This window comes from Patagioenas fasciata, chromosome 17, assembly GCF_037038585.1.
Source record: "Patagioenas fasciata isolate bPatFas1 chromosome 17, bPatFas1.hap1, whole genome shotgun sequence".
NCBI classification, from domain to species: Eukaryota; Metazoa; Chordata; class Aves; order Columbiformes; family Columbidae; genus Patagioenas; species Patagioenas fasciata.
Window position 1 is genome coordinate 8,547,458 of NC_092536.1, and position 55,605 is coordinate 8,603,062.

Below are 55,605 nucleotides of genomic sequence, written 5' to 3' on the forward strand. Positions count from 1 at the left end.
TTTTTTTTTTTGATTTACAGAGTACCCCAAGACTACTTCGATCTCATTGGGGCATCTTGAATTTGTGATAAAATGTTATGGAACGTAAGGCTGGAAAATGCTTAATGACATCAGAGTGCTTTGTGACACTGGTGTGTAATTAGGTTGTGGTTTGCCGAGCGAGTTCACACTTGCTACAGCAACCTAAAGAGGCATCAGTCCAGCTTTATGGATCTAGAGTCTTTTTATTCTGCTGTATCTCTTCAGCAAACTTTCAGCCTTGAAGGAGTTTGTTGCTAGTATAGCTTTCTTGGTTTTCAATACAATGTGTTATCTGTGGGCACCTTTCCAAAGGCAATGACAGATCCTGACTCATGTTTTACTAAGAAAATTATGCAAAATTGTTAGTATAAGTATGTGTTTCAGTCTGGAACCTTCGTGATCTTTCAGGAAGGTGCCAAAATCCATCCATTTTCTTCCGAGCTAAAATAGACTATAAAGTTGCCAGCTTTTAAGCACTAAGATGGTATGAATTTGAAATACAGTCAGTGAAGGGTAAGTCTTGTCTTGCTTTTATGTGTCAGAATGTATAAATTCTGAGTTTATTCAGTCATTCTCCTCTGCAGTTCAATGATTCAAGTATTTTTTTTTTTTCTGTCCACTGTGGTTCTAAGCAAGACTTAAAAATATCTAAAAATCTGTATTTCTCCTTTTCCCCCTAGTGGTTACGGAAGGAAGGAATTACAAAGTCATCTGGTATGTTGTTTTCCACAGCACTGAGGTCTCCAGCTGGGAAGCTGGGAGTGGGAAGGGCTGGTTAGTAAATCTTTGAATTGCTTTCATTTTGGAAGATAGTTTTTGTTTTCAGCTAGAGGGTGGGGAAATGGTCTCATCTAGGGTGAACTGCTAACAGGGTTTGTCAGCTGGAGTAGTTTCTTTCAGTGCTGTATCATGCTGCGAGGGAAGTGTGATAACTTGTAAATGCTGTATGCGCTGTGTGGATTTCGCTCATCTGAGATGAGTCACGCCACTCAAATGCTCATGTAACCGGGACTTCTGGGCTCTTTGGAGGATCAATCTCTGTGAAAAACCTTGAGTATCAACAGGAGATTTCTTTGCATGTGTGCTCAAGTGGGAATCACGCAAGTTGTTTTGAAATAGCTTCATCTTTCTTATAGTCACCGTACCTCCTGCTGCACGCACCTGAAAGCTGGGGGAATGTTGACTCAAGTCTTCAATACAATTGCTTCTCCTTGAAGCCTGTTATGCACAGGATCTGTTACACATAAAGGAAGGATTTGTTCTTGGCAGGGAACCCAAGAGGGAATGAGTTTTCTTATTTTACCATAAGAGCTCAAGTGATGTGGATTAATAATGCATGGAAAGGTTTGTAGTAGTTGATGAGTTGTAACAATTCATATAATATAGCTGTTCAGTGAAATGAAGAGATTCTCTGATTCAAGGGTATGTAATAGGAAGTTTTCTGCCCTATATTGACACTTATGGTCTCTGACACTATGGTGTGCTGCTGGGTACATCAAACTGTGCCCATTAAAACAAACAAGTCATCTTGGGAAGGGGCGAGGGAGGGACAAGTTAGAACTGATCAAGTGGGGTCACTGTTTACATGCTTTATGGGATCCCAAAAGCTCTGTCTGCAATCAGCATTTGTGTTTACTGAAGATGGAAGCTTTTTTTTTCTTTTAGTTCTCTCTTTAATTCTGACTGTTATGGTCTGGAGGGAGGCCATGAGGTGTTCAGGCTGCAATAGCACCTGACTATGTATTTCACAATTCTTGTACCTTTCTATGGCAGCAGAAACAAGCACCAGTGCCCAGCAAGGGAGATGGATTCAGGTTGTCTGAGGGTTGTTTCCATGAAAATTCCTGAAGTGAGGGCAGTGAGATACAGGACCTGGTGTCCTGTCTGTAACTGTAGGTACTCTTTTATGCTTTGAACACCCATTTCCTAGGAGATGCTCTTAACCATGCAAGTCTTTACTTTCATGTAAGACACTTAGGGGATTTAAAACGCACCTTTTGCAGGCTCTGGTATTTCAGGGGTTGCTTATCTTCCTTAGGTGCTCTTCTCCTTTGGGCTTTCCACTGACAAGTGGTGTTAGCGGCTTCTTGGAGGTCAAGCTGAGATACCTTGCAATATGCCTGTGATTAAATATGAGTAATCCTTTCCCTGTTCAGCAAGGTAAGCGCTGCTGTGAATCCTGCTGAGGCTGATGAGAATTAAACATGTGGTGTATTTTCTTAGAACAACATTGTGCACAGGCCTTGATGACTTGATTTGGGGCTCTGTAGGATCCAGTGTTGGTTAAGGTAACCACGGCCCCACTGCAGTGGGTATACGTGTCTACAAGAATATGTGGATATTATGATAATTTGATGGGAAGGTAGTGAGGAGTTGCAGTGATTAGAAATCCAAGTGTATTTCAGTTTGTTTGCCATCTCTGAAAGGATTTATCTGATTTTTGCCATTCTAACTTTAACACAGAGTAGCTGCTCTGCATCTGTAACTGGAATTTTTGTTCCTTACATGTATCTTTCATGTGTCAATTTTGTCCCTTTCCCTGTGCTGGAGGTGGGTGGCCTTAGACTTGACGTGAGACCAGCCTCAATAGACTTGCCTTAGTGACTGTCTTAACTCTGTTCTGAAACCACGTACAGTTCTGGCCTCATCTAGGGCTGAGTTCTGCACTGCAAGTACAAATCTGTTTGCTTTTAATCCTGGCAGAACAAAGGTGCTTCAGTTTCCCACATGGTCTCTCTGCAGACGGTTTAGCCACGAAGCCACAGCTGTCTCACTGTGCTGGAGCTGCGGGGTTTGTGTTCAGGTGAGGCTGGCAGTGGAACCCAGCGGCCTCATTGCTGAGCCTTGTTGAGCAAAAATCATGTCACAAAATGCACAGAGAGCAAGTCTCGACAGGAGTGTGATCTACACACAGCTGGGGCAGATTTATTACACAAAATGTTCCCTCTTGGGAACATGTGCAAGAGAGAGAACACAGCTCCAGAGCTCCCTACTTTCTGTGAGATCCCAAAGGGAAAAGGAAAGAGTTAAAGTTTTTTGACATTCCCATAAATACAGCTGTATTAGTGAATGCCTCTCTTCCTACTTGTGTAGATAAACACACCACTACACTTTTTTGCTTTTGCACAGGCTATTTATTTAGTAGTTGATAACAAATCCCCTCTTAAAAACATAAGCATGATCTGAAACCAGCCCAGGTGTTTGTGTGCTTACTGGCAGTGCTGTGAGACTGTGTTGGTTTCTCATCCGATTACAAGTATTAGGCATTTACATGTGATTAAAACAATGGGAGTTGCCTTGTTTCCCTTTACTTGCTGCTTTATTGATTCGAGCAATGGACATGATAGGAACAAAAATAAGTGTTTAAAGTGCACTCAGACCGGTAAAGGCCAAATTTACCTTTGTCCAAGAGCAGTGAGTGTACTGTTGTGAGAATCCGAGTGACCGAGTATTTTTTAGGGTTGTTTCTACAGCTAGTCCTGGCCTAAATGTGCCTCGGGGGTGTTGCTTGCTGTTGTTGAGAGGGGAGGAGGCGGTGTTAGCCGAGTCCTTGTCTGTCGGGGCTGGCAGTTCCTTGCTGCTCCCATGCCGAGGGTTTTTGCCATAGATTTTGGGGAGCAGGGTTAGTGCGAATCACCGCTTCCACACTGCCGAGGAACAAGCCGCGCTCCGCCGCCCCCCTCCTTTTTTCCCCGTCTCCCCCCGCAGGAGGCCGAGCCCGGGATGCTGCCCCCGCCCCGCCCCTGAGGATGTGACGCCGCCGGGGCCGCCCCTCCGCGGGCGCGGCCCTGAAATACGGCCCGGCCGCCGCCGCCGGGCAGCGCAGGAGCCGCGGCCGCAGCGCGGCCATGCCCGCCCCCGCCGCGCCCCGCAGCCTGGCGGCCGCCGCCCCCGCGGGCAAGGCCAAGCTCACCCACCCTGGCAAGGCCATCCTGGCAGGTAAGCGACCCCCGGACACCGAGCCCGCCCCGCCCCGGGTGGGTTTGCCTGACCGCCGCTGCCAGCGTGGGCATCCGTGTTGGGCGGCGGCTGCCGTGAGCAGTCCCGGGCGCAGCGGCGCCGTCCCCGCAGGTGCCGTGTCCCTGTCACCGCCACCCAACCTGCGGGGATCGCCCGTGCCCAGCCCGCTCGGAGCTGCTCCCGCCGTGCCAGCCCCAGGGTTGTTCAGGAAACCACCCCGCTGCATCCCGGGAGCTGCCCCGCGGCGAACCGGGGTTTGTCTTGGGCAGCAGTAACAGAGCTCCAGCAGCTGTATCCCGAGCTGGGGCGGCGGCTCCCGGGCTCCCGCTGCTCCTGGTCACAGTGTCGCTGTGTGGCTGTTCCGACAACCTGTGGCCTGGCTGGGAAGGTGCCGGAGTGCTCGCTGCAGTAACGCGGTAAACACAGGGCTTGGGGCAGCTGCGTTGTTCAACAGTGCACGTTTTCATGTTAGCAGGAGGGAGTTGAACTGATGAACGAGACAGTAGCAGGGGACCTCCTTATGGACCCTCCGGACACATTAAGGGGGAAAGCTAAAGCGGCAGTGCTCAGGTTGTGCCTGTTCTAGCTGTGTCTCACATGCTGCTTTGATACGGCTCCACCAATGGCTTTCTTGGTCTCTCCTTTGTGTCTCAGCATCAGTCCCTGTGGATCTGGGCATGTTTTCCTTTCCAGTTCTGACCGTTTCCATAGGATCTAAGCAGGCTACAAGTGCAGTAGTAACTGCAGAGTTAATACCCTTCCTTCTACTTGTAGCTGGTTTGAGCTTCAGCTGAATGGAGTCCAAGACAGTTGTAGGCTTGTTAAACTCCTTTGTAGCTATTCATTAGCTCCCTGGTTTCTCCTGCTGCTCTCCGGACAATTCCCAGAGTGGAGATTCACGTCTTGTCTTTGAAATGAGCCATCACAGCCTCCGCACAATTGGCATGTTTAGAGCTTTTGTGTTTTCTAGCTAATTCCCCCACCTACGATTGTGCCTTTGTTCATCTGTCCAACTCTCTGCTCCCAGGGCAGAGCTCCAGCCTCCCATAGAGGGAACGCGGGAGGAGCGAGGTCTGCCTGCCCTCTGGCTGGGCATGGGAACCAAGCCCTGGCTGCTCTGGCTCTGCGGGCCAGCACTGGCCCTGCCTCGGCCATCGGCCTCCCCTCGTGCAGCTCCGGAGAACTGGCTGAGACGGCAGCGCTGCGGGAAGGATGTGAGTGCTGGAGCGTGCAAAGGGTGACAAGGCCTCCGAGGGTCACATCGCCTGGAGGAGTCTGTGCTGCCAGCCAGGCTGCATGGCCAAAGGGCTGGGGCACGAGGAGGAGGCAGAAGGTGCCTTCTCAGTCAAATGAGACCTTCGGTGAGGCCAAGCTCCTCCAGAGTTCTCTGCTCCTTAGGGGTTTCAAGGTTTGTGCTGCCAGCTCTTCAGAGTGGGTCATTAGTTCAGGTCTCTTCCCTTTTATTTAGGGTTTTCTAAATGGGATTTAGTCTAAGTCTAGGATGGGAAGGACAGGCAGCTTGCTCCCCATCCAGTCTTCTGGAGCGAGTCTTTCCCGACTCGCTGCCCACATTCAGTGCATGAGGTTGTCACTGCCTGGGCCAGTGTACCAGGAGACGTTCACAGCCCTTCCGTAGGTCTGTAATCAGGGATCATCAGCTGTAGATAGCTTATCAGCACATTCTGAAGGAGGCTGCAGCAGGCTTGTCCTGCTCTCCTCTGCCAGGAAAGTTGCTGTAGGTGTGCCTGGAAGCTGTTCTGGTGTAAAGGAAGGCATGTGGTGCTTGTGGCCTCTGTCAGGTGCCATGTTGGGCAACACGGCACAAAGCTGCACATGCCCCTGCTTGGAAGGACACTTGTGGGTCTGTGTGAGGCTGCAGAGCTGGAAGAAGGACCCTATTGAGATGCTAGTCTTCTCCTTGCACAAAGCAAATCAGAGTAATTGGTTAACGGGCAGAAGTCCAGCCAAGCCTCTGTGGTATCTAATTGTGTTAGAGAACCGCATAAATGGGAGAAAGCTGCTGTTAACTCCCTGTGTCCTGGTGTGCTCAGCCCTTCAGCCCCTTGCTGGGGACACGCAGTGCCATTTGTGGCTGTCTCTGCTGACTTTAAGGGGTTTACTGGTGCTCTCAAGATTCTCATCTGTCTGCACAACAGGGCTGCGATCACCAAAGCTCAGCCTTCTGGAGAGCTTGTGGTGTTCAAGAAGGACCATTCCTCCTGCGCTGTGCTTCATCTGCCTTGTACCGGTGGAGTTAAATAAACAGCCATCATCCCGTCCTGGGTGCGTATCTGCTCCCAGCCCCTGTGTGTGACTGGGATCCTCGGCCAGGGAGGCGCAGCTCGCTCACACTGCCCAGACCTGAGCAGCTGGGCTGGTTCCCTCTGCACTCACCAATCCTCCCCCAGGACTGGTGGCAGCCTGGGCTGCCTCTTCTGAAGAGATGCAGGTGAAGCTCTGGCTGCTAAGAGCTCTTCTCCTTCAGTTGTCTCAACAGACAAAGTTAAAAATTAATTTGCTAATGGGCTCTTGTTTGTCCAAGCAGCTGTTGTGTGCCAGGGCAGCACTTCACCTTGCTGTGACCACGCAGGCTGTGCCGGGGCTGTGTCCCTGTGTGTGGCCCAAGAACACAAAGCCAGCTGGACTGTTCTGGCTGGTCGGGTGGGTGTTGCTGCCACGACTTGGTCTTGGGGAGCTGCATACAGACTGGGCTTCAGAGAGGGCAGAGCTGAGTGGGTGCGTGTCCCTGCTGCTGTTCAACTCCTAGACCCCTTTGTGAGGGGAAAAGTCTCCCAGGCTCCAAACTGATGGGACGCAGTAGGTTTGGGGGACCTGGCACTGGGTGAGAAGTGATGTGGCTGTAGCACACCAAGGTTTGGTGTGATGTTGTTTAACTTAAACTTGGTTAAAAAACTGATAAATATGTAGGTATAGGCTGAAACAGATACTGTGTGTTTCCATCTCATCTGCCGACTCAGTTACCTGTTGTAAAGCCAGTATAATTTTCTTGTGAACTCATGAGCCGGCTTGAGGACCAGCTTGTGTCTCTTCTGCTGGGTTCTCCTGTTCACAGGCAGACCTGGCAGTCCAGCGGTGTCTCCAGCCTCCCTACAGGTAGCTGTCAGCTTCTGTGCCGTGGTTTCCACACAAACCCTTCAGCACACTGAGCTCCTCTCCCTCTCGCCAGCCTCCTGCAGGGCTGAGTGCTGGGTTTTTGGGCACCACAGAGCTGTTAGGTCAGCTCCAGCCAGCCTGTGGTGGACTATTTAGAGCCTGTCGCAAATGGTCTGTGCTATTTTGCAGGCAAACCCCCGCACCCCTGCCCTCCTCCTGAGAACTTTGCTCCTGGTTAGCAGCGGCCATTTGATGAAAGGCTTTGCCAGCCCTGCCCAGAGTTAAGTACAGTCTTGCTCTGTTTTTAGCCAGCTTTGAAGCCTGGGGTCTGCTCCCTCCCGTGGAGAAGCTCGCAGCTGCCCTGCTCTCTGCACGGTGCCTCTGCTTGCTGCGGGGCTGGTGCACAGTTGCTGTTTGCCTGCACCTAATCCTGGCTGGATGCTGTCCTGCGTGGTGCTTGGTGTGGAAGGAGCTTGCAATGGTCGTGGCTGTTGTTCTGATGTTTGCCACGGACATTGAGCACCACTGGGAAATAGCAGTGATGTGCACCAGGGTCCCAGGAGGAGCGTGGGCAGGAGGGAGGGGGGCCTGCAGGGTAGTGCGTGGAGCACATGGAGCCCAGGATCACATGAGAGACAAAGCAGTAATTAGAGCTTCAGTTTCTTTTTCTTTATCGATCTCTTGATATGATCTTTCTTAGGAAATGCTGTACCTGCAGAGGAGAGGGGTTCAGGGACTGGGTGTGAAAGCTGAGACTTGCTTCTTGCAGAGTAGGGCTCCTTTCCCTCAAGTCAAGCCTACCTGGGTTTCCAGGGCCATTGCCCTCCTGGGAGGGTGGAAGGGAGGAAGGGAGGTTGTGCTTCTGCCAATGGCTGTGGTTCAGCACAGTCCCTGGCTTTTAGGTGGGTCCCTGGTGCTCACAGCAGAGTGGGGCATGTTCCCCCCTTGATGCTGAGCTGGGGGAGCCAGTGGTGGGCTGAACAGGGCTGTGGGGGAGGATTGGTGAGTGCGGAGGGAACCAGTCTTGCCAAGTCTGCTGGCCCTTGGTGCATCGCGCCTGGCTGTGGTTTCCCCTGCGGTTGCCTCCGCTGGCTGTCTCTGCCTGGGGAGCAGGGAAGGAGCATGCTGACCATGACTGTGTCCTTGCCAGCCTGCAAGCCCTTGTGGACTGCAGCTGGTGCGGAAACCTAGAGCAGCCCTGAGTCTTCTGGTGGGAAGAGGCTGTTGGCCCCAGGGCTGGGAAACCACAGCGGGGTGCCCAGCTTCTTTGGTCTGAACAAATTCTGTGTGAGCTGGACTTAACCTTGAACTTCAAAATGTGAGTTTCTGAGCTTTTCGCGTGCCTGACACTCTGCTTGACATTCTGCAGGCAACCATTTTCTCTGGGTTGACGTAAATGATCGGAAGGAACCATCCATCTTCCCGAGACGATGAGCGTCGTGAGCTGACAGCTCAGGGATGTTGCGGCGTCTCTCATCTCTGATGGCCCTGCGCGGTGCATGCCAATGCAGCCTGCCTGCTCCTGCCTGGGCGGTGTGGCCCTGTCCTTGTGCCCCGAGGTCTCAGGTCACATCCTGACAACAGGGGTTGGTTTCTTGCCATATCTTCTTTTTCCCTGCGCTCCAGTGCGCAATACAACCATCATTCCCCTGTGCTGGTGGCCAAGGGACCAGACTAGGGGAAGCTTCAGTCCCAGCAGTGGCTCCTTCACCCAGTTACAGGGCTGTACTGGGGGAATCATTCTACAGCCCTGGGCTCTCATGTCTGGTCCCTGTTGCTTGTCTTCAGAAAGGTTTTTAGGTACTGATAAAGTAGGTGTCTGAAGCAGGATGGCTGGGAGCTGGGTGCGCAGGGCAGCGCCGAGAAAGTGGGTTGTTGAGTTGGGACGGGTGACTTGGCACGTCCCTGAAAGTGGAGTCAGCACCGAAGGCAGGTGATGCTGTGACTGTGACCAAAGGGAATGGCTTTTGCTGTCATACTCACAGCCAAGAAGTTTAAAATGTAGGAATGATTTATTACAATATTAGCCCATCAAGAAGTAAATGCGAAGAGGAGATAAATGAGTGGGTTGTGAAAGGATGGCCTGTTGAAATAGGATGTTTCCAGTAAAATTAGGGACAAATTCCTCCATCCCAGTCCACAGCATTATCTGCAGCGCTGTTTGTACGGGGCTGTTTACCCACCTGATGGCACAGGGCACAGAGAGGCGCATTTCGTGTTTGTCATTCCGTGTATCCCTGCTGAGGGGATCAGACTTTGGCCAGCCTGGCCGTAGCACACTCCCATGACGAAAGCGGCCATGTGTGTATTTACTGATGCACACACTGAAGCCCTGTGCACCCCGCCGGCCTTGTCCCCATCAGATAGGAGACTTTCCAGAGCCCTTGGCCCCAGGGCAGGGGATGGACGCCCTGAGACAGGCTGGCCTCCTGCAGGATGTGTTTTTGCCCTTTTAACCAAAACACTGGGAATCCTTTGGCAATTTGGTTTGGGGGAGCAGCCCTCCCCAATCTCAGTGCTGTATAACACCGTACTCCGCAGAGCAGCCCCGGTGGTGGTTTTCCCCAAGGATGGGGCTGCGGATGGGCGGTGAAGGGCTGTGGGTGGCAGGAGGAGGTGTCTGGGTGAGGACCATTGTGCCAGCCCTGCTGAAAGCTGGGGGAGTGTTGGGAGATTCTGCAGCAAGGTGCCTGCCTGCCCCTGAGCCGGGCTCTGCCCCTGAGCCCATTTCGCAAGATGGCCCGTGGTGGGACGATGTGGGGAGGGTGGAGCCCGTTAAACCCGTTTCACCACTGCAGGCATGGCAGGATTTCTCCACTGCCTTTATCTGGGTTGTTAATGGATGGCTCAAGAGCAGCAGGGATGGCTGCCAGGAGGGTCAGTCCCTCAGCAGAGAACTGGGATGAGCTGGAGGTGGGTGTTTCTGGCTTCCTTTTTTGTAGCACCCTGCTGGTCTTTGATTCTGTTATTATTGTTGATTTCCCCAGCTCTGAAGGCAATTGGCTGATGGGGAGGGGCAGCCGATCCCCTGGTGAGGGTCGGAACCACAAGCACAGCACACAGGAGGCAGCACACTGTGTCTGCAGTGTCTGCTCCATGTCCCGAGTCTCAGCGGCTCAGCTCACCCCATACACCTGCACTTTCTGCAGGTGGGCCGGGTGCCCTCCGAACAGGGGGGAACATGGGGTCAGCTTTTGCTGGTGCTCTGGGGAGGAGCTGGAAGCCTGTTTGTCCATTCCCACCACCCTGAGCCGTGCAGGAAGGGCACGCTCCAGGGGAGGGCTCTGGGAGAGAGACCTCTGCTGCTTTACTTCCAGACCCTTAGGAATAATTTCTCCTGGCCTGAAAGGGTGCTGCGAAATCTGAAGTTAAAAAGAGGTGTTTGTATGGAAATCAGGTGTTCGTGTATCTGTGTGTGTGAAATTGCCATTAAAGTGGAGAGGCTGAAATTACTCTCCAGGTGCCCACTTCTCATCAGAGCTGCACAGAGACCTGCTGCTTTTGCAGGCGCAGGCACTTGCGGGAGTGGCAGAGGGTCAGTGCCACCTCCTGCCCCTCTGCGGCTCCCGGATGGGGCGGTGGGTGCCTGCAGGGCCGCTTGCCTCCGGCTGGGGGTCTGCAGGGGGTGGCAATGCCAGCCCCGGCTGCGCAGCCCCGGTTTGTGTTGGTCCCCAGGGCTCTGCTTGTGTTCTCCACGGTGGCTGTGTCCTCCTGCCCTTGGCACCCACCCTGTCCTGGACACTGGAGCTGGGGTCCCTGGGACAGGCTGGCTGGGGGTGGATGGTGGTGTCCTCAGAAACTGCCTGCTAATGAGGTTTGGGGTCATTAGCTGAACCTGTGTGTGCTGATGCCATCACGTGCCAGCATCCCCCTCTGTCCCCAAACCCTCTTCTCCTCCCTGCCAGCTCCCCAGTGGGGTCTAAGGCTGTGACCATGTCCTCAGATAACTCTGCTTGCCACTCCACAAAGAGGAGCTACGCTTTTTCTGGGAAAACCATGCCAAGTGACTGACAAACAGGTATTTTTCCCTTCTCCCCCCTGGGCTGTGGGGTCAGGGTTGCTGGCAGCTGGGTCCTTGCAGGCTCACTGGAGGCGGGGAGCAATTCCCAGTGCCAGGATTGGGATCCCCCCGCCAGAGACACCTTCTGTGGGGCTGGGCAGAGCGACCTTCCCTGAAGGACGTCCTGTGTGCGCTGGCTCTGCTGCATCCAGCTCGCAGCCGAGAGCCTTGGCTCGGTGGCCAGGCTGCCCCGCTTGCTCTTTCACCTCCCGAGGGCTCACTGCCGGCTGCTCCTGCTGACTCCGTGGTGTTGCAAGAGCTCAAGCTGCTGGTTAAAGTCCGGGTAAACAGGTTGCAAAGCCCTCGGCAGCCCCAGCGAGGGAGGGGGGTTGGAAGGAGCTGCTGTTCGCAGGCAGTGGGGTGATTTGTTGCGTAGAATGAGGTTTCCGCTGGAATAAAACTGTGTCAGGAGAGGACGCTCGGCAGCAGAGCAGGACCTCTGCTGGGCCTCGCCTCCAGAGAGGGAAGGAGCTGCAGGCAGGGGCTGTGCTGCTCTGCCTCTGCCGGCAGAGGAAAACAGGATAAAATTGCCTCAAGTCACAGTGTGTCTGCAGTCCCTGCTGCGTGCCCCTTCCTGTGGGATTTGGGGCAGGGAGGGGACCTGGCAGCACATGTCCCTGAGCAGGACGGGGGGGAAGATCCTCCCCTGGGTGCGTTTCCCTGGGCAGACCTGTTCCCCTGCCCTGGGATGTGTGTGTGCAACTGCCTGAGATGGAGCTGTGCTGTGGCAGAGCAGCCTTTGGGCAGCCCCGTTCCCCAGAGGCGGCCAGTTCTCAAGAGGGGCGTGCTGTCCCTTTGCTGGGGCACTTCACAGGCTCCAGGATGCCTGTGGATGACTTTGCCAGCAGGATGCTGGGCAGAGCCTCCTTGCCTCCTCTGCGTGGGCAAACATCATTAATCCCAGTGGCTGCAGAGGCTGGGGACAGGTTCCAGGAGATGCAGCATCCCTCTCTGTGCCATTTGGTGCTGTGGGCTGGGGTGCTCCTGTACTGGTGCTTGTCTTGAGTGTTTCCCTGCTGTCTGGCTCCTAGAAGTGTTGAGGTAGCAGTTGGTGCTGGGGGACCAAGAGGAAATAAACAATTATGGCTCTTAAAATGTCCAGCACTTGAGGTCTGCAGTGTAGGAGGGAGGGCAGTGGCCTTGGCAGCACCCGGGATTTCTTGTAGCTGTGGTGGCAGCGGGGCTGGTGGCACGCTGGTGTGTAGTGGCACAGAGAGGTACCAGCTGGTGCTGGGCTTTTGGGGACCATTGTACCCAGCTGGAGGATGCTGTTCCTCATAACACTGCTCGCTGGGGACCCAGCGGCTGCTCCTGCAGGAGCTGTTTGGATTTGCAGGAGAAATTACAGTGCTTGGCGAGCCCTGTGCCATGAGACTGGCAGCGTTTGCCATCTCTGACAGACATGCCAAGGACGGGAAAGGGTTGAGGGGGCAGCAGGAGAGCTCTGGGGAACCTGGGGATATGGTGACTGTTCTCCCGTGGTGTCCCAGTGTGAGCTGGCCTGACTGCGACTGCCGCAGCTCCCACCCGCGCTGCTGAAGCACAGATACTGCAGAGGCGTAAGGGCTGTTGGTGGTTGCCCATGGCTGCCTCCTGGGAGGCGCCTGCCTGGCCCGGGCTGAGCAGCTCCAGTCCCTCCCGGGAAGAGGGGGGAAACAAAGAGCTTTTGTGTGCTGTGGCAGAGCTGGGCTGGCCTGGTGCCGGTCCCCAGCGCCCACAGGGCTCGGGTGCTGCCAGGCTGGGCTGGTGGGTCCTGCCCTCGGGATGGGGGACCGGCACTGGGTGCTGTGGTGTCCCTGTCCCCGCAGTGCCTGCGGGAGGAGAGGGGATGCTCATGGAGCATGGGGCTGGGCTTTCCCGTCGTCCTGGGCTGTGCTGGGTGCTTAAAAGGCTCCGTGCAGACAAGTGCAGCCCCCTGCTTCTGTGCCTGGGGGAGACAAGCCAGGACGAGGCTGTTGTACAGTGGGTGCTGCCCCGCTGCAGCAGGGAGTGCAGCCAGGCTTCTTGCCTTTCCCTCCAGAAGGACATGGCAGAGAGAAGGCAGTGGTGTCCTGGGGGATGGCAGCCTGCCCTCTGGGATGTCCCCACACTGGTCAGGTGGTTTCGCTGGTGGCACTCTGCAGGGGAAAGCTGGAGGCAGTGCCAGAGGGCTAAAGGGTCTCTCTTGTAGATTTGGAAGCCGTACAAAAGAAATAAGACTTTGTGAGAAACCTCAGTGGTCGAAAGAGCTGGGAATACTTGCTGCTGTCACGAGAAGCAGCTGTGGGCTGGGGTGTCCCCTATCAGGGTCCCCTCACAGGGTACTTTGGTGGGTGCTGATAAGCCGAGCTGTGCTCTGCCGTGTTGTGCTGTGGCTGCACTTTGCCTCAGAGCAGGATAACCTGCTGCTGCACCCTGCCCCTGCACTGGCCCTGCTTGCAGTGGCAGCGTGTCCCTCCTCTGGGGACACCAGCATGTTCCCGCGCTGGTGTGGGGTTGTGCCAGCGAGGCTGCGTGCTGGGGGTGGCTGTGGCAGGAGCCACAGTGCTGCTGAGTCACGCTGGGATGTGGCTGGGCTGGTGGAGGTGCGATGGGAGACCTGTCCCTGACTGGGAACTGGCAGCCGACCTGACCCTGTGCCAGGCTGTGTCCCGCAAGACTGGGTCCTGAGTCGCCCTCCCCAGGCGAGGAGCCAGGAGGCCTTTGGGGGCTGCTGTGGTGGGTGCCCAGCCCCAGCGGCAGCGCCCGGGGCTCCCGGCACTGCACAGTGCAGTGCCTGGTCCCTGGCAGCGTCTTTGCCTCAGTGCTGGCTCCTGGCTTGGGATGCAGCGGGGTTTGGCCCTGTGAGACATGGGGGAGCCTGGCTCGGGCCCGCGCTTCCTCCAGCACTGGCACAAAGAGCTCCCACTGCGCTTCGATGCAGGGAACCGCGTTGTGCAGCCATTCTCTGGCTGGCTGGGGCTCAGCCTGGCTCCCCTGGACCCACAGCCCAGTGGGATCAGCTCTGCTGCCCCAGGGCAGCTCATGGCAGGGCTGACTGTGGCACTTCAGCCACACCAAGGGGAGCCAGACTCCTGAGAGCCGGCATTGCTTGATGCCGGGGTGTTGATGTGTCCCCAGGTTGTGGTGGGAAAGGCTTCAGCCAGTGTAATCAGCGCCCAGCAGTCGCCACTGCCTGAGCTCTGGGCAGCTGGATGGGCTTGATGATAATTGCACTTCATGCTGGCACGGCTGGGTCAGCAAATGGGCTCCTGCTGGTGACGGAGGAGCAGTACCAGGGCTTTTTCAGCTCTGTGGGGCTCTACTGGGTTTATAAATCCCTGTGCTGGCACCTCACCTGGGGGGTGTAGGGTTCTGGAGGGAGAGAGGTGCCTTTGAGGGGTAAATAATGCAGAAACCACCATGTGTACAGTGTTTTGGCTGGTTTTCCCACCCCTTTTGCCAACCTCCTTGCCAGCTCTTGCCGTGGCCAGGCAGCAATGCCAGGTTGGCTTGGGGCCCTGCTGCTGTGTGAAGTCCCCAGGCAAGGACAGGGACACCTCGTCCCAGCCCAGACCTGGCTGTCAGAGGTCTCAGGCTCAGCCATCACGGAGCTGGCGGCAGCCACGTGGTGCTGGACGGGCATGGTGCTGCTCCCAGCCCCAGTGTCCCCCCTGTCCCCCCACAGGTGGCCTGGCTGGAGGGATTGAGATCTGCATCACATTCCCCACCGAGTATGTGAAGACGCAGCTGCAGCTGGACGAGAAGGCAAACCCTCCTCGCTACAAGGGCATCGGTGAGCCTGTGCCTGCTGCTGCCCCAACCCACTGGCCGGATCCGGGGGTTACCGGGGGCCTGGCTGGCGCTGGGGGGAGCGGTGTTTGGTGGGGGCAGCGCGGTGGCCCTGGCGTGGCGGGTGACGGCGGTGCCGCTGTGCTCTGGTGCAGGGGATTGTGTGAAGCAGACTGTCCGTGACCATGGCATCCGGGGGCTGTACCGGGGGCTCAGCTCGCTGGTGTACGGCTCCATCCCCAAGGCCGCCGTCAGGTAGGTGTCCCCCATGGCGTGGGGTGAGCATGGGGGGACCCCGGGTGGCAGCAAGTGTGGGGGTGGGTTTGGCCTCGACGTCCCCAGCGGCACTTTGCCGAATCAGGTGTTTTCCCGCACTGGGAAGGTGGGTGGCTGCCAGGGACAGACCCAGAGCGGGGGATGACCCCTGGCCGGGTGCCTGGGGGTTGGCACGGCGGCTCCTCCGCAGGTTTGGGATGTTCGAGTTCCTCAGCAACCAGATGAGAGACGAGCAGGGGCGGCTGGACAGCACGCGGGGCCTCGTCTGCGGGCTGGGCGCCGGCGTGGCCGAGGCCGTGGTGGTGGTCTGCCCCATGGAGACCATAAAGGTGGGTGGGAGGTGCTGGTGTCCCTGCCCTGGCACCCCTCCCTGGGACGGGGCGGGATGCTCGACTTTTGGGGAGCAGCTCTCCAGGGAGCCAAGGGCCACCTGGGTTTGTTTGGGCTGGTTTTGTAGGGGAAGAGCTGAGGCTGGAAAGCCCCATGGAGAGGTCAAATCCAGCAGCTGTAGCCCCTTCCCCACTCCAGGGAGGAGCCCCCCACCCAGGAACCATCCTGTCCCCATTTCTGGGCCGTAAAACCTGTGCAGGGGTGGTTCCCCAGGTTTTGCTCTGCAAAACACGCCACTGGCCGTGAGCGCAGGCTTCACCGTGACCGCACCCCACATTGCCTGGCCCCGTGGGTCAGCTCAGCTCTTGGGACCGTCCCCAGGGCAAGGCAAGAGGCGTCTGGCAGCTCTTTGGGGCTGTTGCATCCCCCCTCACCTCAGCCAGGACGAGCGTGTCATCTCCCCACAGGTGAAGTTTATCCATGACCAGTGCTCCCCCAAGCCCAAATACCGTGGCTTCTTCCACGGCGTCCGGGAGATCGTTCGGGAACAGGGTGAGTCCTGGGGAGTCAATGTCCGGTTCCCCCGCAGTGCTTCCATGTGGAGGGGCTGGGAGTGGGTGCAGGCTGGGACCAGCTGCCTGGGGAGGTTTTTCTGTGCCCGGGTGAGGCTGGTGCTGCCCTCCAACGCCTTCTCTTGCTGCAGGACTAAAGGGGACCTACCAGGGCTTAACTGCAACCGTCCTCAAGCAAGGATCGAACCAGGCCATCCGCTTCTTCGTCATGACCTCCCTGAAGAACTGGTACAAAGGTACGGTGTCACCATCCCCCAGGCACCCTGGCTGCACTGTTGGCTCCCTGAGTCCATCCTTGGGAGCCAAGCTTGGGCTTTCCACCAGCATATCCTCTGCTTCTCGTGGCTCAGCCTCTCATGATAGAGCGAGGTGAAAGCCAGGATAAGAGGACCTCAGCTTGAGAGGCTGAAGTGTCCTAGTGCTGAAGCATCATCTCCGCTCCCACCCTGGGCTTCCGAGTGCTGTGTGGGCTCTGGGATACTGGTGCCACTGGACAGTCCCCTCTAAATGCCCTGGCCCCCCAGCACAGCACCGACCCTGACCATGAGCAGCCAGACCTGAGACCTTCTTTGTGGGCTCCCTCGGGGATGTTGTGCTTCATCCCCCACCACCACTCTGCCCTCAACCTCTCCTCCTTCCCAGGGGATGATCCCAACAAAGTCATCAACCCCTTCGTCACGGGGGTGTTTGGAGCCCTTGCCGGAGCTGCAAGTGTCTTCGGCAACACCCCCTTGGACGTGGTGAAGACCAGGATGCAGGTACAGCACCGGGATATAGTGTGGGGCTGCTCTGCCTGCAGCAGGCTGGGGTCACAGGCCGTCCAGGGGCTGTTTTGTGCAGCCCCAGGGGCAGGGGCACAATGCTCCTGAAGTTTGGGAGATGCCTGGGGATGCTGCACCCTTGCAGCTGGGCTGTGGAGGTGCTGGGTAGTGTTTGCACGGGGGTGGGTGCATCCCTGCTGGTTTGGTGGCCCGCAGCAGGGCATGGGGACTGATTCCTCCTGACGCACCCCCAGCTCCCTGCCTCCCCCCCAAAACCACCCTGGATGTGCCTCTGACCCAGCTTTTCCCATCCGGCAGGGGCTGGAAGCGCACAAGTACAAGAGCACCTGGGACTGCGCCTACCAGATCATGAAATACGAAGGGCCCCTGGCGTAAGTCCTGCGGTGGGGGTGAGCAAAGTGGGGCACAGAGTGGGGCCGGTGGAGAGGATGGGCGGGGAAGGGACTGCGAGGGCCCCCAGCCCCACGGCTCCCCTCTGTCCCTGGCAGGTTTTACAAGGGCACGGTGCCTCGCCTGGGCCGCGTCTGCCTCGATGTGGCCATCGTCTTCGTCATCTACGACGAGGTGGTCAAGTTCCTCAACAAGGTGTGGAAAACGGACTGAGGGGGCCGGCCAGGGCGGTCCCCCCTCCCTCGCCCCACGGGGTGCAGCTGGAGAGCCGTGACCAAGCCCACAGCTGCCCGCCGGCGCTGCCCGGGGCCAGGTCTGCCCCATGCCCACACCCTCCCCCAAACCCGGCCACCTTCATGTTTAGGAACAGGTTCTGGAGCAGGTTTAGTTATCAGTTGTGTGCTGAAAAGAGCGGTGAGGGAGCCATATCCCATCACCCAGACCCCCAGCACCCCGGTTATACCCGCCCCGATTCCCTGATGACACTTCCCCATGGTCCTGCATCACCTGTAAGGTTATCCAGGGTGAGGTGTCACTGGGGACAATGGCCCAGTTCCCCCACGGCCTCCAGCAGCCCGAAGCTGCCGGCTGCCAGGGGGCCAGCACTTTTTGGGGGTGCTGAGAGCCCCCTGGAGTCTTTGGGGTACAATGGCCAAGCTGTGCATCAGGCATTGCAGCTGGCAGAGGCTCCTGGAGCTGACACTGCCAGCTCAGAGCAATGCTCTGGGTCGCACAGCAGCACTGGGGGGGCCTGCCAGCCCTGCACCCCCCGGGACGGGAAGGCAGTGACCCACTGGTGCGGCCCCAGGCTCCCTCCTCCCTGCTGGCACTGGGCCCTGGGGTCCAGCCTCCCAGCCCCGGTTCCCACTCACCCCAGACTGCTGAGCAGTTGCTGCCCAAAATCGCATGTGCAGCCAGGCCTTCAGTTCTCTTGCTGTGCGGCCGGGGTTGGGGTGAGCCAGGTGCCCCCAGCACTTGCCATTTACAGTTGAGACATGTTCACAAGCCGGGGCGGGGAGGCACAGCTCCATGCCACAGACTTGGTCCCTTGGCCGGGGGAGCAAACCCCTTCTTCTGCCACATTCCCGCCATCTGCCCTCTTGCTGCAGCCCCGTAGGTAATCCCGTAGCTTTCGGAGCTTCACGCTGACCCACTAACACCCGTGGCCATGGGACCGGAGCCCTGCCCTGCCCCACACCAGGCATGGCCATGCCAGATTTGTGCCAAACTTCCTGTGAAGGAGCCGGGGGGTTGTGGGAGTTGGGGCTCGCCCTGTCCCTCCTCCCTCCTGTCCTCAGTGACAAATGCAGCCTTAATGCAGGAGGGCGAAGGAGGAGAAGTAAAGCCTGGGCACGGTTTACCTGCGGCTTTCTGCTCTGAAGCCAGTTGAGGGTTGGGTTTATGTTTTTTTTTATTGTTATTCTGTTTTACATTCGCAATTTGAATAAAGTCAGTCTGGCTTTAGCAGCTGTGTTGGTGTCAGGGCTGTGCTGAGTGGGCAGCGATCAGCTCCTGCGGCACGGGTGTGGATTGGTGGTGGGGTCCCTCTTTGCACCCCTGTCTTGCTGCCCTCCAAGTCCGAGCCAGTGCTCCTGGAGAGTGTCAACATCAGCCCAGCAGTGCCTGTTCACAGCTGCTTCAGCAGCTCCAGGGTCGTATTGTCCTATGCACAGCGTTTTATTAACCATCCTGGTTAATTTTATTAACTCCGCCCAGACCATGGAGCAAAGAGCTGGGATGGCAAGGGGCAGTGGAGCAGAAGGGAACGGGCTTTGTCCCCCGCCCAGCCCCGGGGCGGTGCGGCTGGGGCTCCTGGCACAGCCCTCGCTCCTCACCCAGCGCTCGCCGTCCTGTTGGGAAAGCCATCCCGTGGGGCTCACGGGGTCCGGCAGCATGCACGGGCTGCTGCTCTGTGGGGGCTGGCTGCTGGCCACCGGCTACCTGGTGGGTGCCGCGGGCGGGTGCTGGCAGCGGTGCTGCCCGGGCAGGAACAACGCCTGCTGGGCCCCGGGCACCCACCGGGCTCGCTGCTACTGCGACTCGTACTGCCAGAGGACAGGCGACTGCTGCGAGGACTACCGTGCTGCGTGCCGCCGTGCCGGTGAGTGCTGGCTGGGGTGGCACTGGCTGGGCCCCGTGCCCTGGGGCTGGGGACGCCAGCCTGAGCTGATACTTTTGGTGGTGGGTTTTTGCCTTTCTCTGTTAGTCCTGTACTTTGAGCAGTTATAGGATGCATCTGGGGATGCTGGCTGTGGAGAAATATTGCGATTTTCTACTTTTTTCATACTAAAGTCTGATTGTTCCCAGTGTAGTAAGAGAGACCATGGGCTCTGGTCTGCAACAGAGAGTAGCAGGTTGATGGTGACACTGTCCTTGCAAGCCTCAGAGCCATCGGTGTGGGTCCTGGGTGGGATGAGCCCCTCATCGCCACTGGCACGGGCGGTGCCTTGCACGGGGACATGGTAACTGGGTTTGACAAACAGGGACAGTGGATTTGGGAGGTGCAGAGCCAGCCCACCCTCAGGCGGGCGCCGGTGGCAGCTCCCGGACAATTGCAGCAGTCAGCCCTCCCTAATCTCCAGGGAGATTAGCGGGGTCCCAGCTCAGCGCAATGCAGCGGCATGGGGATCAAGGCCTGCGGAAGCCGACCACAATGCCACTGTGCTGGTGGGGGCTGCAGGGGTCACCCTGGTCCTTCATCCCCTCTCCTCTCCCCTGTGCTGCACCTCCCCTGCTCTCTTCCCATCCTTCACGCCACTGAGGCTCTTTCCCCTCTCTGTCCCCCCGGCAGCAGTGAGCTGCGTGGTGGGGCCCTGGGGGCCGTGGAGCGGGTGCAGCTCCCCATGCGGGGTGGGCAGCAGGGCCCGCAGCCGCCAGGTCACCGTCCCGCCGCGGCACGGAGGGGAGCCCTGTCCTGACCTCAAGCAGCGCCGTGGCTGCCTGGGGGAGCATCCGACCTGTGGGACAGCCAGAGGTAACGGGGGTCCTGTGGGGATGTCCACCTCCCTTCTGCGTGACCATCCCCACTGCCCAGCCTGGAGTGGCTTTAACCATCCGTGTCCCCCACCCTGGCTGCTTTTCTGCCAGAAGTGGCCAAGATATTACCTGACTCCTTCAGCCAGGACTTCAGGGATCCCTGGCGGAGAACCGAGCTGCTGCTGCACGAGGAGCCGTCCAGGTAGGTGTGGGGCTGTGGCCCCTCTGCACTCCCCTCCCCAAAGCTGTGACCCCTCTGTACCTCCCCTCTGCAGCCATGACCCCTTTGCACTCCCATACAAAACCATGGCCCCCTTGTACTGCTTCCTACACCCAGGACTGCTTCCTACACTCATGGCCCCTTTTCACCCCCCACAAAACTATGGCACCTTTACACCCCCTCCTTTAGAGCTGTGGCCCCTTTGCACCCCCCTAGAGCCATTACCCTTCCCACCACCAAACCATGATCCCTTTGCAACCCCCTAAAGCTATGCATCTCTTGCTCCCACCAGACCCACAGACCCCTGCACAAAGCCACGGCCCCTTTGCACCCCTCTCTCCAAAAGCCATTATCCTTTCCCCTTTGCACCCCTCTAAAACTGTGACCCCTCTGCACCCCACTAGAGCACCGCATTACCCTTCTCAACCCCAGCCATGGCAACTTTGCACCCTCAAACCCATGTCTGCCTTATATCCCCCATCCATCAAGAAAACAGCACAATGTCTACCCACCCTCCAACCACCATTTTCTCCTTTTTCCCCCTATTTTCCCATTTTTCTTCACCTCCTCCCCAGCTCCCCCCTCCCCAGCTACTGCGGCTATTTCCGCCTGACGCAGGTAGGGCCCCCCTGCCGCGGGCAGGCCTGGACCCGCCACCTGCACCGGGACAGGCGGGTGTGCGTCGAGTGCCGGGGGGACACATCCCACCGCCGTCCCCATTGCACCGGGCACGGGCTGCAAGGAGCCAGGTAGGTGGTAATCTGGGGGGGGAACATGTCCCCCCCATGGAGGAGCATCTTGCTGTGCCCTGAAGCCATCCTCCTTTTATATTCTTAATTATAAATATATTTACGTATAATACTAATGTTATATTATAATATGCTATAACATTATGTCATATGTTGTAAGATAAATCAATCATATGTACTATAAATTGCTAATAGAGAATATAAAAATGAATATATAGAATATTTCAGTTGAAAGGGACCTACAATGATCATCTAGTCCAACTGCCAATATGTATTATTATATATAAAACTATAAGTAACTTTAAAAAAATGTATTGTTATTAATTAATTAATATTATTTTAATTATTATATGTTTAATTAATAAAAGCACTCCATCTTTCACCGGCTTTCCCTTCCAGGACATTCTGGGTGGCCGCCTCCGTGGCGGGGTGTCAGGGCTCGTGGGTGCAGGAGGGGCTGCAGGAGGGCTGTGTCTGCTCCCCGCCAGCCCTCATCTTCGTGTAGCATCCCCCTGGGAAGGTGGGCTGAGTCCTCCATGTCACTGCTCCTTGCTGGGAAGGGGGCGAATGCAATAAAAACCTGGTGTCTTTTATAATTTCACCCTTCTGCAGGCTTGCTGCTCGCCCTTGGAGCTGACCCCCCCGTTTTTCGTTAAGTATTTTGTTGAAGAATGGGAAGAAAACCCTGCTTATAAAGACTAAAAATAGGGGTATTCCTAAAGTATAGTGGTTCATGGTGGAAGAAGATCATGCTAAGGTTAAACCTGGGTGAGAAGATGATGTGGCAGTGACATGGGAGGACAATACAATGATGTCACACTCAGCCATGACATCATGCCGTGTGAGGAGGGTGGAGGTGGCATCCTCCCTCTGTGTGTTCAGGCCAGCCTGACTGCAGTGAGGCGTTGGGTGAGCCATGAACGGTGGCTGGGCTGTGTGCTGTGGTTTGCAGAGGGAAATTAAATGTGGGCACTCAAAGTCTGCGCGTGGGCAATGACACCAGTGGCTGATACCAGCATATTTTTGTACCGGCTGCTCTTGGGCATCAAGATGTCCTTGCAGAGGCTGAACTCCCTCAGGAGAGGAATTTCTCCTCCTCAGAGAACCTGTGCTTTGGCTTTGCTGTGCTCATGCTGCCCCTGCAGCGGGTGAGGTTGAGGATGGATCGGGGTGCTCTCACACTAAAAACTGTGCTGTCCCGCCCAGACAAGCTGGGGCTGCAGCACTGCTTTGGGGTCAGCAATACTGAATGTCCCTGGGGTGCAGGGCGGGGTGTTTGTGGGGTTGTTTTTGCTTCAGGGTTTGAACCTCCCTGGCTGAGCTGGTGGCTGTTGCTCGTTTTCTGCCCCACGATGCATTCGGACCCCTGTTGCCTCCCCCTGTCGCAGCCTCCCCCTCTCCTGCTGCCCCTCCTGGGCATGGAAATTAAAAGGCTTCAACACTGGGGATGTTCTTGACCTCTTTATTTGGGATAAAAGCCCAGGTCTGCCATTAGAGAGGAGCCGAGCCAAAACGTTTGTTAAAAAAAAGTGGTGGGAGTTGAGCAGCACAAGGGGGTGTGAGGGCTCTGGGGTGCATGTCCCCTTCTCCCACCCGGACCTGAGGGCGGGGTGCTGTGGGCTGAGGTGATGCTGCACTGGTGTCCTCGGGATGGAGAGTTACAAAACATCAGGAATGAAGCGAGTGTGTCCCACACAGTAAGTGGGGTTCCCCTGAGTCACAGCACCCAACACACAGTCCTGACTGGCAGCCAGAGCATCCAGCAAATGCAGGGACATGGCAATGTGAACCAGGAGCCTCGTGGCTGCTGGGCTCAGCATGATGCCACTCCATGCCTGGAGCCGTCAGGCAGCCCCAGACAGTAGTCCCGGTGGTCCCGGCTCCTCCGGCACATGGCTCTGGCTTGGCGCTGGGGCCAGCCCATGCTGAGCCAGCAGCCCCTGCGCCATCACCAGCTCCTGCTCCAGCTCCTGGGCACCACAACCCAGCCCTGGCACGGCGGCAGCACTGTCCCCCAGCACCCACAGCGCCCGTGCCACCAGCCGGGCCCTTGCCAGCAGCGCAGCCACTGCCACGTGCAGCTTGGCACAGCCCAGCGCCTTCATCCCCTCACGGGCAGCAGCCCCTGTGGAGAGAGCAAAGGAAGAACCATGAGCACAGCTGGGACCCCCAGGCAGAGCTGACCTGGGGGATGGGGACACGAGGTTGCCTGTCACAGTACCTTGGCTCCAGCTATGCTTGCAGTACTGCAGGTCACGCAGGACGCCAGGGCCCGCGGCTGCCAGCCAGCGCAGAGCCGAGGCACGGAGCGAACTGCTGCTGGGTGCCCTCTCTAGGAGCTGCAGCAGGACAGGGAGCAGCTGCTGCGCTAGGATGGCTGGCTCCGCAAAAACGTTGGGTTCATCCTCCTTGTACAAGCTGGTGGCTCTGGAGGGGCAGCCGAGATGCAGATGAAGCCGAGGGCTGACCCATGACTCCCCGTGCTCCCTCATACCCATCCCAAAGCTCTGGCAACTCACTTGTTGGCCTCCAGCTCTTCCACGATGCCCCTGAGATCTAGGATGGGGAGATGCTGCAGCAGCAAGTCAAAAGTTTTGGGGTGGTCCCCAAACTCTCCCAGGAGGAGCTGCAGGAGGCCCAGGAGTCCGACATTGTCCTGAACGAAGACGCAGCTGTTCTGGAACGGCTTGCTGGGGTCCTGCCGCAGGAGGCTGGCAAAACCCGAGGCTTCGTGCCGGACTTCCCGCTCCTCGTCTTGCAAAAGGTGAATGCCCACGTTTATCAGCCTGGGGAAAGGGAAGGGAAGGCCACCGTGTTCTGCAGAGCATCCCCTGCCTGCCTGGAGTTGGGGGGAAGGATGAAACCCCACCCAGGGCAATGCTTCCCCAAGGACGCTTCTCATGGTTTGTGAAGGGTACAGCCACCAACTCAAGAGCTCACTGCTTGAGAGGGCAGGGACCGCCACAGGGATCGAGGGACCCATCAATGCCATTTATTGTTCATAAGGGACTGGCTGCTTCTATTAAAATGCCACTCATGATTTTTTTGTAGGCTGCAAGCTCTTAGCTGCTAGTGATTTTTGCATGAGTGGGCTTTTCTTTAATGCCCTTGTATTGTTTGGAGGGGACGTTGCCTTTCGCAGGGTCAGCCTATTAACCTGCAACAGCCCAGGGCTGTGGGCAGTGCTGCTCCTGCAAGGACTCACCGCAGAGCCACGGGGACGAGCGAGGGACGGGTATTGTGCAAGGATCGCTGCACCACATCGGCACCCGCTGTCTGCAGGGAGCGGGCAGCCGCCAGCCGCACCAGTTCGGACGAAGCAGAGCGGCTGCACTCCTCCAGCGCCCTGCACCATCGCTCAACCAGGGTGCTGTCCTCATCCTCAAACCTGCCAGAGGCCAGGAAAGGAGAAGGCATTCAGTCACACCTTCCATCTCTGTCTAGGGTCCAAATGCCACCGGCTTCCCTGAGACAGCAGGACCCAGGTGCAAAGCCAGCTGTGATTTATAGGCAAGAAGTTGTGCTCTGTTTCAGCAAGGACTAAGGAGAAATCCCCTGGAAGGGTCAGGTGGAGAATGCCAGCAGTGACGAGGACCTACCAGTGGGTGAGCAGCAGGCTGGTGGCACACAGCGCTTGGAAGAGGAGGTCAGGGCCAGGACATTCAGCCTCCACCATGTGCAGCAGCATCTCCAGACATGCTGCCGAGGAGCCCTGGAGCTTGCGGGAAGCTTCCTGGGACCACGATGAAGGGTCTCTGTAAAGATGCAGCAAAGCCTCAAGGTACAATCTCAGGAATTCTTTGTCCCTCCTCTCTCGCAGCACCGACCCCAAGCTCTCCTAGTTGACAATGGGAAAGAAGGTACACGATTAGTGGCCTTGGCACCAGGGGCTGGCAACTCAGCACAACTGGGTGAGCACCCTGGCACTCGTGCACCCTCAGCCCAAGGAGCATCGTGCTTCTCGGTGAGCACCTGGGATCCCGTCTGCGTGGTGCATCGGGGACCCTCTCCTTTACTTGGTGACTTCTGAGCTTTATCATACCAGCAATGTCAGCCTGAGAGCCTTCTCCAGCTCCTCACATGTTTCTCCCTCCCTGGTGATCACCCAGCTCAGGACGGCAAGCTGGACATCAGGGTTTGGCTGCCGGAGGAGCGAGCAGACGGCGCTGATCCGCTCAGCACCCGCTAGCCCGGCTGCCTGACTGCACACAAAACGGGCCATGGTTTGGTGAAGAACGGCCAAGCCCACCTGGAGGAAAACAAAAGCAGGATCCTGCTTCCAACGCTTGGCCTCAAGTGGGCTGTGTACCTCCTGAGTGGGGATCCCCGTCTCCCACCCTCGGCTTCACGGCCGTGATTTTCCTAGCAGGCAGCAGTACCTGCGGCTCGGAGCATCCCAGCTTTGCTTCTGGTGCGAGGCTGCCCAGCTCAGCACTGATGGCATCGTGGATGGTCTGGGTGAAGCTGGGGCTGAAGGATGCGGGCAGGAGGGCGAGGACCTGGAGGAAGGCGGCGCGGACGAGCGGGCAGCGCTGGGCAGGGGTGAGCAGCCAGCCCCGCGTCTCCAGCTGCAGAGCCACGGGGCGCAGCGCCTCAGCCGACAGCCTGGGGAGAGATGTGCGGCCTCACCACAGGGGCCATGGTGCTCGGGAAGGCACTGCTTTTTGGCCAAAAAGCTGAATCTCAGCAGAGAGTGAGCACAGGGGGATGGCAGGGACCGCTCACCCATCAGAGCCTGGGGGGCAGTCCAGCAGCGCCCGCAGCTGCAGCAGGTGTCCGTGGACGGCGTTGTGCGAGCGGACCTGTCCGGGTGCGGTGGGGAGCTGCTGGGACAGCTGCAGGAGGACTCCCTGGCGCTGGGGCAGTGGGACGACTGGCACCAGCGCCTTGGCAGCCATCGCTCGCACAGCATAGATGGGACTCCCTGCCAGTCCCAGCAGTGGCTCCAGGAATGGAGCGGAGGGCCTGTGGAGCCAAAAGGGCACCATGTGGTGATGCTCCAGCTGGAGCAAATCCCCCTGATAGCCAGTGCCAGCCTCAGTGCTAGAGGACCAGAAGAGCCCTTGGCTGGGGCAGAGCATCCCTGCTGTCCCCCCACCTGTCAGGGCCATCAGGGCCGGGCTGCAGCTGGGCCAGGAGGGTGAGGACGGCATGGAGTGCGGGGTGCAGGCAGGGCCCCCTTGGCATGGGCTCTGTGGCTGCTCCCAGCTCACCCAGCAGCACAGTGCCCAGCTGGGGGTGCTGCCCCAGGAAGGCTTGCAGGCTCACCCCCTCCGCCGGGCTGCCCTCCCCACGGCTCCGCTGCTGGCCCAGCAGCCGGGATGTGAGGGCGCCTGCGCAGACAGAGCAGAAAGCAGCGTCAGGTCCCATCCATCCCCTCCCGACTGCCCACACTTCACCCCAGCCAGGCTCCAAACCCCAGGGGCTGCATAGGTTCTGCAGGGCTCTCTTGCCCCTGCCCCTCGGTACTCACTGAAGAGCTGGATGGCCGCATTCCTCATGGCCCAGCATGGCGAGGCCAAGCCCCGCAGCGCCAGGGCCACCATCGGCGTGGCGTGCCGCAGCAGCGCGCTGCCCAGCCCTGTGCCACGGACCAGCGTCTGCAGCACGTGGAGGGCACACACCTGTGGAGAGTGCACAGGGCTCAGCGGCCAGGGAGGGAATGGGGTGCTGCACAAAGGGAAGATGGTGGGAAGAAAGAGGGGAGCTGAGGGGCCACCAGCTCTTGAGTTCCTGGGATAGGCAGCGCAGTCAGGGCTGCAGCTTTTGGCTCGCCTTGAGGTCTCCACACTGGTGCGGCCTCACGCTGGGGTATGTGGCACGGTTCCCTTTAGGGGACCTTGTGCAGATCACCCTGTCCCCAAACTGGCTCCAGCAGCTCAGTGCCCGCTGTGCTCACCTGCGGGAGGTCAAGGGTCTGGTCCCAGTCCTGCGGCAGGGCTGTGGTGGCCAAGGCCAGCAGCGCGTGGATGCAGCGGGCCAGCAGCGGCCGTGCCTGTGCCGGGTCCTCCCCACTGACAATGCAGAGGAAGAGCATGGGGAAGCCGGCAGCACGGCGTGTGATCGAGCTGCTCCGGGGTCCGCTCAGCGCTTCTAAGCCCTGAGGAACAAAACCCACCCAAGAAAATGGCTGAAAATCTGCTGGCTGGAGCTTGTAGCTCCTCCGCAGGGCTAAGGACCAGCTGCACCAACCCTGCACTGTGGCATCTCAGCTGCCAGGTGGGCTCTCACCCCAGGGTGCAGGGACACAGAGACAGAGCCCTGGGCCTCCTTGGGGTACAGGGGGAATGTGGGGCAGGATGAGCCTGGTACCTGTTCCAGCATGGTCTGTGGGATGGCCTGCAGCTCTGTGTCTGGGTGGTTCAGCAGAGCAGCACAAAACTTGGTGAAGCCCATGCTGCAGCCCTCCACTGCGCCCTGGGGCAGAACAGCATCAGGGCCCTGTGTGCACCCACCAGCCCCCCCTGGCCCCCAGAATCCTCTTTGCAAAGGGGAAGGAGAAAATGAGAAGACATGATGGTGTGGGGACATGATAGGGTTTGGCACTGAAATCCCAGCTGGGGGCTTCCAGCCATGCCCCATGTTCTGCCCCACAGCAGACCCTGCCCCACTGTGCTTGCCCTCCTGCATGCTGGCAAGAGCCCCTGGAGAGGTGGGCAAGGGGCTGAGCCACCCCAGGTGGGACACGCTCTTACCCAGTGCCGGCACCGCAGCAGGATCTCCTGGAACACCCTTGCGGCCACCTGCAAGGTGGGGAGCGGCAGGAGCGACTCCGATCCGCTGGGCAGCGCCGGGTCCAGCAGCAGCTCAGCCAGGCCCCCCAGGAGCAGCCCTATCTCCTGGGAAGAAGTAGAAGGTCACTGGGACTGACAGAAGAGCTTCCCCATCCCTGTCCTGCCCCACCATCCCTGCTGCAGGGAGGCACAGCGGGTGCTGCTATCAGCCCAGCATGGGCACTCTTGGTTGCTGAGCCACAAAGCAGTGTGGCCGGTTGGTGCCCACCAGCATGCACAGGCTCTGCGCACAGCGGTTTCCCAGGCAGCTGTGAGGTGTGTGTGGCAGAGATGGCCTTTTTCCAGGCAAGAGGCTGCGGAGGAGAAGCTGTGATGGGCAGCTGCAGGGCTGCGGGCTGGGGAACCCGACTCTGCCGCAGCTGGGGTGTTAGTGCCTGGGAACCAGCTGGGCTGCATAAGGGCAGGGAGGGAGGTCATAGCTTTTGGGGACGGTGGTGGTTGCATTCTGCCTGACAGGGAGTGAGGATGGTCTGTAGCAGCTCTGGGGTGAGGACAGAGATTCCCCTTGTTTGTCCCCAGGGAGGGTGAATGCCGCAAGGGGAGCTGAAGGACCCAGCTGCTGTGCTGGGCGGTGGGTGCCATGCTGGGCTGCCCCTGTCCCTGTTGCCACGGGGAGGGTGCTTGCCTACCTTCACTGACACCCAGCAGCAGGTCAGGATCAGGCTGTGCTCTTCCGACAGCAGGACTGAGTCGTCCTCCTCTTCCTCCTGTCCCTGGCCTTTCCCCAGTGCGATGAGGGAGCCGATGGCGTTCCCCATGTCTGCGAATGATGGGGCAGCAGCTGTGAAAGGGAAAAACCTGGTTCAGTGGGGCAGAAAGAGGCGGATGCTACTGGGGGAGACCTGCTGTCCCTACTCAGAGTGCACACAAATGGCAGCAGCTCCTGTCCTGCAATGTGTCCCACTCAGGACTGCGGTTGTGCTTTGCCCCACTGCTCTTTCTGAGCCACTGCTGCAGGGGCTCTACCAGTTCCTGCTCTCCCAGCTGCTCCCATTGAGCAAGCGCCTTGCTGCTGTTAGAATGCTTTTCCTCTATTTCTGCTGCTGTTCTCAGTTGAGAAAGGGACCCCAAACCAGGTGCTTGCTGCTCTGCTCCTGTGGTTTGCAGGATCCTCTACCCAAAACCTGGAACTTCCTTGCCTGGGTGTCCTGCTTTGGACCTTACCCCCAGGCCAACCTTCCCTGCCCATCCCCACTGTTGTCCCCTACTAGAGTGAGCCCAAAGTAAGTGCCTTCCCTGCGGGCTGGGGACTGCTGGGTCAGGGACAGCTGTGATGGAGGTGCTGGTGGTTCCTGGGGCTGGTCCCCCTCAGGGACATGCTCACCTTGCTCATTGGCACCGGGGCCTTGCTGGCTCTGCAGAGCGCCCAGGAGGAGGGAGGTGATGTCTCTTGCTGTGGTCACAAGGCGGGTGAGGAACTCCTGCCAGCTCTGTGCCAACTCTGCTGCTCGCATTGAGGCGGCCACCTCCGGCACCTGGAGCAGACATCTCCGCAGGGCTGTGATGGCTCCTGCATGAACACCCACCTCGGGTCACCCTGGTGGCTGCTGTGGCCCCAGCTCTCCTGCCCCAGCCTGCAGCTGGAACAGTTCATGGGCAGGGAGCGAGCAGGGCCCCTAGGTGATGGGCACACTGGGCAGGTGGAGCAGAAATACAGGGAAACTGAGGCAAGGGCATGGCACCAGCACTACATTGTGGCCTCAGTCCTGCCTGTATGATTCCCTCCTGCTCCAAATTCCCAGGGAGGAGAGCTGCTGCAGGAGCCACTTGCTGCCCTGCCAGGCTGGGGACGCACCATGCATGGGCGCAGTGGCTGCTGCCCGCAGCAGGTCCTGGCACGCCGCAGCGTACTGTGCTTGCAGTACGTGGAGAAGGTGCTGAGCGAAGCACAGGCCGCGGTTGGGCAGCGTCAGGGATGCTTCAGCCTCCAAAGCCAGGCTCTTCATGGTGCCACTGTCTGACCTGGGGGAAAAGGTAAAGGTTGCTGCGAGGATGAGGGAGTTTTCTGTGCAGTGCCTTTCTCCTCTGCCTCAGGGTCCTGCACACCAGCCCTCCCAAGCTCTCCTCTGCACGGCCATTTCAAACCCAAGCCAGCACTGCCCTGAGTTGTAAACACAGCCCCTGGTGAGACACTGATGCTGCTGATGTGTTCTCAGGGGCTGCTGTGCCACTGTGGGGAGGGGACGCCAGGAGCTCATACTTTTGCAGGATGGTCTTCATCAGCACAGCTCCGGCTTCAGCCTCCTGCACCCGTGGGCTGCCCAGGGCATCCTGGGCCAGCTGGAACAGAGCCTGGGTGATGGGCTCGGGGAATGTGGCGGGGAAGAAGCGGACGAGCAGCTCTGAGGCCAAATCTCTGATCTGTCAAGACAGGAGAGGTGGGGGGAATTGGGACAAAAGATGGATGGGAAAGCAGCTGGGGAAGGGCAGGAGAAGAAGGCCACCACCCTTCCCTTCTGAGCCCATTCGGGCCCAGGTAGGCAGCTTTATGAACATTAAGGCTCACCTCATTAGTGCTGTCCTGCAAGCAGCTTAGCAGTGCCAACAAATTGGGCTGGGAGAAGAAGTCCCAACATCCGCTCTGCCTGGCGTAGCTCAGCAGCGTGGCCATGGTCCCTGTGGTGGGGACACAGGGCAGTGGGACGGGGGAGCACCCCTGCAGCTGAGGGGTGATGCTCTGAGTGGGCTGCCCGTACTCACGCGGGGGCTGCCCCTTCTTCCTCGCAGGGCTCCAGGTGTCTGTACAGGTCTCCAAAACTGCAGCCAGGAGGAGCAGAGCTGTCTTCTTCCTCTGGTAGTTGGAGGCTGGACTGAGCGAGGCAATGCTGAGCTGCAGTAGCCACTCCACAAAGCCTGTGGGCAGACAGCGATGCCAGGCTGGGCATCCAAGTCTGAATCCTCCGGGGCCACAGTGGAGGTGCTGGGGTGGCCACCTCACCTACTGCCTGGGCGAGCTGCCCTTCTCCCCGGCTCGGCTGGGCACCCTGGGGCGCCTTCCCGCGCAGCTGTGCCAGCGAGCTGTCCCGCAGCCGCACCAGCGCCTTCCTCACCGCTGCCTGCAGCAGCTGCCGGAACGAGGAGGAGTCGCAGTTGAGGTTGAGGGGCAGGAACTCCCGCAGCAGCCGCACCTTGGTGTCTGAGAGGGGACGGTTGGTGCTCGGGCTGCAGCAGAGAAGCCCCAGTGCCGCCAGCCGAATCCCCTCCTCGCGGGCCCCCAGGCAGCAGCAGAGCCGCTCCAGCACCTCGTCCTGCAGCAACAGAGCCCCTGACACGCCCTGCTGTGCCTTCAGCAGTGAGATCCAAGCCCGGAGTGATGCCGTGTCCTGGCCGCCAAACTGGGCGGCCAGGGCTTCCTGGGCAGCTGGCAGCTGCCGCAGGGTCCAGGCGAGGAGGTGGTTGGTGACATTGCTCTGCAGGATGGGCAGGGGGGAGCGGAGCCCCTGGGAGAGCAGGGGCAGCCAGCGCAGTGCCCACCGCTCTGCCAGAGCTGTCCCCGCTCCCTGCTGCCCATCCTGCCCCTCGGCACACTGCTGCCGCACCAGCGCCCTATAGACGTCGGTGGCTGCGGGACACAGGTGGTTGGTGGAGAGGCAACTCAGGAGGTGCTGCGGCAGGTCCGGGTAGGCGTCCAGCACCTGGGAGGAAGGCAGATGTCCCCCTCATCAGGGTCTCTTCCAATCTAAATGACTCTAAGATCTCCCTGCCAGACTGAAGGCTGCATATGGCAAGGGACAGCTCTGGGTGCAGACCACACTGTGGTCACCCATGGCACTGAGCATCTCTGGTACCCCAAGCAGCTTTTGGTGGGCACCAACAGACAAAGCTCCCTCTCTGCTGGCAGTCCCTGGGGATGCATTGTTGCTGCCACAGGTCACTGCCCCACCAGGGATGCTCTCCCTTGAGACATGCTAAAACAGCCCCGGCTGGGAAGTGGCTGCCCACATGGCTGAGCTGGGCAAGGGAAGGTGACAGGCAGCAGACAGAGGCTGTGCCACCCCAGCAGCAGTGCCAGCCAGGACCGAGCCTCCCTGTCCCCCCACATTCCCTACCTGCTGGCTCCCCACATAGGGGACAATGGCACACAGGGGCACGTATCTGGCTTTGATTTGCCATGGCATTGAGACCACCCTCTGCAGCATCTGTCGGTAGAGGGGTCTCTCCTGGTCCTGGAAGTGCTGGCACTCGAGGTGGTAGATCTCCAGGAGCAGTCGGAAGGAGCTGTGGATGAACTCGGACACCCCTTCCACCTGTGGGGAGAAGGACAGTGAGCAGGAGCAGCTAGGGTGGGCTCCCACTCCTGTCTTGCTGCTTCAGAAAAGAACCTTTGCTTTCCCATGGCTGTGGACTTTCTGTACTGGCTGGTAACTCCAGGGTTAGGAACTGGGGACGTGGGGATGGCAAGCATGGAGCCAGCAGGTGTGGACTGGCTGGGACTGCTCCCACGGGTGCTGTGTGGGAGGGCAAAGCACTGAGAAAGGGTTCTGGAGAGGCTACTTGTGACCAGTGTCCTGGTCTCAGCAGCACAGGTGCCCCTGCCAGCAGGCAGGTGCAGGCAGCTGCAGGCAAGGGGGTTGTATTGGGCTGATGGAGCTGAAACAGGTAGGGGTGTGCTGTGGGCATGGGAGCAGCAGCTGAGCCAGGCAAAGGAAGGGCTGTTTCTGGCTGCCATGGTGTAGGTTTTCAGCACTCTAGTCTTACCGGCATCTCTGCATTGTCCCACACCAGCTGGGTGAGTTGCTGGAGCAGCTCGGTGTCCTGGTCCAGGACGCGGGTCCCCGTCAGGAGCCAGATGGCGGGCAGGCTGTCCCGCAGGCGCTGCAGCCACAGGGCACAGGCTGCAAGAGCAGAGAGGAGCGCTGCAGCCCTCGCTCCAGACTCGCCTGCAGCAGAGCCAGTGCGGGCTGCTGGGCTTCAGGACCCTGTGTGCAAGGGGAGCGGTTTCCCCATTTGGTACACAAGAGGGTTGGTGTCCCTCGGGCTGGAGCAGAAATTAATAGCATTTTCCAAACCAGCTACCAAGATCCAGAAAAGCATCTTCCCTGGGAGAAGACGAAATGCCACAGGGGCTCAGTGCATCATGAGCACAGTGAACCTCCCCACAGCAGCAGAGGTCATTGTCTCCTACCTTGGAAGCAGTAGTAGTGGCAGTCCTTATGCTCCCTGGTCAGGCCACACACAGCAGGAAAGATCACGTCCAGCAGCAGGCAGGCCTGTGGGAGCACAGCAGGTGGAGGCTTCCCCACCACGAGACAGGCAAGGAGAGCAACGCCTGGGGTTTTTTCTGCTCTTACAGCAGCTTATTGCTAGTTTTTGCTCCCTGTCCAGAAGCCCTCAGCTCTTGAGGGCTCAGTAAATGCCGGAGTTAGGCAGAGCTGGAGGCTGCGGTTGGTCATGTACAGCCCTGGGCTGTTGCTGTGGTAGCACAGGGCAAACATTGCTGCCAGTTTGCTTGTGCAGAGGCTACTTTTGTCACCTTCTGTCTTCTTGCCACCCCCAGGAGAGGGAAACCCCCACTCAGATGTCTTTGGAAAAAGCAGGCTGCTGGCTAACACGCCATGCCCAGCAGGATGTGTGAAGCTGCTGGTGCAGCGTGGTGCAGCCTGGCTACATCCTCTGGGGACCACAACCCCTGCTGGCGGCTGCCAGCTCTGTGCAAGGGGATCCCCACATCCCTGGCTGTTGTGGTTGTGCTCTCCTACCTTGTGGGTGAAGCTCTCCAGCTGGCAGCTGAGGATGTCTGTCTTGCAGCACGTCAGCAAACCTCTGGTGAGCACCAGTTTCTCCAGCCCATCTGGCTCCAGGGTGTGGGGGGCCTCCACCACCAGCTCCCCAAACTTCAGTTCCCCTGCACCTGGCAGAAAGATGGGTTTCAAATGCTGCTCCGAGAGCTCATCCCAGAGCGATTACATGAGGTGGCCAGTGGCAGCTGCAGCTCCTGGACACCAAGAGCAGGACACAGCAGCAGAGTCTGGCTTGGACTGAGTGGCATCGGCCTCTGTCCCCTTGCACCCAAACATGTCTGTTCCCACTCTCCTCTGTGCCAGAGGCCATCCCTGGCTTGGGATGTAGCACGCACCTCGGTCAGGCAGCTGGAAGAGGGCCAGCACGGCGCTGGCCCCGCGCTCGGGCTGCGGGGCTGTGTTCACCAGCATGCTCAGGGCTGTGCCCGCCAGCAGCCGCGTGTCCTTGTTCAGGGCCTGGACTCACAAGGGGGCAAAGGCGCAGCTCAAAATGACATTAGAAAACCAGACCCCATTTAACCCTCCCTCTGTGATCACGCAGGAAACTACGCGGGGTCCCTCAGACACCCCAAATGCTGGGGCTGCCTGGGACAGGATGCCTCGTTCCCCTCTGGGGCCATACGCACCTTTCCCCAGGCCACCTCCAGCAGCAGCCCTAGGAGGTTCTGCAGGGCTTCACTCTTCCCCGTCGTGCTCCACACCAGGGGGGCCACGTCCTTCGGCAGTGCCTGGAAGAGCTGGAGGCATGCCTGGGGGAGCAGGAGGGACGGGGACCTCAGGGATGGCTGTCAGCATCCCTCTGCTCTCAAAAAGCAGTGCTTCCCCATTTGAAATGGCACCATGTGCCTCATCCTTCCTGGACATCGCTGCCAGTGCCCGGCTGGGACTCCAGCAGGTCCCTGTCCTTGCAGGGACCGATCCTCTTCCTCTCCTCTGAAATTTGGCTCTTACCCTGACAGCCAGGTAGCCCCACGTGCCGCCAGGCATGGGCTGGCTGTGCAGCACCCAGTGCAAGGTGGTGGCCAGGCGCTGCAGCAGCAGGGACAGGTTCTGCCGCCAGTGCTGCCGGCCCAGGCTGCTCTCCTCCACAAACATGCACACTGTGGGCAAGGAGACAGCGTCAGTCCCTGGCTCTCCCGGCACCGTGTCTGCAGCCGGCCCTGCCACTGGTTAAACCAAGGGCTGAGCTGCTGGTAAGTGGGGTAAGAACGGGGCTGGGATGCAGGGGATGCTTTGGCTTGTCTGGCTTCCAGCCACCCTGGACAGGTGGGCAGTCATTGGGTGCTGCTGGGACCTCTGCAGAAATCCCATGGATCCAGCTGATCCCTGCTCTCTCTCCCATAAGTGCAGAGGACTCGGTCTGGGTGGGCAGGGGGTATCCCATGCATTGGTGGTGTGGGCCAGGAGAAGCCCCCAGAGGGGAAGGAGCAGAGACTGACCTGACTGGAGGTCCCCAGGAGACAGCACCTGCAGGGGCAGAAAGACAGTTTCTCCTGACACACCGGGGCTCAGTGCATTGTGCAGGAGGATCCTGCCTGTGCCAGAAGCTGTCCCAGCAATGAGCAAAGGGTTGGTGTGATGGGCAGCCATGTGTGACCGGCTGCAAACAAGGGTGAACCCCCAACATGGTGGGAAGAGAAGCAAAGGACCCCAGGAAGTCCATACCAGGAAGTCCCTGTCAAAATGGGCTCCAGCCAAGCCCCCATGAAAGCTGGTGCCACCGCACAACTGCAGCGCTCTCACCTCTCCCTGCGGTGCCAGGCCGGCCAGCAGTGTGCCCACCTCCTGGGCCAGGAGGGCTTCCTTCCCCACCGCCAGCTGGGTCACGATCTGCCAAGAGACACCTCCAGTCAGACTGTCTGCCCAGGTCCCCGAGAGACATCAGCTGTGCTGTGCTCTTAGCACGGCTCTGCAGCATCACTGCGGCACCTTTGCCCACAAGGATGCACCACACCAGGGCTGTGCTGGCGGAGCTGACACCACCACTTCACTTGTGGCTAATACAGCTCCGAATCTGCAGCCCAGCCGGCTGTGTTACGGACCTGTTCTAGTTTCTGGAAGGAGCTGGAGCTGCCGGTTGCCTCCATCTGGAAAGCCAGGACACAGCGGAGCAGGGGCCGTGCCTCCGCCTCACCCAGTGCCTGCAGAGCATCACTCAGCGCCCGCGACAGCAGCAGAGCCTCCTCCAGGTGCTTGTCTTTGCATCTCTTGGCAGTGCTCCTGAAACAAATGGCAATGGGGGTGAGGATTGCCTGGCTCCACAGGGTTTGGTGTGGGGGCATTACCCCTGGGGACTGGGGTGGGGGTGCCTGAGCTCAATGTGGATTGGGGTAGGGGTGCCCCAGCTTGATAGGGGTTAGGGTTGGAGTGCCCCAGCTTGCTGTGTTCTCTCAACTGCACTCAGCATTGCACAGCGGGGGCAGAGGGAGGAACTCCTCAAACCTCAGAATCTGTAACCCAGCCCGTTCTGGCAAACACAAGCGCTTGGCGAGGCATTGGGGCAGGAGGACCCAAAAAATCCTAAGAGCTGCTGCCCTGCTGCTGCAGAGCAGGCTGGAAGGGAATGGGGACAAGCACGGGTGGCTCAGTTCCCTTGCCGGGTACCGGGTCGAGCCTCCCTCCCTCCCCACATCGGGGGATGCCGAGATCCGCCCCGGGCGATGCTCGGGGGCTCCGCACCGGGGGATTCCCGGGGGACCCGCTCCCGGGGGGTACCGGGGTCCCCCCGCCCAGGGCCCTTCCTCTTACCCCGCAAACTGCTGCAGGCAGCGCAGGCAGGAGAGCACGGGCTGGGCGATGCCCGTTGCCCCGTAGAAGGCGGCGCAGGCCCGCGCCTCCCGCTCCGCTCCCATGGCCGGGGCCCCGCCACCATAGAGCTCGGCCGCGCTTCTGCGGGCTCAGCGGCCCCCCCTAGCGGTGCCCCCCGGCCAGCCGGCAGCTCCGAGGATGGGGGCGGGTACCGGGAGCGCCGGTCGTGCTGGAGGCTGCGGGAGAACGGGAGCCAGAAGCGAACGCTGGGCAGGGACGCTCCCCTTCTCCACCAGCCTTCGGCACGACGCTACATCCACCGCAGGCTGCAAATTAGGGATTAAAATCCAACATCATCTGAAGCTGTTTCTATAGGTGGAGAGCGAGGGAGACCCCCACGAGGGCTGAAAACCGGGGAGCTGGTGCACAGGAGCAGCCAGGCGCTGTCTGCAGCTGCGGTGCTGGCTCTAAGAGCTGTGAAATACAAAATGAAATGCTTCAGAGCGAATTGGTTGTCTCTCTCCACCGTGCCTGATTGCAGCAGAGGAGGTTTGGTCCCCCGCAGTCCTGCTATGCCATGGGCACCACCCCTCTTAGCCAGCGTCCCTAATATCAACACTAACAGCCAGCGGAGGGACTCCGCTTCTTCCTGCAGAATGGAATGACCTTTGGAGAGAAAAACAGATTTATTACAGCACTTGATGTTAATTATCATCAAATCCAAATTATTTTATTTGGGTTCTTTTTGTCAGTTGCCACGGAATTGCACTATTTCAACAGGAACAATTTTAAGATGACATTTAAAGGTCCCTTCTGACCCAAACCATTCTATCAGTCTACGAATTCTGTGTCTTTATTGACGTAGTTATAACTCCCAGCTAACACATCACACTGAACCTCATCCAGCAGCTATCAAGAAAGTGCTCCTGGCTGGTTTTGACCTTGAAGGATTGTTCTTCCCCAGGGTTGTTTCTCACAGTGGCACTGGGGCGAGCGATGGATATTGGCCACTTGGGTAAGGCAATGGCACGGGCAGTGCAGGAGAACATGGCTGGGACGGGCCAGTGTCTGCGCCGAGTGACCAGGAAGATGCTGAGATGTGGCACCCTGGGTGACCACTGTGCTTGGGGATAGAGACACCCCAGCCTGTAGTTTCTGGCAACATTTGCCAGCAGTGAGCATCTTTGTTCTGCTTTAAAATTAACACGGGTGCCCAAATCCAACCACAAGTCCAGGTTTGCTCTGTCTGCTGCCAATATCAACCAGTGAAACAGCCCGGGATGTACCCCAGGTAAGGCAGAGCAGTGCAGGAGGATGGTCACATCCCTTGGACCTTCTCCTCCGCTCCCTGAGCATCATGGCCACTCCACATGGGTGATGAGGAACCAGGGGAAATGGTGCCAAACCAGAGATTCCATGGGTGCCAGCGGCCAGGCAGGGGCAAGGTGAGGGAGGGTGCTCCTGTGATTTAGGGTCCCTGAGGCTCACATCCCCATCCCCTTATCTGCCTGCAGAAGGGAGGGGCAGCGGAGGGAGGGGGGATTTTTTCTGGTTTCAGCATAGGAAGGATTTTCAAACCCTATAAATTCACTTTTGAGAAACGAATGGCTAAAGCAGATTAACCTTTTTGCTAATCCTCTATAATGGCTTTGGAATCTCCTTAACCAATAAGAAAATGATAAGAGCCTGTTTCTTTTCTTTTTATCTATATCTATATTGTCCTCCCTTGTCTGTGTTTTTTTTCTTTCTTGTTTTATTTTCCTTTCCTTTTCTAATATGAAATAGCCCAGCGATCTTATCTCTTGGAGGCTCAGTAAACAGAACATCAATAATCCCTTTCCTTTATTCCTCCCTGGTAACAGGGTGCAGAGAAGTGTCTGCCGATTGGGATTTGATTACCAGCAGCTATCAAAAGTCTCTTTGTAAGATCTGGGTCCTAAATCCCATAATTCTTTGATAAAAGAAGTATTACCAGTCCATTTTCTGAAGTGAAAGGTACGGGAGGAATGAAAGAAAGCAATCAGCAGAGATCCTAATAGGCTAAGTGCATGTGCGGTGGGAAGGCAGGGACGAGCAGGGGAGGCCAGGGAAAGGTGTCCTTTGTTAAGGATGGGGAAGGAGAATTAATCCGCTTCGGTCCTATGATTATTACAGCTGAAAGAGGAAAGGGTTGGATCCTGCACCTGCCCGCCCCACGTCCCAGCTCACCTGCGCTGTGGTCCCTCTGAACTGGCACAGTGTGGAGCACAAAATCCAGCCCCACATCCATCTCCCATGTCAGCACTTGGGTATGTGAATAAAAGCTGGGAGCAGTTTGCAATGATCCCTGGTGTTTGTGCATCCCCAGTGCCTCTCTGGAACGCTGACGCCTTGGCAAGGCAGCAGAGAACCTGTCCAGACTGGGTCACTACAAAGGTATCTTCCTCTCAAACCTACAGCAAATAAGTGAAGATTCATAGAACATGGTTATAATTTATGTTATGCCATCAGCATAGCTGAAGGAGAGGCAAATAAAGGGATGAAAGAAAAAAATAGTGGTTTGGTTTTAAGTAAGATTTTACAGAGGTTTGAAGGTCAGAGGTAGTGATGCTACGGGACACCTCTTCTTGGCTTTGGGAGAGCAGCTGGATGAGCATGGGCAGGCAGAAAGGAGAAAAGACAAGGGACTGAGAGGGGCTCTCCTGGAGATGGGCTCCCCTCTCTGTGTGATGCTGTCGGGATTGCTGGGCTGTTCTCTATCAAGCCATGAGGGGCCAGGACACTCTTCGGTACGCAGCGGTTCCACAGCACTCACCTGTGTGTCCCTTCGGTGTTCCACAGTGGGATTGGTGTCTTCTCCATCCTGCAAAGAAACACCAAGCAGGAGAGCATTCCCTGCATGAGCTCCCAAAGCCTCGATACCCACCTTGGCTTAAACCACCGGAAAACTTGGGTTTCCACTTTCCTAAGCAACCTGAGCTGTGCTCTGTTTTAATCCCAGCTACTCATTTCACTTATAGACCCAAGACAGAAGATGTCCTCTCTTGTCCCACCTGCCAGGCCTTGCTGTTTTATCTCAGGAGGGTCGCTGCCAGGCATCCCCTCCCATCCCAAGTCACTGCTCTGGGATGCAGTTTCTCTTGCTGGACATAAGTTGGGAACTGGACTGACAAAGCTCTGGGGACACCTGGCTGCCCCAGGGAGCCATCCTGGCTGCTCTGGGCTCGCAGACCAGCTCCTGCCTGAGCTGCCCGCACGTGGGGCAGGGGGTAACACTCCTGCACATCCCAACGCAAGCAGGGATACGGCTCAGCTGGACAGGAGGTGGCTGCATGCCACTAAGCTAAGCCACAGAACTGCCACGAGCTGCTGGTAATCTAATTTATTAAGGACTTTGAATCCTTGCAAAGAGTATGCTGGATACATGCAAAACATCTGCATTATCACTGTGATTAGGGCAGTGGAGGTGGGGAAAGGGGAAGGAGAAAAAACACAATTTCTCTGCTTTCAGCAGGAAATAAATCAACTTTCACAGAGAGTTCTGGCACAGCCAGAGGCTATGCTATCATTAAAAATGATTTTTTATTAAGCTGAACTCTCTCCTCTCTTATATTGTATGATATGACAGCTCTCTTTTGATGGGAAAGCTTTCATTTGGCCAGAGAAAGGGATAATTTGCTTCTTTTAAGGAGCTAATCCTCTGGTCCATTTCCGGGCTGGGAACAGCTATCCTCCCCCTTCCCTGGATCGGAGGCGGCAGCACAATGGAGATCATAACCACCTCAAACCTACACCCGAGATGGAGAAATCAGATTTCCTTCTCCAGTCATTTTTGTGGGATTAGCTAAATCTTAGATCCACACTAACCCTTCACAAAGCTGCCAAGATTAGTTAGAATTTATTTTATTCACAGAGGGGTTTACGGTTTTCTTTCCAAAGGGATTATATCTCTCTCTATATATATGTTTAGGGTGGCTGCAGTCATAAAGCAGCTAGGTTAGAGGCAGAGAAAGTGCATGTATGTATAAAATAAAAACTCGGCTGCACGAGTGACAGTCACTTGAAACTCCAAGACAAAGCAGTGATCCTGGATGACTTCGTCGGTTCATTTTAAAAGCTACGTAAGCTGTCTTCTTCCTTGCGAGACCTCACTCCAGAGCTAACCCTGCTCAGCCTGAGGTGCCCATTCCCGCAGCCAGCACACGATGTCTTCAGAGCCGGTGTCTGATGCCAACACCAGCAGGAGAGGCCTCAAGAAACCATGTTCCTTCAGCATCGAGGACATCCTCTCCAGCCCAGCGGAGACGAGTCCCCAGGTCCTGGTCCCGCTGTGCCTGCGGGGCATCTTGGACTGCACGCCCAAGGGGCTGTGTGAGCTGGAGAGCATCCCGGCCAGCTCCCTGCAGGAGGAGGAGGAGGACGAGGAGCTGGAAGGGACAGGCTGCAGCTGCTGCTGCTGTTCCCACACAAGCGCCCGTTCCCTGCAGGACTTGCCGAGTTGGCTGGGTGAGTGTTTGGGTTTGATTCACAGTTCGGGGCTCATGGAGGGGCTGGTGCAAGCATTGGTGAGGGGGAAAACCTGGGCATTGAGTGACAATATAGCACCAGTCCTGCCGCCATGGTGGCCTCAGACCCCAGCTCCAGCGAGCTGAGCTCCGATTTCAGCGTGGCTCTCAAGACTCTTACTTGCCATGCTACCAGGGGTTTAAAAGCAGCAGGTGTTATTTATTGCCGGATACTATTGTTTTAGTGTAAAACACTTGAGGGGATGGTGCTTCCAGGGGTGAAGTTCTCTGTGGAGCGTGGGGCTCCAAAGTCACATTGCCTGTGTGTAGACCTGTGCCTGTGCTTCCTGACAGCCCCGGGGAACCTGGCTGGTCCTTTAGGGGAAAACCAAACAAACAAAAATAGCAAACTCTTAAAAATATAGTTCAAGAGCATTGTGAAAGTTCAGAAATCCCACATGTCAGGACTGAAACAGAGCTCCTTGCCAGGCTGTGAGTTTCCAGCTATTTTCTGGAGCTGGCCATCATGCAGCCATCAAATAAACAAGGAACAGCCAGCCAGTGCTCGCCACCTGCACACTCCTCCCAAAGACATGCCCTAAGCCCTCCTCTGACTTGCACACTGATCACACGTGCAACTCGTGCCTGAACTGCCTTGAGCAAGACGGGGTTTCACCCCTAACGCTGCCGCTCTCCCCTTGCAGACGCCCGGTTCCCCTGGCCCATGCGGCTCCTCCACTCGGCCGTCAGGGTCTGCAAGAGTCCCCAGGGGAACCCGAGTGAGCTGCAGACTTTCCACCAGCTCCAGCGCCGGACACGCCGGCACCGCACCATCTTCACCGAGGACCAGCTGCAGGCCCTGGAGACGCTTTTCCATCAGAACCAGTACCCGGACGTCATCACCCGTGAGCACCTGGCGAACCGCATCCACCTGAAGGAGGAGAGGGTGGAGGTGAGATCCTGCAGCCTCTCAAGAACACACAGTGGGACATTACGCTGACTTTTTCAGGAGCTGCAGACCCAGGGCCTCATTTTAAAAAAACAGTATTGGGAATTTCACAAAACACAGTTTAGGTTGGCAAGCAATGGAACAGTGTAAAATAGTTCTGCTGGGCTTTGTTCTGGCATCCAGTCCGGTAAACCCACACACTCCATCTCTCCCCAATTCACCTATATAAACACACAGACACGCCCAATTCTGCCTCACAAGTAGATTCTTTATTTATGTGATCTGTGTGGCTTGAATTTGGGGCTTCCCAGGTCCCTTGTGCCCTTTACATGTCTGTGAGCAGGACGCCAGGGAGGGACTGATTATATATTGTATCACTTTTATATCAGGAAATGTATTGCGGCATCCTAAAACTTGTGCTCTACACTCCATCAGTTTAACTGCCTGCCCCCTTCATGTAACACATGAAACACCAGGGTCGTTCCTCTCTTGTTTTGCACTTTCTAGGTTTGGTTTAAAAATCGACGGGCCAAGTGGCGGCACCAGAAGAGGGCATCTGCTTCAGCGCTGATCCTTCAAGGCACCAAGAAGCCCCCCGAGGAGAGCTGTTAGTGCTCACAAGCTGCATCTCAGCAGACAAACACCAAGAGCATCCATCTCCCATAGCTGGCAGGTTCCACAGGGCGGTAACCCAAAGAACTAATGATGCAAAAGGGAATCTCTGTGATTCCCAGAGCAGGAGGACAGGTAAAAGCAGACATGGTGCTTTCACGTCCCAGTTCCTCTTCCAAACCCAGTTCACGTGGCAAGTAACTCACCGTGCGTGACCCCCAGATGCTCCAGCAGAACCCGCTGCCCACAGCCCGCGGGGGCAGAGCTGTGCGGGGATACGTGTGTGTGCCTGGGGACACGGGGAGCCTCCCCTGCTTGTCTGTGCTCTGTGCAGGTGGCATCTGTGCTTGTTCTACCACTGTAGATTTGCAAAATACCCTGCAAATTAATGTTTCCTATTTCCAGCACCTCGGTGGCATCTGGAGTCGTTTCTGGGGTTCGGTTCGCTGACCGAGCAATTTGCTCCTGGCAAACACGCTGGGGTCGCTCCCCGCAGCCCCGCTCCGTGCTGTGCTGTGCAGAGCTCCAGCCCGAGCGGGGACGAACACAAACCGCGCTCTGTAACGCAGCGAGAGCAATAAAACCACCGGGCTGTTCCCGGGGAGCCCCGGGGGTGCTGGGGGACAGGCCCAACGCGCTGCGGCTGCCCCCATGCCGAGCCCGCCCCCCGGCCGCACCCCGCTCCCGAACCCCGTGCTAGCGCCGCTGTCACGGAGCGGCACCGCGCGGGTCCTCCCGGCCGGCAGGGGGCGCGCTGCCGCCGCGCGCACGGCTCCGTGCGTCTCTCCCGGGGGGTGGGGCGGCGGGTGCGTGACGTTCGGGCTGCCCGTGGCGCGCCGGCTTGACGTCACGGCGCGTCGGGTTCGCGACGGCGGCTGGAGAGGGTCAGGGCTCTCGGCCGCCGCCCGGGCCCCGGCACTATGGAGGCGGCGGCGACTCCGGCGGCTCCGGCCGCATCCTCCGGCGCCCTGGTCCCCGCTGCCGCCGCGGGCACCGCCGTGATCACGGGGAAGGAGGCGACTCCGCCGGCCCCGAGGCGCACGAAGAAGATCCTGGATGAGGAGGCCTACATCGAGGTAGGCCGGGGGCGGGGGGCACAGAGCCCGGCGGGCCGCGCCGGGAGTCCCCGCTCTCCGGACACTTGGGCCAAGCGGCTTCCGGCCCAGCCCGGCGGAACCGCGGCTCGGGCCTGGGGACGAGGCAGTTCCGGGGCCCCTCCTGCGTCGCCAGTGGTCACTGTGGTGCCACCGGCCCGGCCGCGGCTCGGGGCGCCCGTGGGCCCCGCGTCCCTGCCCCGTGGGCTGTGTGCGCTGGCCCTGGGCTGACCCAGCTCTCCGAGGTGTCCCAGCGCGGCCTTGCAGTTGCCTTTCTGTTTGTAGGGCTTAGAGAAAATCATACAGCGAGACTTCTTTCCTGATGTGGAGAAGTTGCGGGCGCAGAAGGAATATCTGGAGGCTGAAGAAAACGGTGACTTGGAGAAAATGAGACAAATTGCTATCAAGTTTGGCTCATCCTTGGGCAAATCGTCGAGGGACACACCTGTACCATGTAAGAACCGGTTCACTGGGACGTAAGGGGTTTATACCTAATACTGTGGCTCTGGTTTATCTAACTTTTTGCAGGCAGCTCTTACCTTAAAGAATCTAAATTGGCATTGCATGTGAATTAGTGTACCAGACTGGGCGGTAGCTGCTATCTGATGGCTGGTACTGGATTTCTCTGTGATGATGTTTAATTCCTTCTTGAGGGAATAGTTTTGGAGAAAACACCTATTGAATAACCATTTCTTATTGGCATCTTTTGCCAAGTTCTGGCTCTTTAGGGAATGTTACACGCTCTAATGTGCAATATTATACTATCAGAAGCTCTTAAGTTGTGTTTTGAATCCTTATAGTATTTTTTTGTTGGTTAAAGCTGTAGACAGGCTGGCCAATCTACTGGGCTGTGGCTATCCTGTGAATTTTTCTCAGCAGGCGGAAACAGAACTGAAGATTTTGCAGTCATAGTTTTTTAATTAAGTTGTTCTCTTGATATGTTTTCTGTGACTTGTTCGGTACCTGACCAAGTGAGCCTCTTTTTTTCGTTTGTTTTCTGTCGCAGATGTCACTCCAGCCACGTTTGAAACCCCAGAAGTGCATCCGGGTGGTCTTCCACCGGGGAATAAATCCAAAGCTGGCATCAAATCTGCAGAGGAAGGTAGGAGAATGATGTTTCTCTAGCTGAATTCTTCAGCAGCAGGAAAATACTCTTGTGAGCTCTGTCCCCTGTAAGGATTTGGGATATTTAGTAGATGTTTAAGCAGTTTCCTTTAACCTTCTAGTAGATGAAAGTGATCACTCTTGAACTTGATGCTACATCAAGGCTACATCACGGTTTACATCATGTGTGTGAATTTTCATTTATGAGTCTCTTTATGGCTGTTTAAATTTTTAACTCAGTTATCTCTTTGAAGGCAATATATTTTTCCTGTGTCACTTGAAATTAATTCTACAAGAAAGCAAAGATTGTAGGGGCAGAGCTATTCATATAGTACATAAAAGATGTCTCCTAGCAGCTTGCCACTTGTGCAGTTTGCCTTTAACACAAATAGATATCAACGTCATAAAAGGTTTTATGTGAAAGTTGATTATATGTCTTCCAAAAAAGAACTTTTTATTGTACCACTCTGTGTGTATTTTTTTTTCACCAAGCTTTTTGTTAATCGTGAGTGGGTCCATGGAAGGCTCACTGTCAGAGGGGATTTAGAGTTATGTGCAGCTCCCTCATAGAGAAGGAAGTATTGACCATTCTCAGGCTTCTTCCCTCCACTGGCTAGGAGATGCAGAAAAAGATGATAAAGATGCGCTCCCCAATCTGGACAGCTTCTTGGCAAAACACACGAGTGAAGATAACGCTTCGTTTGAGCAGATCATGGAAGTGGCCAAAGAGAAGGAGAAGGTGAAGCACGCCTGGCTGTACAGTGCAGAGGAGGAGTACGCACAGGTAGGGAAGGGGGTCAGCTCTGTCTCTGCTCTCCCAAACTGACACACAGGGAAACACAGTTTTACTGTATTTCTTTCTTGCTTGATTAAGTAGTGTATTATCTTTTTGTTTTTAAATTCTGCTATTAACACAGGTGAGAATTTGTTGGGTCTGAGCATGGAACTATTGTGTTACGTTGTTGAATAACTCATGTTATTGAATAAAAATAGAAAGGTCTTGATTTTGAATAGTGGGTGCATGCGGTGTTTGCATCTAAATCTGAGCTAAGCCTGAGTTTCCTGACCCTGTGGCAGCTCAGCACTTCCTTTTGCAGTCCTGTGTTTTCCCCATCTGTAATGCAACAACCGTGTTGACATAGTCACTGGGGATCCATCTCTTCCTAAGCTTTAAGACTGTGAAGTGTTACACTAAGTGCAAGTATTGCAGTTCTTGGCACTCTTCCATGAGAGCAATATCAAGGAGAGCAGCTGAGAATAGTTCCTGTTGTTTGTCTGTCAGCCTTTTATTATTTGCAGTTAGATTGCCTTTTTTACTTCAGTCTTCTATTTTTATTATCAGTAATAATCCACTCAGCTGAAGTGAGGTACTGTACACAGTAAGGCTGGCTGTGCCGTCTTCCTCAGCCACCCCTGAAGGAGGTGCAGGAACTGTTCTGGGGCTGCCCTGTCGACCTCTCTCCGACAGCAGTGAGCAGCAGGCACTGTTTCCAGATGTGTCAGTGCTGGACATGAGCTGCAGTGCCTTTTAACGAAGTTTGGCACTGACACATGAGTGTTTACTGCTGTTGTTGTGAGTGTTACATTTTTATCCTAGCTAATACAAACCCTGGGAGTCTGTTACAATAAAAATGCCCTTTGTGGCTCCTTACGCATCTTCTTTGCATGAATGCTTTCATGCAGAATTAAAAGGCAGCAGAAGAACATTCCCAAAGCACAGGGGTTGTTTCAGGTCAAGATGAAATTGCCGGTGCCGTTCCAGTGCTGATGTTGTGTGCCTTCCCGTCAGCCAGCACTCTGTTCAGACCTTGCACTTCCCTACCCAGTGTGCCTGTTTGTGCAGCAGACAGCTTCACTATGCCTCATTTAATGTGTTCAGTGACAATACTGCTATTTAAATGTATATGGATGACACCTACTAAAGACATCAGCCTTTAATATGTAGCTTCTGGCAGTCATTGTCTAGTTTAATTAGTGTGAGGATTCTAAAATGGAGTAATTTACCAGTGGCTGACTGCATTCTGTTAGTTTCTTGTTGATATTAGTGACAGTCCTATGCTGGTAACAGCATGCAAGTAATCATGTGAATACATCAAATGCTTCCCTACCTGTACAGCCTGTGGAAATGTCTGAAAACTCCATTATTTTTAAGGAGTGTCTGTTCTTTTGTTAACTGCTTGCCTCAGCTGATAGAGTTTGCATGAGTCTAGGATGGTACAAATGTTCTGCCAAGGTTACGTGCAGAAACCTTGTAGACTGCCTTTATATGATATGTGTCATATGTTGCTCTTCCCTTGTTTAGCCATGAATGCCTCGTTTGAATTTTGAATAGTAGAGAAAAAACAGAAAAAGTTGGAGCCATCACAAGTGTTGTCACAAGATGTAATAAACAAAGTCATAATGTTTCTGAGAAGTTAATTCTTTAGTTCTCACTTGATTTTATACCAGAATGTCATAGGGGGTTGTTGTTTGCAAGCTCACCTGGGGACAGGATACTTTCTCAAATGCCACTGGTCAGAGAGAGTGCTTGTGCCATGCCAGATGCAAAGCGTGCTCGGGCAGGTAGTTGAGCTCGTGATTGAGCTCCCCAAGTTGGGTATACCAAATAAAAAGATCACAGGAGTCTGTTTCAGACCTTTTTTTTTCCCTTCTTTTAAATTTTTTCCATCGCCCTTTCAGCGACGCAGTGAGAACTTGGCACTTCCTTCAGCAGAGCAGCAGGCTCTGGAGAATGTGAAAGCTGGGCTGGAGACCTGGGAGTACACGGCTCGAAACACCCTCATGTATTATCCCACAGGTGAGGCGCACGGGTCGCTCAGGAGCGGCGTTGGTTTCGGGGGGATGACTCCAAATGGGGCTTCCAGCACTTCTGTAGGTGACTAAGCAGCTTGGTAGTACTGTGCTTTTTCTACTGTGAAGCTCAGATACGTAAAGTTGTTTAAAAAGGTCTTGTCTTCCTTTTTTCTCCTTTTTTTGCTTTGGACCTTGCACCTTTGCCACTGGTTACAAACTTTGATTCTGTTCTATTTGTTATTGAGAGACTCATGTCTTATGTTAGATAGAAGTACTTATTTTCAGGACCCAAAGCTCTTTCTGGTTTGGTCTGTCTTATTTATGAGCACTTTCTTGTCATCTTTATTATTTCTTTGTTTCTGCTCAGAGTGCTCCTTGGGCTCGTTGGTCCCTTGGTTGCTGTAGAAAACGACATCACTTTGTAAATGCAGTTTTCTTTTTGGCTGTAAATTTACATTTGATAATTTCTACAAACCAGTGAAGTATAGAAAAGTCTTGTTCACTGTTTCCTTATATATATATATCTATATATGTATATCTAAAATCTGATCTTGATTTATAGATTTCGGTTGTTACAAAGCATGTATCTAGTGCAAATTTAGGTTAAATTGCTAGAGATAGACACTGTGATTGCTGATGGATTGTGTGTTGTGTAGGAATGTGTGGTGTCATAGTGCACACTGCCTGATGTTACTGGAGCCCTTTCTTAAAAATTTTGTGTTGCCAGGTGTACCTGACAAGGATGATGTATTTAAGAAGCCCAGGGAAGTTGTCCATCGAAACACTCGTTTTGTGAAGGACCCTTTTTGCCAAGCTGTGAGCCAGTCGCAGCTCCAACAAGCTGCAGCCCTCAATGCTCAGGTTGGATAATTTTACTTCTTCTGACTAAACCCTTGTTAGACTCTGCCCTCCAGTGTTGTTCATCAACCAGGAGAACCATGCGTGTGCTATTATATACAGCTGACTCACACCTGTCTCCACATGAATGGCATTGTCCTTTTTATTTCAGTACAAACAGGGCAAAGTAGGACCAGATGGGAAAGAACTGATACCCCAAGAGTCTCCAAAAGTGAATGGATATGGATTTGTGGCTACCCCCTCTCCTGCCCCTGGTAAGAAGGTTTTCTTCTTGTTATTTTTTTCCTGATGTAAGAGGGCTGCTACTGCACTTACTTTGATACTGTGCAGGATACTTTCAGTTAGAACAAACTGTTTATTTTTCTTCCAGTTGAAATGTTCTTCACCAGCCAATATGTTTCCGTGTCTTTAGTTACTACGCTAAGAGGTGAACACACTGAGGCTTTTCCTCTAGAAAGCCTGTAGGTGGCATTTGGAGCACAGCTCTTTTCTCCATTGTAAATGCCTTTTCCAAACCTTTTTCTAGCCAGTGACTGAATTGCGGTCTTAGAATCTATTCTGCAGTTGTAGCTGTTAGGTAAGGTGCAGTTGCTGTTTGGTACCCTCAATGAACTGAGGGTGCATTTGGCTATTACATGTATCTTAAGTCCTCTGCCCATTTCCCTGCTTGTAAATAGTTCTGTGTGTTGAAGTTCTCATACAGTAACAGAGGGGAAGACCAGTACCATAGAGGAAAAAATGAAAGTGTCACTAGGCAAAAGCTTGCCAAATGGAAAAATAAACACATGGAAAGGACACTGCTTGGGTATTGTAATCTAGAGGGTGACACAGCCACAGGGGATCCTGTGAGTTTAAGGTTGTGCCCTTTTAATGGGAAGCATATATTACTATTTAACATTGGCTGCAATTTCCTCTGCAGTGGAGGGATTCTTTGTGTGCTGATGAATTTGCTGCATTTCATAATTTGCTTCTCTGGATTTTTTTTTGTGGTGAATGAATATTCAAATGTCTTACATGAGCATGACTTTTAAAATTTGGTTTTAGGTGTGAACGAGTCTCCTTTTATGACATGGGGTGAAATTGAAAGTACTCCTTTGCGTATAGAAGGGTCAGAAACGCCGTATGTGGAGAGAACACCTGGACCAGCCTTCAAGGTATTTCATGTCAGGAGTCAACATGTCATTCTTTTTGGGGTGGAAGGACTAAGGGAAAGGCAAGTGAGTAACTAATAGATGAACATTGTTGTGGGAGTGTGACACATCTCTGGGCTGTGTTCCCAGCCCTTGAGACTAATAATCTGCATTCTGCTTGGAGGGTGGAGGAGAACGTGGCTCCACATGAAAGGTACTTGGTGGAGACACCTGAGGTGGAACACACACTGTTGGCAGAAGAGTGAGACTCCGTATTTGATGATGAGCCCAGACAGAGGAGCTTTCAGAGAAAGCTGAAGAGATGCCTGATTTCTCTGATTTTAATGGGTAGAAATTGTAGGATTTCCCTCTGTCTTGATCTTCTGGCTGTCACAGCCTGGGGTAGGTGTATCACTTGAGAGTAGAAAAGGCTCTTTGGATTTGTTAATGGCACCTGACCCTGCATGCTACCTGTCTCCTGCTGGTGTCATTGAATGTGAGCTGTCTCAGGCTCTTTGTTTAAGAAGGGTATAATTTGCTATATGTGCCTCTGTTTTGTCAGACTCCAAAGCCCTTGACTGGTTCTCCTGCTGTTTGGCAATGTCTGTGTTTGCCTGAGAGCTGGCTGGGTACAGGCCAGGCGGGGCAAGACACAGGTGACATTGTTTGTCTAGGACAGACAGCAGGAGGAAATGCCAGAAGTAATGGCTGCTTCCTTCACTGAACTGGTTTTACCATTATTGTTACTCGCTAAGTCAAGTTGAAGATCTCTGTGTCCTCTCTGGCTTTTATGTAGCAGCAGAGAGCTGTGGGCTGACCCCACTTCTCCCTGGTTTAGGACCCTGTGGGCTGGAATCCAGCTGTGAAGGTGCTTTGGCTCATTAATGCAGCACTCATGAGTGCCTTGGTGAGAGAACTGTGTGATGCATTTATAGATCCTGGAGCCTGGGCGCCGTGAGAGGTTAGGACTCAAGATGGCCAATGAAGTGGCAGCTAAAAACCGAGCAAAGAAGCAGGAGGCTCTTCGAAAAGTGACAGAAAACTTGGCCAGGTGAGACTTCTGTTCTGACAGCACAACTGGGGATGGGTATTTTCTGATGAGATTTAAATCAACATATGTAGATAGGGAGGAATGATAAGAGTACTAGAAGCAGGAAGAGGTACAGTCAGAGTTCTTGGAAATGAAAAACCTTAATTGCTGAGGGAAGGTGTCTGGTGGCTGCCCCTGATACTCCCTTTTGTCAGCATGGCTGCTCTGCCCCACAGCCACCCAGCAATGCATCTGCATCAGTGTCCTGCCTCCTTGCAAAGAGGAGACATGATAAAGCTTGCTTGGCTGTTTCATGGGAAGGACTGAACAGGCTCAAAGAAACAGGCAGGCGGTGCCACCCGGGCTTGGGACAGATGCAGGAGGTTTCTCTGTCACTTCTCTCTCTGGAGAGACAGGCTGCATGTCCCTCCAGGCAGAATGACTTCTGCAGCCAGTGGGTAAGGTCTGTGGGGGGAGCAAATGCTGAGCTCACTTGCAGAAGTATTGATGCTCTTTCTGATAAATGACAGATCTTTACTGTAAAATCTTTTAAAACTGTTCATTCTGTTCCAGCCTCACACCAAAAGGACTAAGCCCAGCAATGTCACCAGCTTTGCAAAGACTGGTAAACAGGACTGCAAGTAAATACACTGACAAAGCCCTGCGAGCCAGCTATACTCCTTCCCCAGCTCACACGGGAACTCCTGGTTACAAGACCCCAGCAAGTGGGCCTCACACACCCACAGGCACCCCACAATCTAGGACAGTGTCTCAGACACCGGTCTCTCAGGATACTACATCGATCACAGACAATTTACTGCAGCTTCCTAAAAGAAGGAAGGCATCTGATTTCTTCTGAATACTCAGTCACCAGCAAGGCGATAGTGAACTCGCTGCACTCAACTGTCTGCGGGCGGGATACTGTGAGCTGTTGGTAGCAAGGGGTGTCTAGATACGGCTGCCAGAATGGAAACCAGCAGTTACAAGATCTGGGACCAGCGCTACTCCAGACTGTGAAGCTAAAATAGCCTGTGGTGTGCTTTTTGGAAGCAGAGTATCTCCTGCTGTGGTGTTACTTCCCTTTGAACTTTGTGGGGGGATGCACAGGACTGCTGTAGCGAAAGGTTCTTCCTGCAATGGCAGAGAAGATTCTGGACTCTTGGAAAACAGCGATAATTTTTTTTTTTTTAAGATATATTTCCTTTTTAAGATGGCTATGCATTTAAATACATTTCTGCACAGATATGTCTATTTATAAAATGTGTTAAGCCTTCCTAAAAGGTTGAACTGGACTTGATTCCAGCTTGTCAAGTTTATTTGGTTTTGTACTTTGCAGAAGAGGGGATATAAACATGTATATATTGAGACATGACCCAGAATTTTAGAGGGCTTCTCTTTAATTTCAGTGTTTAAACTGATGCTCTCGAATGTACAGTCGGCCTGTCAGGAGAGGTGGTACATTATGAAAACATTGTGCATACAGTTTCAGACATCAGTTCACACTTTCTAATAACCTGCCTGCTTACTTTCTGAATCCAAAATGTGGTTGATACACATGTGAATTCTGCAGCTGGTGTAGTCAGGGACTTGAGAAACGTGAGAATAAGAGCTGTTAAGTGTCAGCAGCACTGAAAGAAACTTTCCAGTGTGTTTTGACAGTAACTTCTCATTCCCTCAAACCGTATCAGAGATAGGTCTTTTGAGAATAATAGTGTTAAGCTGTTTATTCACCTCAGCAGATGTACTGTGTCTTCTGTTACTATACTTTGTCAAGCAAAAGACAAGGACTATTGCTGAAAGGAACCAGAGAAGCTGAAATTGAGCACCTGCAGTTCACAGGTTAGACCAACTTTGTGATATTGCTAAAACCAACCATCCTTGAGAGGATACGTTTCCTTCTCTATTTTCCCTTTTGCAGAATGAGATTTGGGTGACTGCTTGTGTTCAGGCTTTCCTTCTTGTGGCTTTCGGGAACACTCACCCTCTTTTGCAGTTGGCACAGGGGAGCAGATTTTGGATTTTGGATTCTGCAGCCATGAGTGTTTCAAAACTTGATCAATGTGCATCCTCAGAGACACATCGGGCTGGAGCAGTTGGTAAATAAGGTCCTTGCACTCTACAGTCAGGTGGTGTGAGCTGGGGAAGGGAATCCTGCGTTGTTTCTGAACACTGATCATTTTCTTGACGTTGGAATCATCAAATGGCATTAAAGCATAGACCATTGTATACAGGATGACACCCAGGCTCCATATATCAGAAATCCGAGGGTCACAAGGAATGCCCTGTAGTACCTCGGGGGCTGCGTACGCAGCAGACCCACAGAAGGTTTTGCTGAGGATAGGTTTTCCATTTTCATCCCGAGACAAGTATTTGGAAAAGCCAAAGTCCGACAGCTTGATGTTGAGGTGTTCATCGAGAAGGATGTTCTCACATTTCAGGTCCCTGTGAGCAAAGTCCAAGTCATGGCAGTGCTTGATGGCAGAAGCCAACTGCTGAAACTTGATGCGAGCGATGTCCTCTTTCATAGCCCCCTCGAGCTTGATGTGATCCAGGAGGTCTCCCTTTTTCCCCAGCTCCATCACGATGTACACTTTCCCGGCTGATGTCTCAAAAATCTCATAGGTTTTGATGATCGAGGGGTGGCGCAAACGTTTCAAAGCTTCTATTTCCCTGGGGAGAAACCTTTCTAGGAAGTCCCGTGGAGTTTTCTTTTTGTCTATTATCTTGATGGCCACCTCGCATTTCAGCCGGTCACAGTAGGCGCATTTCACTTTGCCGTAGGAGCCTTCTCCCACCTCCTTCTTCAGGGTGTAGCCTTTCTTTCCAAGCACCGCAACATCATCCATGGTGGGAGAGCTGGGGGGAGCTGCATGGAGCGGTGCTGGCGGGCATCATCATACGTGGTGGCAGGTGGTGCGCCCACGCATCATGGCGGCTGCCCTGGCGCTGGTGGTTGGCGCTGGTGCGGTGGGCGGGTGGGCCCCAGCACCGGCTGCTGTGTGATGTCACAGGCAGCCCCTCCTGTGGGGGACACTTGGAAGGACCTTTCAGGCCTTCTTATAAAGCTACTGGATGACATCAGCCAGGGCAAAACTGAACGTCAAGTTGGTGAGAGACATCGGTTGAGGTCTGCCTTCATCAAATCATCCTTGTATTTAGTTTTGCAAACAGGATGGAAGTAACTTGGATGTTTTTATTTCCTAAAATGTACCTAAGTCTTTTTATATTTATTTATGTCAGGTGTAATTTCGTCTGTTGTCTTTGTATGTCTTGGATTTTTTTTTTCCTTCTCCTTGTGGACTCGTTTGGGGAAGGAGGTGGCTTCTCTTGAGTTCATTTCCTTGTTCATCCAGCCCCTCCATTGCGTAGCTCTGAGTGGCTGCTGTTGTGGGCTTTGCAGCTGGCTTTTCTTAAACCCTGACTCAGTGAGGAAGTTATGGTTTGACTTCAACTTCTGCTGTTCTTGATAAAGGCTGACACCTTCCTCAGAAGGGCTCTGACATTTACTGTTTTGCGTGTTGATTGCTTCAGCGTAATCAGCCTCTGGAGCTTTTTGCTTTGTGTTGATTTCAGCTTTTTCAAATTTGTTTTTGCAGCTGTTACATGTGTGGCTCCAAAGACTTGATGATGTTGATGATCACAACACAGGGGCTGGGGACAATCCTGCTTCGTCCACCAGCTGGCTGAAATGTAATTCTGAGAACAGAAGTAGTATTTCTGACAGCCACACTGGGGGTTTTCTTGTAGTTTGCGGTTTTGTTTGTTTGTTTTTCTCCTCCCATTCTTTGAAATTTGTGACTAAGGGACCACCTTGGGCACAGAACCTGGTGAGGTGGAGGTGACCTGGTGAGAGGTATCGGAAACACCAAATTGGGCTACAGATGTAGCAAGACTGGATGCATTGGAAAAAAGTAATTGAAGTAATTGAAGCAGGGTTATTTTGGGGGGACATGAGGGTTAGAGAAAGGGAGGGATTAGAGAAGAACAAGCATGGGAACATGGAGAGAAGTTAGGATATGGGCTGGAAACAACCTGTGATCAGTGTGCATGTCTCAAACCTGCTGCCTGATTTCCATTTTGTTGTTAGATGGTTCCTACCCGCTCGCTGGGTGCGGGAGCTCTCTCCTCCGGGTGCGGGGTGCATGGAAAGGCAGGGCAGTGTTCAAGGGACCGTGGATGGGGCGTGCATGTGGGTCAGGAACTGAATGTGGTTTCCACAACGTTTCAAACTGGTTGTGCTTTCACCAAGATGTAGCTGGAATAACATGGAGGGGAATGTGATATCTGTTCCAAGTTGTGCAATTTGTGCTTAAAAGCAGATTGCATTAAATATCTTGTGGGATGGTGTTGGTTTTGTGTTCGCCCTCAAATGAATTAACCTAGACAGCCCTATTAAATTCACAGCCTCTATTCTGCCAGACTGAAGAGCCTTCACGTGTTTGCTGGGAATGTAATTTATTTTCAATGACATTCTATAAAACTGGATCTCTTGAAGGGGATGTAGTGCTCTTCAGATGGGCTCTTCCTGCAACGCCTGCTGTAATGTCTGGTCTCTGCTTCCTGCTGCACTTCAGCCCCTGCTATCTCTAATTAGGGAATCAGTAAACTTTTTCTTGCTGGATATTTTTGCTGCTGCAGCACTAGCAGATAATGTGCCTTACATTTCAAGTCCAGTGTGAGAAATCATCTTGGTTCTTGATGACTTGTGGTTTTTTGTGTGGTGGGTTTTGTTGTTTTGGTTTTTTTTTTCCTTTTCCTTTCCCTTTTTTTTCAGAGTTATTTTCGTTTTCCTGTTTCTGTGTATCTGCATTTTCTTATGTGCCAGGCCTGAGCACACTTCGTCCTTCAGCTAGAATACCACCCGGAGCTCTGCTAATGCCACAGAGGCGGTTGGTGGTGAGGGGCGGTGGCACTGGGGCTCTCCTGGGTGGCCGGGCTGCCTGCACTGGGTTACTGGTGGGTTACTGGTGGGTTACCGCCTGTGTGCAAGAAACTGTGGGAGCCCCAGTGGACCTGGGGCCATGTGTGCGATGTGGGGCTGTAACATCATGATGTACAGTCTGGGGGT

The 55,605-nt window shown here is 55.2% G+C and overlaps 6 protein-coding genes across 8 annotated transcripts; 4 read left to right on the forward strand and 2 right to left on the reverse strand.

The window, feature by feature from the left end:
- The first annotated feature begins 3,811 nt into the window (after nt 1-3,811).
- On the forward strand, nt 3,812-18,719 carry SLC25A1 (solute carrier family 25 member 1). Its single transcript, XM_065851615.2, has 9 exons — nt 3,812-3,960; nt 14,802-14,909; nt 15,061-15,160; nt 15,372-15,510; nt 15,979-16,063; nt 16,215-16,319; nt 16,726-16,841; nt 17,163-17,236; nt 17,354-18,719. Exons 1-9 carry the CDS (start codon nt 3,870-3,872, stop codon nt 17,466-17,468), a joined length of 933 nt encoding a protein of 310 aa, XP_065707687.1. The 5' UTR covers nt 3,812-3,869; the 3' UTR covers nt 17,469-18,719.
- Nucleotides 18,720-18,803: 84 nt separating this feature from the next.
- Nucleotides 18,804-22,626, forward strand: LOC136109336 (somatomedin-B and thrombospondin type-1 domain-containing protein-like). 2 transcript variants are annotated; one of them, XM_065851923.2, is made up of 6 exons: nt 18,804-19,356; nt 20,047-20,229; nt 20,343-20,433; nt 21,027-21,200; nt 21,600-21,720; nt 21,813-22,626. In XM_065851923.2, exons 1-5 carry the CDS (start codon nt 18,921-18,923, stop codon nt 21,703-21,705), a joined length of 990 nt encoding a protein of 329 aa, XP_065707995.2. In that variant the 5' UTR covers nt 18,804-18,920; the 3' UTR covers nt 21,706-21,720; nt 21,813-22,626. The 2 variants fall into 2 exon arrangements, with proteins under 2 accessions (XP_065707995.2, XP_071672291.1); XM_071816190.1 differs by having other exon boundaries at nt 21,600-22,626.
- A 22-nt stretch (nt 22,627-22,648) lies between these two features.
- LOC136109318 (tRNA (32-2'-O)-methyltransferase regulator THADA-like) lies at nt 22,649-36,612 on the reverse strand. Of its 2 annotated transcripts, XM_065851898.2 has the most exons (31): nt 36,484-36,612; nt 35,778-35,955; nt 35,479-35,565; nt 35,175-35,202; nt 34,687-34,835; nt 34,362-34,484; nt 34,071-34,191; nt 33,694-33,845; nt 33,120-33,204; nt 32,693-32,829; nt 32,044-32,241; nt 30,933-31,629; nt 30,695-30,847; nt 30,501-30,610; nt 30,195-30,355; nt 29,790-29,956; nt 29,319-29,504; nt 28,624-28,775; nt 27,896-28,039; nt 27,513-27,617; nt 27,100-27,300; nt 26,674-26,824; nt 26,299-26,533; nt 25,926-26,165; nt 25,580-25,805; nt 25,243-25,449; nt 24,800-25,038; nt 24,406-24,588; nt 23,720-23,986; nt 23,422-23,627; nt 22,649-23,325 (listed from the first exon to the last, which is right to left on the reverse strand). In XM_065851898.2, the coding sequence occupies exons 1-31, from the start codon at nt 36,585-36,587 to the stop codon at nt 23,045-23,047; spliced, it is 5,673 nt and encodes a 1,890-aa protein (XP_065707970.1). In that variant the 5' UTR covers nt 36,588-36,612; the 3' UTR covers nt 22,649-23,044. The 2 variants fall into 2 exon arrangements, 1 of the variants encoding a protein (XP_065707970.1); XR_010652473.2 differs by lacking the exons at nt 22,649-23,325; nt 23,422-23,627; nt 23,720-23,986 and having other exon boundaries at nt 24,460-24,588; nt 24,800-24,955.
- Nucleotides 36,613-40,572: 3,960 nt separating this feature from the next.
- On the forward strand, nt 40,573-42,864 carry GSC2 (goosecoid homeobox 2). The gene is made up of 3 exons (XM_065851235.2): nt 40,573-40,968; nt 41,672-41,919; nt 42,424-42,864. Exons 1-3 carry the CDS (start codon nt 40,668-40,670, stop codon nt 42,526-42,528), a joined length of 654 nt encoding a protein of 217 aa, XP_065707307.1. The 5' UTR covers nt 40,573-40,667; the 3' UTR covers nt 42,529-42,864.
- A 515-nt stretch (nt 42,865-43,379) lies between these two features.
- On the forward strand, nt 43,380-51,910 carry ESS2 (ess-2 splicing factor homolog). The gene is made up of 10 exons (XM_065851916.2): nt 43,380-43,604; nt 43,908-44,076; nt 44,629-44,724; nt 45,344-45,510; nt 47,406-47,523; nt 48,247-48,380; nt 48,529-48,631; nt 49,422-49,531; nt 50,443-50,558; nt 51,111-51,910. Exons 1-10 carry the CDS (start codon nt 43,449-43,451, stop codon nt 51,394-51,396), a joined length of 1,455 nt encoding a protein of 484 aa, XP_065707988.1. The 5' UTR covers nt 43,380-43,448; the 3' UTR covers nt 51,397-51,910.
- Nucleotides 51,911-52,399: 489 nt separating this feature from the next.
- On the reverse strand, nt 52,400-53,383 carry TSSK2 (testis specific serine kinase 2). Its single transcript, XM_065851917.2, has one exon. The coding sequence runs from the start codon at nt 53,381-53,383 to the stop codon at nt 52,400-52,402; it is 984 nt and encodes a 327-aa protein (XP_065707989.1).
- Nucleotides 53,384-55,605: the final 2,222 nt, after the last annotated feature.

What these genes read in the sequence shown, in the direction of transcription:
- ESS2 (XM_065851916.2), top strand. Translation starts at nt 43,449, where the DNA reads ATGGAGGCGGCGGCGACTCCGGCGGCTCCGGCCGCATCCTCCGGCGCC. An exon ending in CATCAAATCTGCAGAGGAAG is followed by an intron (nt 44,725 to 45,343) that starts GTAGGAGAATGA and finishes TCCACTGGCTAG; the next exon opens with GAGATGCAGAAAAAGATGAT. An exon ending in TACCCCCTCTCCTGCCCCTG is followed by an intron (nt 48,632 to 49,421) that starts GTAAGAAGGTTT and finishes ATTTGGTTTTAG; the next exon opens with GTGTGAACGAGTCTCCTTTT.
- SLC25A1 (XM_065851615.2), top strand. Translation starts at nt 3,870, where the DNA reads ATGCCCGCCCCCGCCGCGCCCCGCAGCCTGGCGGCCGCCGCCCCCGCG. An exon ending in TGGCAAGGCCATCCTGGCAG is followed by an intron (nt 3,961 to 14,801) that starts GTAAGCGACCCC and finishes GTCCCCCCACAG; the next exon opens with GTGGCCTGGCTGGAGGGATT. An exon ending in AAATACGAAGGGCCCCTGGC is followed by an intron (nt 17,237 to 17,353) that starts GTAAGTCCTGCG and finishes TGTCCCTGGCAG; the next exon opens with GTTTTACAAGGGCACGGTGC.
- TSSK2 (XM_065851917.2), bottom strand. Translation starts at nt 53,383, where the DNA reads ATGGATGATGTTGCGGTGCTTGGAAAGAAAGGCTACACCCTGAAGAAG.
- LOC136109336 (XM_071816190.1), top strand. Translation starts at nt 18,921, where the DNA reads ATGCACAGCGTTTTATTAACCATCCTGGTTAATTTTATTAACTCCGCC. An exon ending in CTGCACGAGGAGCCGTCCAG is followed by an intron (nt 20,434 to 21,026) that starts GTAGGTGTGGGG and finishes CCTCCTCCCCAG; the next exon opens with CTCCCCCCTCCCCAGCTACT. An exon ending in CACGGGCTGCAAGGAGCCAG is followed by an intron (nt 21,201 to 21,599) that starts GTAGGTGGTAAT and finishes TTTCCCTTCCAG; the next exon opens with GACATTCTGGGTGGCCGCCT.
- GSC2 (XM_065851235.2), top strand. Translation starts at nt 40,668, where the DNA reads ATGTCTTCAGAGCCGGTGTCTGATGCCAACACCAGCAGGAGAGGCCTC. An exon ending in GGACTTGCCGAGTTGGCTGG is followed by an intron (nt 40,969 to 41,671) that starts GTGAGTGTTTGG and finishes CTCCCCTTGCAG; the next exon opens with ACGCCCGGTTCCCCTGGCCC. An exon ending in TGAAGGAGGAGAGGGTGGAG is followed by an intron (nt 41,920 to 42,423) that starts GTGAGATCCTGC and finishes TGCACTTTCTAG; the next exon opens with GTTTGGTTTAAAAATCGACG.
- LOC136109318 (XM_065851898.2), bottom strand. Translation starts at nt 36,587, where the DNA reads ATGGGAGCGGAGCGGGAGGCGCGGGCCTGCGCCGCCTTCTACGGGGCA. An exon ending in TGCCTGCAGCAGTTTGCGGG is followed by an intron (nt 35,956 to 36,483) that starts GTAAGAGGAAGG and finishes CATTTGTTTCAG; the next exon opens with GAGCACTGCCAAGAGATGCA. An exon ending in CTTCCAGCTGCCTGACCGAG is followed by an intron (nt 33,846 to 34,070) that starts GTGCGTGCTACA and finishes TCTTTCTGCCAG; the next exon opens with GTGCAGGGGAACTGAAGTTT.